Source organism: Phragmites australis, chromosome 6 (assembly GCF_958298935.1).
Source record: "Phragmites australis chromosome 6, lpPhrAust1.1, whole genome shotgun sequence".
In the NCBI taxonomy this organism is placed as follows: Eukaryota; Viridiplantae; Streptophyta; class Magnoliopsida; order Poales; family Poaceae; genus Phragmites; species Phragmites australis.
The window spans coordinates 10,883,221-10,954,025 of NC_084926.1; the positions used below are offsets into that span (position 1 = coordinate 10,883,221).

At 44.1% G+C, this 70,805-nt stretch overlaps 4 protein-coding genes, 1 long non-coding RNA gene and 1 pseudogene across 5 annotated transcripts; 3 read left to right on the top strand and 3 right to left on the bottom strand.

The window, feature by feature from the left end:
- The first annotated feature begins 12,274 nt into the window (after window positions 1-12,274).
- On the top strand, window positions 12,275-13,330 carry LOC133921653 (cytochrome b5-like). Its single transcript, XM_062366624.1, has 3 exons — window positions 12,275-12,445; window positions 12,667-12,733; window positions 12,853-13,330. The coding sequence occupies exons 1-3, from the start codon at window positions 12,362-12,364 to the stop codon at window positions 13,110-13,112; spliced, it is 411 nt and encodes a 136-aa protein (XP_062222608.1). The 5' UTR covers window positions 12,275-12,361; the 3' UTR covers window positions 13,113-13,330.
- Window positions 13,331-13,689: 359 nt separating this feature from the next.
- Window positions 13,690-19,618, bottom strand: LOC133921652 (ATP-dependent zinc metalloprotease FTSH 7, chloroplastic-like). The gene is made up of 13 exons (XM_062366623.1): window positions 18,620-19,618; window positions 17,238-17,303; window positions 17,009-17,143; window positions 16,844-16,909; window positions 16,574-16,759; window positions 16,406-16,492; window positions 16,011-16,124; window positions 15,806-15,930; window positions 15,613-15,721; window positions 15,092-15,217; window positions 14,688-15,008; window positions 14,477-14,600; window positions 13,690-14,345 (listed from the first exon to the last, which is right to left on the bottom strand). The coding sequence occupies exons 1-13, from the start codon at window positions 19,460-19,462 to the stop codon at window positions 14,221-14,223; spliced, it is 2,427 nt and encodes an 808-aa protein (XP_062222607.1). The 5' UTR covers window positions 19,463-19,618; the 3' UTR covers window positions 13,690-14,220.
- Window positions 19,461-36,416, top strand: LOC133922946 (embryogenesis-associated protein EMB8). The gene is made up of 10 exons (XM_062368451.1): window positions 19,461-19,542; window positions 30,056-30,531; window positions 32,205-32,333; window positions 33,496-33,627; window positions 33,960-34,102; window positions 34,200-34,297; window positions 34,387-34,481; window positions 34,966-35,019; window positions 35,701-36,037; window positions 36,125-36,416. The coding sequence occupies exons 1-9, from the start codon at window positions 19,461-19,463 to the stop codon at window positions 35,926-35,928; spliced, it is 1,437 nt and encodes a 478-aa protein (XP_062224435.1). The 3' UTR covers window positions 35,929-36,037; window positions 36,125-36,416.
- A 2,990-nt stretch (window positions 36,417-39,406) lies between these two features.
- LOC133922947 (homeobox-leucine zipper protein HOX24-like) lies at window positions 39,407-40,970 on the bottom strand (annotated as a pseudogene).
- Window positions 40,971-50,079: 9,109 nt separating this feature from the next.
- LOC133921654 (H/ACA ribonucleoprotein complex subunit 3-like protein) lies at window positions 50,080-51,989 on the top strand. The gene is made up of 4 exons (XM_062366625.1): window positions 50,080-50,228; window positions 50,329-50,408; window positions 50,500-50,542; window positions 51,659-51,989. Exons 2-4 carry the CDS (start codon window positions 50,355-50,357, stop codon window positions 51,754-51,756), a joined length of 195 nt encoding a protein of 64 aa, XP_062222609.1. The 5' UTR covers window positions 50,080-50,228; window positions 50,329-50,354; the 3' UTR covers window positions 51,757-51,989.
- A 10,454-nt stretch (window positions 51,990-62,443) lies between these two features.
- On the bottom strand, window positions 62,444-63,020 carry LOC133921655 (uncharacterized). Its single transcript, XR_009910307.1, has 2 exons — window positions 62,710-63,020; window positions 62,444-62,635 (listed from the first exon to the last, which is right to left on the bottom strand). It is a non-coding gene; the product is annotated as an uncharacterized LOC133921655 (long non-coding RNA).
- Window positions 63,021-70,805: the final 7,785 nt, after the last annotated feature.

The window sequence follows — 70,805 nt, forward strand, 5'->3', positions numbered from 1 at the left end:
AATACGGAGGATACACGTCAACATCGAAAGACTTGCTTGAGGTCAAAGCAAGCAGCTGTGAGTCACGCATTAAAAAAGCGTGCGAGTCGGTTTCCCGGTTTGGCTACAAAACCGCGGACAGATGGAGTGCACATGATATCATCACGAAGTTTGCGTCGAGGCGAAGCTAAGTCGTGAAGGCGCCACAGTTGTACGATGGATGGAGAAGAAAATAGATCAAAATACCCCCAGTGGTAGATAGGAATGTGCTACAAGAGAGTGATATTTGGGAACAATCAAGAAAACTTAATGGAAGTTTCCTAGGCTATAAATAGAAGGGTTTGTCTGGTTGGGAAACCATCCTTTTGAGCCATCCATATGAGAGCTTTGTGTTAGAATTTTAGAGGTGAGAGAGGAGTGCTTAGCCTTTGTAATAGATGAGAGTTTTGAGAGATAAATCTTTATAATCTGTCTAAAATAGGGCTGATCTCTTTAAATAATAAAGTTTAAATTTTTGCATATGCTTTAATTCCACTCCTTCTACCACTTCTTCTATTTTTCTTTTATTGGTTCCCTGTAAGTTTGTAAGTTTTTAGTGTTTTGTTGTTGATTTTTATTTTTTCTTTTTATCTGTAATTTCAACATATTGGGAAGTTGTTTTTTTGATGCTAGAGGCATATAATTCATATACACATACATATGTGACGGGGTTTTAAATTCTCTTGCCTTTAGACTATCATCGTTGAGAGTTTACTTGCATGTGATCTCGTCTCTATTTCGTTCATCTTCAAAGTTACGAGCTTTTGAGCATAAAGACATATGGAATGATTTTAAATAGAGTATATGACTCATATTTCATCCGTGGAGTCATATTGTTTTGAAACTTTCTATCTCATTTTGTCTCTTTAGTATTTTGCTTTCGCTCAAATTTAAAGTATATTGAGTAATTAATAATAAAAAAATCATCTATTTCATACAAAATTATTAAGATATCTATTCACCCCTTTAATCACTACTTTCGGTCGACAAAAGCCTATCCTGTCAATAGCTATCGGACTGCCATACTTCTCCCATTTCGATCAACCATCTAAGATTTCGTGCTAGCACTACCGTGTTGTTTTGGCAACTTCAGTGTCCCTCTGCTACATCCTCCGTCCAAAAGAGGCCACAGAGATCAGGACGGAGGCCTCACCTGCTTCATCCAATCGGCAGAAAATGACCACACAATTAGATCGAGCGGACCTTAAAAAACGAGAGAATTCCAGTGCCTTCCAATGGAAGGGAGCGCCGTGTGCACGGAAGCGTCGCCTGAAGAAACAGTAGCCGCTTTGCCGCTTTGTTTTCTGTTGTCATACGATCAGTCGTCCGCGTTGATAGATACAGCGCAGTGCAATGTGCGAGGCCGCGCCTGGGCAGGCCTGAGTGGGATGGGACGGCTGCAGCGCTCGCGATCTGTCTAATTTCCCCGCGCACTACGCTTCGCATGGCACATCAGCATGCCGATCCACAATCGGTGGTTTCCTTATGTTAAAAGAAATATTCTAGCCCGCAGATATATTGAGAGAAATGTTCTAGCCTATGAATAATGCTAAGGGAACGTTGTTAAGAGTTTTTTAAGCTCTTGCGCTCTAGACTATTTGTAGAAGCTAAGGCTTTTGAAGTCCGCGAACCTTTTAAATTACCATCTCTTTAGACATAGAAAGAAGCTAATCTCAAAAGAGAATATTAGCAAAAATAGAACAACAAAGACAATTGGTTTGATATGAAATTACCGGCAGTTAATATCGGTGCAAGTGATGGCCACTTTGACACCTAGGATAGACATTTTTATAAAAATCCGTCTCCTTTTACCGTTTATCAAAACTTGCAGCGGAAAATAAACTAACAGATTTTTCACAAGTGAAAAATCTAAATATGCTAGACTCAACTAGTACACAATCACCAAAATAAGTGTAAAAGTTACAATCCTAAGATGACAAAGAATATTCAAAACTAGCAAAATATATGCAAGGAAACCCTAGTTAAAAATCCTAACAATATTGTTCACCGAAGGTTCCGGGTTCAATTCAGAACCTCCTGGTTCAGATCTAATTATATAGAATCCAGAGTTTTCGGGTTAAGTTCGGAACTTCCGGGTTCTGCACAAAATAAACTTGAAACTAAAATTAAAGGACACATAAGGAGTTCTACCTCAAACCAAGTGAAGTCGTGTGTTCCAAATGATGATTCTAAATAGATCCACGAAGAACCTACAATCAATTTCACACTAGCAAGTTGATCGAGCAATATTCATAAATATTAAGCAAGAACTCAAGAACAAGGATACAAGAGAGGAGACGCAAGATTTGTTTTTCGAAGTTCAGACACCTCCTCTACAGATTCCTGCGTGTTTGTTGAGGGGGCTCAGTCACACTTGAGTCAGGTTTCTCTGAACTCTTTTCCTCTCTAAACTCAGTTACACTTGAGTTTGGGTTTCCACTCTTGATTTCTTCCTTTTCGGAGACGAAATTGAAGCCTTCATAAACTTCTCACGGCACACCATAACCTTTGGTGCTCGCCGGCGATGCCTAGCCACCTAGGAGATTGAATCCCCAAGAGTGACAAATGCTACGCGAACTCCTTACGATGAACTCGAGTGCTCAAGATGGGATTTAACTCATTTACACTCAATCTTTTAATCTCTCAACTCAACTCATTTTTCTTCTCAAATCTCAAACTAAAATAGAGTGGAGATAAGTTCTTTTGGCTCTAGAATGCTTTTATTTCATGCCCAAGCAGCAACAGCTAAGAGTGGGAGTGAGAAGGTATTTTTTTATACCCTTCCCTCAGAAACTAGCCATTCCAATCTTTTCTGGCCTAACCTGAATACTCTGGTTTCAATCTAGAACTTCCGGGTTGGCACTTTAGACCTTAACTGAGCACCCCTGCTCAGAGCAAAGTTCGGAGACTCCGGTAACCCGGAGTATCCAGGTCAACCCGAAACATCCGGAGAGAATACTTGGACCCTAACAAACCATCTATCTTGGAGCTAAATCTGGAGACTCCGGCTGTCGGTGAATCAGGAACCAGGGGTCCCCGAACCCCGAGGCCAGGCCAGCAATCCACCACGTGGCGCCATCCCGCGGAGTTTCCCCCGCGAGGTAAAAAAGATTAAGTCCCGGGAGAGGGCGCTTGGGGCCACAGTCAGTGGTCCCTGAGTACCCAAGTTCCCCGATGATCTGCGAAGTCTAAGTGCCAGGAAGAAGTGCTGGGGGGGGGGGTATACGGTGACCCCCGAGCACCTGAGCCCCCCGACGACCAGGAAAGCTAAATACCGGGAGAAGTGTGCCCGGAGCCGCGAGTGGTGGCCCCCTGGGCACCCAAGTATTCCGAGGACCCACTGAAGGAAGTTCCGGGAGAGAGTGCTCGGGACTGCGTGTAGCGGCCCCCGAGCACTCGGTCCCCCGAGGATCCGTACAAGCATGCCCGGGAGAGAGTGCTCGGGGAGGTGAACAGTAACCCCCGAGCACTCGGTTCCCCGAGGATCAAGAAAGGGCATTCTCGGGAGAGAGTGCTCGGGGAGGTGAACAGTGACCCCCGAGCACTCGGTTCCCCGACGACTCAGAAAGCCCCCTGACAGTGGCCCCGCAGGGGTCCACTGATGAGGTGTCAGCCAGTCAAAGGCCCAAGGCCGCATTTAAAGAGCGTGCGTGTCCTGTCACCTCCAACTGCTCTCACCACGCTCGGTGTCAGTTCTTGCCACTTTCTGGCAGAAGGGCGTGGGGTCATTAAATACACGGGTCCCATCCCATGCCATCCGGCCCGTCTCGGCATAACGTCGTAAGGGTCGAGGCGTTCCGTCTGCCGCGCTGCTGTGGCAGTTGAGCAAGACAGGGCGGGCACGCCGGGCCGCTCTGTGGCTGCTCGGTGGGCCCTCTCTACGGCACCCTTTGCCAATGCATTTATGGTGACGGATGACTGGGCGTGGGGCGCATTTTTCACCCCCGGTCACTTCGCACAGAGGCTATGATGACGCAATTTCCATTTATAGTGCCTTGGAACTCGTGCCCTCCCGTTCGGGGCACGCTACTGCCGGCGGGTATTTAAAGCCGCCGCGGACAAAGACAGGCTCTGAAGTGAATCAATCGCTCAAAAGTAGACAAGTTTTGAAATCTCTGAGCAAGCTCGACAAGTTAGACAATCTCTAAAAGGTTGGAAAATCCCAGAGGGGGTAAGTAGCGAAGAGAAGAGAAGATCGAGAGCACCCAAAGCCAACAGATACACGCAGACCGAAGAACAAGGAGCCTCAGGCTCTAAGATAGATAAACATTCTTATAACCAGCAACATCCTTGAGGGACATTCTCAGGGCATTTATAGTATCCATACAGGAGTAGGGTGTTACGCCTCCGTGCGGTCCGAACCTATCTAAACACCAGTGCATTTACTCCGTTCCGCACTAGATCGTTCCACCCAGTCGCCATCGCATTTATACCCATTTATTTCCCCGGCGAACATATTCAAGATCATCCCCCCGGCCGAATCTCTAAAAAGGGGTCCCTCAGGATCCCTGCGATAGAAGTTAACCCTCCGACACCGGCCAACCCGAAACATCCAAATTTAGCACAGCTGGCCCTTTGAGAACGACGACATCTTTTGATCCCGAAGTCTGATTTGGACGATTTTGGACTCTACAAAAAGCATATTTAGAGGACTACACATCCCAACTGAACTCATGATTATAAACACATTTGATCAAACTAGGAACACTCCAAAACTTAATTGGACACTTTAACACTTTTTCGCATTGGATTCCTAAAGTGAACTCTCACTTTTTGTTGATTAGAAACTCTTGAGCACTGAGACACAACAAATAGCTTATATTGCATATCTCTTAATAGTGTGACATATCTATACTTAAATTCAAATGTAAAACTCGTTTGAACTAATTTGAGCCTTTGAATACCTTCAAGTACCACTTCTTTCTTTCAAACCTTGAGGGTTGTCAACTTCTATATTGTATTCACTCCATCTCTTCTTGCTTCTTAATGTGATTGATGTGAATCACCCATAGCTTCCCATAGTCTGGCAAGGTATTAGCATAAACCCTTCACTCTCTCTTCACCACCACCTTGGTCCTTTAGCGTCAAGCTATTTCCTTGTCTGTCACCACCGTATGGTCCATCGTAGCCGAGTCTTGCTTGCCCTACACTATTTTGCTATAGAAAATAATTTTGTATCCGACATCTTCAATAAATTCACTTTATCATATATGAAGTACAATATTGTTCTTCACTCTTGGCATATTGGATTTCAATTCAACTTATGCTTTCTTATGTATTCTAACCTCAATTCACTATTAAGCATAAAGCACACGAATTAGCCCATAAAACTCTATTGATAATGATATACCTTTAGTTACTTGATCTCCACAAGTAACTTAGCATTCACGCTTATTGCTAATCTTATATGAGCTTTTTTTCTTCTTATGAGCACCACTAAGAGCTCATTTATCTTGATGCATATGTCTCCTCCATGCATCACCTATGAAACAAATTACTAACAAACTTAACAATATTGTTAGTCTATAGGTTTGTCATTAATTATCAAAATCACACATAAAGGCTAGATGCACCTTTAATCTCCCTTATTTTGGTAACTGATGACAATCTCACTAGATGGTTATATTTAAAAAATTTAAAGTTCTAAGTATACATATAATCTGAAGACAAATGTATACAAACAACAAGTTTTAGATACATCAACAAATATTTGAGATTACCAAAACTAGTTTTACTAGCATCAAACATCACAAAATTTTTGATGTTAGTAGAAACTGACATATGTATATAGTAAACTCCCATACAATCTATGTATCTGTGAATGAATCTTGAATATCATTGTATATATTATCTATCTCAAATTTTGGATAGTGTTTTCTTTATACATATGAAGCGAGCATGACAAAGTATATATGAAAATAAATACACTCATGCAAAGAGAAAATTGTCCAAAAATAAAAGATTTGCATGATTTTGCTTTTAAAACTTCCAAAATTGACATTCTCTTTACAAACAAAATATTTATTATAAATTCTCCCCCATAAGCAAAGCCCTCTTACAGAATATAATATCTAGTCCAAATTCTCCCTCAGTTGGCATCAATACCAAAATAGAATCATCGAAATAAATTCCCTCCCCCCAATTGACGTCAAATTGGTAAGAATTATGGAGGACTCATCAAAAGATAAATTTTCTTCAAAACACATTAGCCCTATCCCACAAGAAGGAATCATCGAAAGCTAGTGTATGACCATATATAGTGTAAACTCCTCATGATATGTGTATTTCTCATAATTTGACTTAAACAAATACACTTATCTAATTATGAACTATGTGAGGAAAATAAGCTATACAATAGGTCAAAGAGGTTGAAGAGATGCCAAATGAGATTTCAAAAAGAATATCAATGTATCAAATGAAATTGCAAATAATACCAATTAAATTTTCAAAGGATATCAACTGAATACCTACAAGAGATACCAATTAAAAATTCAAAACATTCCATTTGAAAGCGATACCAATTCCAATTGAAATAGATGTCAATTAAAACAAATTCAAATGAAGGCAAATCAAGCATGAGCCCAAAATTAACATCCAAAACATATCAATTGGATATCTTCAAAAGAATGCACTTGTATTTTGGATTAGGCTCCAAGTTGAACATAGCCAAACTGTTGACTTTATAACGATTTTCTCATTTATTACAAAGTGTCAACATCTCATAATCTTATATGTTCAATAGACCCAATTAATATGGACTAAAAACAAATTTTCATCAATATTATATATAAGAGCAACTCAAGTATTTGATATGAATCCTTTTGCATATTTAGGATTAGATGAATCATAAATATGATTATACCGTTCTCACAAAAATATACTACTTCAAATTGCTCATATTTACAATAGTGAGATTTTTAAGTATTTGTATGAAAAATAAATTTTCGTAAGTTATTTTCATACTATGACATTGAATGCATGAATTTAGAACAAGTTACCAACGAGAAGGCATTGGATTGATGTAATATATCATTGTTCATCCTTGCTTGGCTTTAGTTTGATATGATCATTCTTTATAATTCCAATTAAAATTGAAGGAGAGGGTCTTCTTTTGAATACCAATTGAAAGATGAAGATCTTCTTCATGAATCCAAATTAAAATGATCTTTTATTTGGAAGGGCCTTCATTATGATTAGTCCAAGCTTCTATTGTATCTCCATTGTACCTAAAACTTATTCAAATACAATTTGGTCTCTAAACTCATTTGGTCCGAAAAGGTTAGTGAAATCCCATCATATAGAGTAAACTTTTCAAAGGACAATGCATATGAAATAGTTACCAATTGAAGATATATACCAATTAAAGGATTGAAAGCATATATCCCAATTGAAAGTCAAATGAAAACTCTATGCACCTTTTATCCAATAAAAGCTCTTGAGAGAGGCATCGCATAGAGGAATATTTATATCATGCTAGAATCTAGTGGCGGCCAGGGCTGAGGGGATTACAAATAGACCTAACAATGAGGTGGGTCAGGGCTGAGTGCAGCAAGAACACACCCAACCCGAAACCTGAATAAAAAAACCCGACTTGATCCCGATTTGCCTAATGGGTGCAAAAATGCCCCCGGCTCCGATCCCGGCGGGGACCCGAAACCTGTGCAGGGACCTACGGGTGCGAGGGTAGGAGTCGAGGAGGCCAGGCGGGAGTGTCGGTGTCAATAGCGACAGGGAGGTGGGTGTGACACGGGCCGTGACCGAGAGGCAAATGTGAGGTGGGCGGCGACGGGAGAGCACCACGGCTAGGAGGTGGGAGATGGGCGGCGATGGGCGAGCGACAATGAGAGGCAGGCACAGGCAGGAGGCGGCAGATGCGGGGTGGTCAACAGTGGGTGAGCAGTAACTGGGAGGCACCGAGGCAGGTGGTGGTAGGCAAGCGGCGACGGGAGGTGGGCACTAACGGGAGGCGGCAGACGCGGGGCGGTCCATAGCAGGCGAGCAACGACCGGAGGTGCCAAGGCGAGTGGCGGCGAGAGGCAAGCACAAGCTAGAGGCGGCAGATGCGGGGCTATCGATGGTGGGCAAGCAATGGCCTAGAGGCCGGCGGTGGTGGGTGGTGGGCATGGGCGAGCGACGACGAGCATGAGCAGCATCGGACCAGCCACCGAGAGGCCATTGGAGCAACGTGTGGGCTCTTTAGGGGCTCACCAGGGGTCCTCGAGCGAGCATCTAGCCCCGCCCCTGATCTGACCCGCAATTGGTCTCCGACCCGTGACCCTCGTGGGCGAAAATCCGGCCTTGTCCCTGACCCTGTCGGGTGTAAAACCCATGGGAACCTGACCCGGTCTGTCCCATTGCCAGCCCTAGTCACAAATTACCTCCCTCAGCCTTAACCGTCAGCTTCACCTCCATCCATTGCCACTAGGCTCCAAAACTACCTCACCTCTATCAAAGAACTCGTCTCATAGCCCCACTATCAGCTACACCTCCTCCCTTAGGAATGACGAGGTCAATATCCCCTGCCAAAGGCATTGGGGTCCAAATCTTCCGCATGTCGATGACACCTACCTTGGTTGCGTTGAGGCCTAAACCTCTGTAAGACTTTATCGCTCCAGTCGCCCCTAAAACACTAAAAAAAACTTACAATCGCATTATCCAGCCACTAACAACCGCTGCGTGCGAGGGGGACGGGGAAGGTGAGGCACTGGAGCTTAGGTGCACACACACAAAAAAATATGTCTGGTTGCATGCCCGAAGGATCACCATACACTTCGATCAAAGAAAAGAAAAAACACTAAGCGAACCCAAGGACGTAGTTATATTAATAAATTCTACATCCAAAAAATGCTTATATGCCTTTCTGAGTTCCTAGTATCTAGACTACTTAGGACCAAAAGAACTAACAAAGGACGGGGAAGAAAACTAGAAGCCCTAACTGCGGCATATGAGCTTCATCTACGGCTTACCGCTGCGGAAGCTGATGCAGTAGCCAGCCCCCGCGCTATCAAAGGACGAGGACAAGGATGAAGCAGACTCTTCTATGGCCTTCTCTCCCTCCTCCTTGTCCTTTTTCTTCTCCGCCTGGGCTGCCTCCTTCTTCGCTTCCGCACTCTCTTCCTCGTCGATCTCATTCTCCAAAACTTCCCAGTCTACCTCCTCTTCATCGACAAAGATATCGATAATCTTGATTGGAGCAACCAATCGGAATGGAGATCGAAATGGAGTGGCGAGGAGCGAATCTCTCTACAAGGATGGAAGCACGATGTTGCCAGCTCCAACCTTGCAAGCATGCCCGCGGGACCGCTTGCCCCCAGAGGCACCACGGTAAGCGAAACTAGCACCGGCACTAGAGGTGACCCTGTCCCAGTCAAGCCAGTCAAAATCATAGATATCTCCAACGATGAGTAGGAGGAGGACGCTATGATCAAGCCAAAGAATAATCTCTCCCTTACATAGAAATAAAGAATCAACTGGGTAGACCCCAACTTTTATAGTCAGGCCAATTATTTGCGTACGCCTAGAGAAGGAAATGGAACCGCCACTGCCACGGGTGCCGTCCTGTGGCCTTCCCAATTACTATTCTGAGGGGTCCTGGCCACATCCTGGTCAAATCTATGTACATGCGACAACTTCCTGCTGCAACGCTCTAGTTTTTTACATACATATCTCGTCACATTTATTATTTGAATCCCTTTCGGCGCATGCAAGGGAAACTGGCACAAGACCCCAGGATGATCGACGCATTACCCCGTCAGACGCACTGATGCTACCGCACATCATTAAGTACTTACGCCGAAAAGCGAAGAGAATATCTTGCCTCTACATACGATCTCCATTATGATGGTTCAAATAGCGAAAAGGCTCACCATCAGAGAAGCTTAAGAGCTTGCTCTGATCGCCATAGGGCTTCAAATAGCCTTTGGCTCCAACACATCCGTTTGAACCCTGACGGCCTTCGACTCTAACGTCTTTACGCCTCCGACCTCAGTATGGGCTCCAAAGCGCATTGCCTCCGTTCAAACCTCAATGGCCTTCGACTCCAATGCCTCTACGCCTTCAGCCTCAGCATGGGCTCCAGAGCGCATTGCCTCCGTTCGAACCCCGACGGCATTCGGCTCCAATGTCTACTATGCCTCCGACCTCAGCATAGGCTCTAGTGCACGTAGATCCCAGCAAACCCCCACGATCCTAGGCTTTGACATCTGCTCAACCTCATGCGACCCCCGCTGGGCTCCGAACCACATCATCCCCATCGAGCTTCAGATAAATCAAGTTGATATTTCTGACTCTTGTCATTGGGCTCCAGACCATGCTATTTCTTCCGGGTTATGCCATCTCCATCTGACTTCATCACCATCACTTACTGTCATCATCGAGAGGCTCTTCAACGGCTAGAAGTTATATTAGGATATTTTGACTATGAGGTTGGGCTAAAACTAGTTTCTTCTACATCTGCTCGCCCCTCCACACCTCAGGGCTAGCAGATGAAGGGTATTGTTGGGGAAAATATTTCAACCCATACATAATACTAAGGGGATACCGTCAAGAACTTCTCCGGAGCTCTTGGGCTCCAGATTCTCTACAGAAGCTAAGGCTTCCGGAGGCCGTGAACCCCTCAGACTATCGACTCTCGAGACAGGGGAAGAAGTTGACATTCGAAGAAAATACCAGTAAAAGGAGAACACCAAAGATAATTGACCTAACACGAAGTGATCGACAGTTAATGCCGGTACAAATGGTGGTCACTCTAATACCCAGGACAATGTGGCGCCGCAATAGACGACCGGCTGAGTACTACACCCTTAGAGTCACTTACACTAATGTATTATTATAGTAGATAATATCTTCTGATTAGAGATAATTACATTCTATCTAGATCCATACTATGCGATTTGACCGGTCCTAGGTTTCTATAATATAGTGATAATTTGTATCGCTATTTATGTAAAGTCATATTTGTATATTTATACCTAAACGAATATAGACGTATGACCATCAAATCAGATGACAAATCTTTTTTACTATCAACATATTATTGATTATTCTTTCTCTTCACTTTATTGATTATTCTTTCTCTCCACTTCCTCTCTAAACTTGAGTCTCCTCTCTAAAAGATACTCTCGCCGTATTTTTTTCGTCAATTTTTTTCTTCCGTAAACATCTCGTAGATCCGGGAAAATGTGCGCCGACCGCAGAGGCCCGTCCGGGGCCGGCGCTCTCTCGTGCCGCGCGCCTTGTTATGCCAGTCGCTGCCGCGGCGCGGCACGAGGGCGACCCGCGGCTGCCTCAGCCGGACGTGCACCACACTAGTGCGTCGTCGCGGGCTTGTGGTCAAGTCCCGTCCGGCCCCTTGGTTCGTGCAACCGCGCTGGCGCCGCTGGTTTTGCGCCGTCCTTGTGGTGAACATTTCTGGTGCGTTTCCTGGCCGCTTTTGTCCTCTTCGTTACCTGAGCAATTTGCCATTTTCCCTGGCCAAGGCACTGTCACGCTGGTACTCCGCTACTTGCCTACCCAACTCTGCTATTAAATTCCGAAAGGGAGGACCGTCAGCCAGAGCTGATTCTCGTGGTAGGTAAAGGCTGCCTTCGCTCTCATTCGCTTGCATCACGTGTGTTGGAACTTGGAAGACGTGCGTGCCATCCTGTTCGTCGCCTTTCCGACTTCGCCATCGTTGTTCGCCTTTCTCGTCCGTGGAAACATCGTGTGCCAGACGACGACCGCGAGACTCTGCTCTGCTGGTCTTCCTCTTATGTCTCTCAAGCCGAGAGCCATACTTATTTGTTAAGCAATGGGTTACCCATAATAGCCGAATCATAACAAAATTACATATTTGCCACTGCTTTAAATTGTTATTAGAAATTTGCCACTAAAAATTAAAAAACATCACTAGAATTGTCATTTGAGTAGTATTCTTGCTTAAAAAAACAGTGATAAATTTACAAATACCTCTAACGAAATAATGGTGTGATGCAATTTGACCTACTAACTATGCAATGAAGTAAATGGCGATGAATCGGGATTTTGAAGGCTGAATTGCCATATGCCATCCCAGGCTCCCAGCTCGAAACTTCGAATGACTTTAGCTGTTTTTCACCGATCTCGTGTGGCGTCCAACCAAATGTCTTGCCACGTGTGAGCCTCGCAGTGGAAATCGCGACTTGTCATGGCGCTAGGTCAACACCGAACCGCAGAACGCTCACACACGTGATGCGACTGCATCGCCGTCTATATTAGTCAGCAGCGGGCGGCCACATTGGTTCAGCTTAACAGTGGATAGCTCGAGTAGGAAACCAGTACTTTTCAGGTGTTCGACTGATCTCGGAAGGAAGAAGGGCGGGTCGCGATGGCGGGAGGGAAGGTGTACTCGTTTGAGGAGGTGAGGAAGCACAACGATCGGAAGGATTGCTGGCTCATCATCTCCGGTAAGGTAATTGATTTCCTCGCTGTCTCATCATCCTTATCGTTCGCATGCAAATTTCGCTTGAGATCAAGATATGAGGCGCAGAGCAAGGTTTTGGAGTAGTTTCATCCAATGGCATCGGCATAAGCAGATCGAGTGCTTCGTTCCATGACCAAATGGCATGCTACAACTTCGAGATTTGACTATGCGCCCCCCCCCCCCCCGGCCTCACCGCTGCTTCCTTTCAGGTGTACGACGTGACGCCGTTCATGGAGGAGCACCCCGGCGGCGACGAGGTCCTGCTGGCGTCTACCGGTGAGCCATCCTTTTAGACCCCCCACAAGCTCTGACAGGCAAACCTTTTCAGCACGGGAGCGAGGCAGGCAGCTGATGCGTCGTCACTCACTGCCGCCGCGTCGTTTTGCTTTGCGCAGGCAAGGACGCGACCACCGACTTCCAGGACATCGGCCACACCGACTCCGCCAAGGAGCTGATGCCACAGTACTGCATCGGCGAGGTCGACGCGGCCACCATCCCGGCCAAGCTCACCTTCGCCGTCCACAAGGACGCGCCCCACAAGAAGGCCACGACGAGCACGGGCGCCTGGGCGACGCTCCTGCAGCTCGCCGCGCCCCTCGTGCTGCTGGCGCTGGCCTTTGCGCTGCAGAGCTTCGGCAAGGCCAAAACTGAGTAGAAACAAACCAGATGCCGTCGTGGATTCCGCCGTGTCGCTGGCCTGCAGCCTCTTGGAACTATCTGAATTATTAACACTCGTTGGAGTAGTCGATGTGATTGTGACGAGCTCTTCACGTCGACCGCTGCAATCGATTCAGTTTACTATATGGAAAAGGGAGTACACTCCTAATCAAGTGTTAGTGGTTTCGTAATAATAATAATTTTCTTTCTGATGAAGTTGTCTTGGTGTGGTGGTTCACCATTTCTGCTTGATTCTTCGGCAAATTCAGCATGAAGTGTCAGTGGTCGATGTATAACTGTTTCAACGAAAACAAGAGAATCTTACCAGAAACTTCATATGTCACATAAAAAAAAAACAATTAGGTATACTGTGTCCACCCTTCTTCAGAACCAAATCACTTCAGAAAATCACGTTCCTACCAGAAACTTCATATGTTCACCCTTGTTTCAGAAACAAAACACTTTTTTTAAAGAGCAAACAAAACACTTCTGAAATTACCTTTCTGAAGAGCATCTCAATGGTCTATTAAGCAACCAGCAATATAACATCCTTAGCTGGAATTTCGACCAAATAATGGAGTTGAAGCCTGAATTATATTGAAAGAAGTATAATGTTTTCTAATATGATCATGTAAAATGAAAAAGAAAACTTTCAATAGGATGAAGAGGTTGAGGAAGAACGTCAGGAAAAAAAATCTTTTACATGTGTACCTAATCTATGAACAACATCTGAAACTGAAGAACTTACAATATTCCAGAGGTTACAACTACGACTCAATATGAATGTTTTCTGGAGTTCTTGTAAAGGATCCAGGAACCGCAAACTTAGATATGTACATCATCACTTGGTCATGTGGGTTTCATTTTTTGAAAAATTGGCCTGAAACTCTGGAAGTCTCTAGAGAATGGGAGGGCACCCGAGCTGAGCCTCGGACTTAACGTGGGAGGGTGGAATAATTGAACCGCCTCTCCACTGCCAGGCCAATGGAATGTTCCAGGCATGTAAATTTTTCATTGCATACCTCGGAACTTACAGAGTTTGTTTTAAATGTTGAAGCTAGTTTTGTTAAGTAATTAATTGAAGAGTCCAATGCATACTCATGATGCTAGGAGCCCGCTTCCAGCTGAAGAACATGCTCTTGCTGTCCTCTGATGAAAGAGGTCAACTCTTTTGGTGCAACAACCGACTGCAGCCACTCTTGAAGCTCCTCGCCCTCAACCTTTTCATTCTCTGAAAGGTGTAAAAAGCAGCAGTTACACAAACAGCACATAAAACAATTTTCACTTTTACCTTGATGAAGCAAATCCATTGATGAAAAGGAGAACCATAATGCATAGGCATCCAATAACTGGGCGAATTACCTTCTAAATATGCCCCAAGACCTTCCAAAACTGCAGGATTGGCACGAATAACCGAAAGAGCTACTTCAAGTGCTGATTGCAGAAGTGTTTTTACTTCCCGCTGGACAAGATCAACTAGATGGCCCTGCCATTAGTTAAGTTTGAGTTCAGTACTTGTAGATGGTATCTTACTAGATTGACTGGCAGCTATAGGTAAAGTTGTGAAGCAAACCTGGTCCCTTCCCCATGGAGAACCCCCAGAGTCATCTAGCCCACCATTTGACAGTGTAGCTAGTGATATTGGGCCGATGCGCTGATTAAGACCGTATTCTGCTACAGCTTTGTAGGCCATGTCAGTAGCACGCCTTATGTCATCAAGTGCACCAGTAGAAACCCGTCCTGCTAAAACAACTTCCTCTGCTGCCCGTCCACCCAGTAGTGTTACTAGACGGCCACGCAGTTCATCAACAAAGAGCAAATATCTATCCTCTGTGGTGGGAGGGGTGTACGTAAAGCCTAGTGCACCTCCTGATCTCGGTAATATACTCAATTTCTGTTAAAAAAATCAGCAATAAAAGGTAAGTCCAATTTAAACTTTTTCTTAGACTGTTCTATCAGTAGTTGCTTGAGTTCAACCTCCACACGTGGCTGTCCGGGAAGAAGGTTTGCTACGGCAGTTCCCACAAGTGCATGGCCAACTTCATGCCGTGCAACAACAGCTTTTTCATTACCCTTCAGTTTTACATGCTTTTTCTCTATTCCCTGAGAACATAAGCTTGACAGTTAGATTCCATCACAATAGCATGAAGAATTATCATGAGTGACAACTGGAATATAGAAATAGAGAAGACATCACAGAAAATTTAGTCCTTCATTTTTTTTCTCCGAACATGATTAGATACAAGTTGACATCAAATGCCCTATGAAGAGAAGAAAAAAAGACACAAAATGATGAATTTGCAGATGTTGAACAGTCACAGTTATTACAACCCTCTGTGCATTGCATTGTTAAATAAAGTAACATAGAAATAAGGGAAGGAGAAGATTATATCTTAAGTATAATACAGTTCAGGCAGATAATTTAAGATTTTCTAGTATAGAAGTGCATTGAATAAAAAAAAACAATTGAACAATTATGAGATAGCAAAGCAACATACAGCTATAGAGCGCTCAACCGCACGGATGAAGTCAATCTTTTCCACTATTTCTTTATTTGATCTCCCAGCCAGCAAAGCAGCTTCATTTACTAAGTTTGCAAGGTCAGCTCTGTATTAGGACAAAAAATATTCAACATGTCAATTTGAAATCTCTACAAGGTTAAGAAGAAGAAATCGGTAGATTAATTCTTACCCAGTAAAACCAGTTGTCATTGCAGCAATATCGGTTAGATCTACATCTTTACTAAGTGGAAGCTCTTTTCTACTCACATGAACTTTTAGAATAGATTCTCTTCCAAACCTGTCGGGAGCTTCAACCTGTTAATGTAGACATTACTAACCTCAGAAAACAGATATGAATACGACAGCATTATATTTTGCTGAGAAGCGAAACTAACCGTAACGACACGATCAAATCTCCCAGGGCGCCGAAGGGCAGGATCCAAAACATCGGCTCGGTTTGTTGCTCCCAGTACAATGACAGCCGAGTTGGTGTCAAATCCATCCATTTCCTGTGAAACACTCAAAATTAACAAATAATAGTGTGTCTACGCTTTCTAGAAAATTATATTGCATGAATCGTAAAGCAGTATTCATAGAAGTGAAAAGTAGTGTGTGGCTCAAAATCAAGCCCTTAATGTGCTTTAAACGTTCGGCTTTTCACTATTTTGGAGAGCACAGAATCACTTCTCAGCCTGTAGAGGACTAGAAGATGCTTTAATTGAGTCCCGACTTGGGATGCAACTAATTTAATGAATAGTCAATAAATAGGAAACTGTCACCGCTGTCCTACCGTGAGCAATTGGTTCAGAGTCTGCTCACGTTCATCATTACTGACAATGCGATATCGGCCATCACGGCTTTTTGCAACGGCATCAATCTACAAAGAGAAGCCAAACAGAAAGGATTAGCATACAATTAAGTACATGAAGCTAGATTATATCCTCGACGAGTAGGTTACCTCATCAATAAAAATAATCGATGGTGATTCCTTTTTGGCCCTAGCAAATAGGTCACGTACTCGAGCCGCTCCCATACCTACATATAGTTCCACGAATTCACTAGCTGAACAACTTATGAATGGGACTTCTGCTTCCCCTGCTACGGCTTTTGCAAGAAGTGTCTTTCCAGTCCCTGGAAGGCCCACCTGTAGATAAAGAATTACATTATGGTAACAAATGCAATTGTCAAGCATTACTCACCACTACTAAAAAGTAACCACGGAACTAACCAATAAGACACCACGAGGAGGCCGAGCACCAAGACGAATATATCTTTCTGGGTTCCTTAGGTACTCCTGAAACAAAAAAATGGAACCAGCTTATTTCCCTTCAGTTGAATAGATAGATAATATTATTGCTGCATGTACTACTAAAATCCATAGTAGAATCCACACCACAATTTCTTCCAACTCTTCTTTGGCCTCATCTACTCCAGCCACATCAGCAAATGTAACTATATCTGTATTTTCAGAAACTTTTGCTCCGCCAGAGTTTGAATGCTTCCTATTCCTCAGCTGTCCCGCTGAATGCTGTGTTTACAGAAGAAACTATAAGTATATATGAAATACGCTTAAGGAGAGACTGTGTTTACCAATTGATTGAAGTAAAATCATGCATCCGTACCTGAGAAAAGCTTATTGGCAACCGCTGCAAAACTACAGCGATTAATACAACATAAATAAGAGCCACCTGCAAAAGATAAGGGTAGTTAGACCAAAAGGAAAAGACTGAAGAGATTTAACTTATATTTATAACATGCAAGCATATACACAACAAGCAAAGCGATGTGTCAGTAGATGGCATGCTTCATTACCTACTTTTGATCCTGTTAAGTTCCTATTTACAATTCTTGTTCAAGATTCCATATGCCTGTATTAGGTCAAAGAAGACCTCATGCATTTCGTTTGTAGGTTCCAAGATCAGACTGGGAGTTCAGTTTCTCAATTTTTCACGTGTACCAATCAATATCTAGTTTCATCCTGCTTTTCCGTTCAAGGATCAGAACTTAAAACTATGATCCATGTGTAACTGTGTCGAATCTTGAATGTACTTTAACAAGGAAGCTATCTTCTAATATCCATCCAGTAGACTTTTGGCTGCCGTCCTAAAGTATGGCACACCGTTACTGAACACAGTATTATCATGGTGGCAGAACAATACAGTAATGATGAGTTCACAGTGAGGATGGCACAGGGTAAAATGGAATAATGGATAGAAAAACGAGGAAATCATTGTGATTTGTAAGCCATAATATTTAACGTTGCATTTTATATTTGAATCTTGTGCATGACAACGGCATACGGAAGCATCTACATGAGTCATGCATGTTAGCAACCTAAAATATACCAATGACAGAAGAACGAATAAAATGATGACTGAAGGTGTAGTTGCTAACACAGAACAGATTCAAAGTGAGCGCCACTCTTTTCTATAGCACTTTTAGGTAATAGTGAAGTCTCCGTTTGACATACACAAGAATTTATGAGACGCACCAAGAGGAAACCAATAAAACATCAGTTTATCTATAATCAAAGAACCAAATAATTCTACATTGCTAAAGCATTCGTTACAACCGTATGACCAAATAAATATGTTATTCTCAGAGTAACCTACTAACAAAACAGAGCAGACCATATGGTCATGTTGCATCAGTCGAAATCACTTGTATTCTACTCTCTTACAAATATATCCTGACATATATAGCATTCAACATTTTTCACTTACAAGCCAGTATATCACATCCAATGTGATGTGTCATAAGACAACTAGTTTTATGGTATCTAATGTAAATCGTTGAAACTGGATTAACTGGATTCAGTCTTCAAAACTCATTACCAATAATTCATCTATCCATTTCAAAGCTCAGCAACATCTCCAATCTATATCATTCTACATGCTTACATACAATTCCCAATCCAATGTGACCAATGCTACTCCTCTATTGATTTTTCAAGCCACAAAGTTTGCATTTGTATCACAAATATCTTCGATCGTAAGTGCCTTACCAGGGCAGAATTGAGCATGCCGCCAGACCTCTTGTCCGGCGACCCAAATTCAACACTGTTCTCCACCATCTTCTCGTATGGTGTTTTTATATCCACTGGCCGAGTTGTGGTGAAGACGATTCTTCTGGAAACTCCAGCATTATCGACGACAACATCTGTTCCCCGCTGCGCTAGTGGCTGCTCCACCACACGGGCCTCAACCTCTGGCCGGAGTCGGAACATGATGTGCACCCCGTCCACCTCGACCTTCTTCACCTGGTCCTTGTCTATGCTCGCCAGGAAGTCACTGTACGGGACACTGACGTACGTCGTCTGCGGCCGGGGCTCCGAGCCAGGCAGTGCGATCTCAGGCCGCAGCATGCGGAGCGCAAATATGGCGAAGCCGAGCTGGAGCAGGAGGAACCCCATCTCCCGCCCCTGCACTATGGGTTCCCACAGCCACCGCCCGACGCCACCGCCCTTAAGTAACCTCCGACGCCACTTATTATCTCCCCTCTTCGACGAGGGCTGCGCCCCCCCGGCTCCGCTCGTCGTGCTCGTGCCAGTGCCATCACCCCCCGGCTCCGCCGCCGCGTCGCGGTCGCCATCCCCGGCCGAGGAGACCTCGCCGTTCCCGGGGCCGTCGCCGTCACGCTCGACGTTGGCGCGCGCCGCCGGCGGGCAGCGGCGCACGCGGCGTTGGATGAGCGCGAGCCCGAGGCCCCGCGGCGGGACGGCCGATATCCGGATCGACGGGGCGCCTCCCCCGGCGGCGGAGGGCCGCCGGGGGAGTGGCCGGAGGAGCGAGCGGGACGGGAATGCGATGGGGAGCGGGGCGAGGGTTTCCGCAGCGGCGGAGGCCATGCGGAGGGGAGGCGCGCTCCAGACCCCAGACGCGGGAGCGGTCCGCGCGGACGGACAGGCAAGCGGCACCAGAGAGCTCGGTGAGCTCTGCTGCCACGCGCGTGGCGTGGAGGAATCGGTGGGGAGGGGAGGGGAGGCGAGAGAGATGAGGAACAGAGGAAGGAAGAGGCCGAGACGAGACCGGACGGAGGGAAGGGGGTGGGGGCCGTTACTTACGTATCACGCCGTCACGCGGGGCTGTTAAGGCAACCTCTTCTACGAACCTACATCCACCTACAGCTCTCCGGCAGCTCCTTGACATCCGGGACCCAACGCGAGTTACCTCATTTGGGGCCCACAGTCAGTGAGTCTCTGAAACCCCTTGCTGGTTTTACCCAGGCGGTTCGGGTTTATCCGTTTAGTTGGAGATATCGGCATTGGTGGGGACGAGCTCTGGCCTTCTGGGTTGTCAGTGAGGGCAGGATATTTCTGTCAGAGAGTGGGCCACTCGGGATATTTGGCGCGTCGGATGGTGCAGCGCGTCGAGCTGATGGTGTCCATAGAAACAACGGACGACGACGATGGAATTTGGGCATATCTTCTCCAACCAATAAAAAAGATGGGCTTAGTTTAATTTTCCGGAAGGAAACGTGGGTTTGTTTAGAACTGTTGACCCAGACTAGACCTCTCCTGTCACGGTAGCCCAGTTGTTGTAATGCTTACTGTGAGTACATCATATTTCCTCCTATCATAAATATATATTTTTTTGAAGAATATACGGTCTTTGTTGCATAAATTTAATCACTAATTTTTATTAGAACATATTTATATGATTTCATTGAATTTATAATATTATAAAAAATCTAGATAAATATATAGTTTTCAAACTAAATATTTTAAAATATATTGTTAGTCAAAATTTTAAAAGTTTGACTGAAACTTTTCTAAAATGACATTTATTTATGACAATAGAGTGGTTTATCTGAAGTACTAAACTCCTATTTAACTATACTCATTTTATTCACTTTTGTAAGCCATTTGTAAACATGAAAAGTTGCAAATATAACTTATATAGTACAATCTTCATTTAATAGTTATTGTAATATGCATGATTGTGTAAATATGTTGTAACTAGATTAATTCATAACTAACTTATCATACCTCCAAAATTAGTGAAACTATTTTTTTTAGTTTACTTATACTACGATTTATGTAGGAAAAATAATGATAGACATGAAAAATTTAATTACAATATTGTTTCTTAATATGTTCACTTTCTGCTTGTGAACTTTGTAAAAAATATGAAGAAATTAATAAAACTATAATGAAGTGAAGCTAATTTTAAAGATCCTCTTAAAATACGCCCTACATAAAAAAATATATGTTATAATGTTAAAATTTTCCTTAACATAAGTTAATAAATGAGCTGCATGTTTCAACTTTTTTCTTTTTTTTACACTTCCTCTCTATAGGATATGATACAAACGATATTATTTTTTATTATTATTTTTGCATAGAAGGTTTTAGAATTGTCTCTAGTTTTTAGGATTTTTTATTTTTTGAAAATTTTAAATTCAAATTAAAAATCGATCGGACCGGTAAGCTCGGTAATCACGGTTATTGACTGGTAACCAACGAATTTTCAAACCCTGGCAAAGGCTAAAGCAGAGGTGTGCAATTGAATATTTCATTCTAAATAAGAACATTGGTAAGTGCTAGTGTGCTAGGATCGATGTGACCTTTAGAGAGAGGTAAATCTCAATAGACGAGACTATCCAAATGTAGTCCCCATTTGACGCAGCTTCAGCTTTAGTTTCTCCATAGAAAAAGTAGAAGTTAAGAAATGAGAATGAACTTAAAGAGCAGAAGCTATTCTTCAGTAAGTTGAATGGAGAGCAAAGCATTGCCAAAAATTAGTTCATGATAATATATCTGTAATTGATTAGGTATTTTTGAGATTAGGGATTGAACACGAAGTAAAACACACGATATAGACATGTTCAAGCCTTCGATTGAAGTAATATCCTACGTCATGTATAAATGGTGATGTGTATACATTCTCTCGAGTACAAGCAATATATCTAGACCTATTACAAAGAGCAGAGCAGATCTAAATTAAACTAAGGATGATATCGCCGAGTATCTCATGCAGTCTTGGTGCTTGCATCGAGTTGTAGATGCGTGAGTTTCCTCTGTTGTTCTCTTCTGGGGGTTTGGGTCCCTGCTTTATATAGGGATGATATGGTGTCTTCTATCCAGCCGTAGTCGATATGAAGTCCTTTATCTTATCTATCAAGACAAAGCAGATGAATCTCACTTGGGTACTAGTCCTTCTCGAGTCAAGTAACCAATCGTGACCTTCATAGTCTTCTAAATTTCCGAGTGTATCAGGTACCGCATATTCAGTTCTATAGTATCTATGGTTGTTAAACATGTGTACGGCATACCCTATCTATATACGGTGTATTTCTTAGGCGTGTATGAAGGTTTATTTAGCTTCTAAGTGTGGTTTTAGTAATTAATGATATGTTGAGAATTATTAGTAGGTTATTCCATAGGTGATGCACGAATGATTGAGTATGGATTCATCGAGGAATGTCATGTGATCAAAAGAAATACATCGATGTCATTGAGCTCTAAGTGATGCTCATGTGATCAAGGAGAATCTAGAGTGAAAGAGATCCCAGAGGTTAAGGATGGTCTCAATAAGATTGGCAATAAGTATAAATGCTAAGTTACTTGTAGAGATCAAGTAACTAAATGTATGAGATTGTCAATTGAGTTTTATGGACTAACTCATGTACTATGTGCTTGAGAGTGAGTGGAGTTGGGTTCCATATGAAGATTGACAATAAAGAGTGAAATTCATGTTACTTGCGAAGATCAAGTGACTTAAGGTATAAAGTTGCCAATTTGGTTTTATGAGCTAACTCATATGCTTTGTGCTTGAGAGTGAGTTGGGGTTAGATTCAATAAGAAGGCATGAGTTGAATTGAGATATTCAATATGCTAAATTGAAAGAGCAAGATCAAGAGAAGTTTAGTAGACAACTTGTGTTCTTGATGCTTACGGTTCATACCTTGGTGGTAAACAAAATAAAGATGATATGAAAGAGAAGTCTTTCATACTTGGTGTATGAGAAGCAATCAAGTGAACTTCATTAAGCTTCTGGAGATCGAGTGAAGATCAAGATGGAAGCGAGGATGATCATCATTATCAAGAGAAGAGGAGTTGATGACGAGCCTTGAAGAATTATAAGAAACGTTAGGGCTTGGATGATATGCTCGTCAAGTCTGATCGGATTGCTTAAGGTAAAGTTATAACTAGAATATGTTTTCTAGTTTTACTAGTCTCAAAGAGTTTAGTGGGAGACCGGGTTGTAGGATGATAGCCATACTATCAAGAGGGGCTATCAAAAGCGTTGCTCGATTGTTGTATCGATTGCTCAAATCATGTGCTTAGTGCGGGATGAGTTTGTGTTGAGAGTTCGCTTTAGGACTCTAAGGTATCTAAAAGGTGTTTTAGATTTAAGCCTTTTTGTTATTGTTGGCCTTTGTGGCGTGTGGTGTGCCTTGTGGCATTTAGTTTAATCTCTATTGATTAATCTTGTCTAAATATGTGGAAGAATCGAATGGGTGTTTCTGAAAGTTCCCTAGTGCCTTTATTGGCACAAGTGTCTGTGAGTATCGGAAGTTCCACTATGTAAGGCGGATGTTCCGATATGGGTTGGATAGTCTGGTTTGTTGAGAAGATGGTGTTCTCGGTCGGCTGAGTGAGAGCAAATCGGAAGTTCCGATGTGGTGATCGGAAGTTTCGATTGGGATCAGAATCTCTAGTCTCATGCCATGTTGGGGTTCTTGGTTAGGAGTTTGTTTTTAATTGGAAGTTTCAATATTAGTATCAGAAGTTCCGATGTGTAGTTTTTGCCAGATCTAGGTTGGTCTATGAAGTTCAAATCTGATGTTTTGAACCGATCAGAAGTTTCGATGTGAAGATGTAAACATCCAATGTGTGTTGGAATAGGCTGTAACAGCTAGTTTTTGACTGTTAGGATTTTAGGGATTGGAAGTTCCGATCTATGCAATATGAGTCCAACAGCTAGTTTTTCAGATTGGTGTATTTATACCCCTTGTCCTCCCTGCGTGTTGGAGGCTTTTTGGCTGGCTTTGTGGTGCTGAGAAGTGGTGTTAGAACTTGGTGTTCCACCTTTAGGTGCTCCCCTACTCTCTCTATCAAGATTTTTGTGAGAATCAAGCCTTTGTGACTGAGTGAGGATAGATCGAGGTGTGTGGAGTTTGGGTTACTTGCACGAGTCATATTAGTTGAGTGTGTTTGAACACTTGGTATTGATTATGCGCGAGTTCGGGAGTTTGTTACTCTTGGAGACCACCGTCTCTTAGATGGCTCGGTGGTGGATTGTCGGCATTCTTCTCAAGTGAAGATTGTGAGGAGGTCCGGAAGTGGTTGCAAAACTCACCATCTCCGGAGTGGAGGAAGAGTTGGCCATAGTGGAGGCGATGAGTGCATGTGTGCAACCTCGTGAGAAAAAGGGTTGAAAAAGGACCCGGCTCAATTGTGACTGAGCTTCCTCAATGGAGACATAGGATATCGGTGGATATCCAAACTTCAGTAACAAATCATTTGTTTTTGTATTTATTTACAATTTTGCATTACTTTGATATACATACTTGTATGTTTATTTGTATGTGTATTAAGTTAATTTCGTGATCTTCATATAAATATTTTTACTGACATCAGAATATTTGATCAGTTGGATCGGAATATTCGATTGACTTTAATCGGAATATCCGATCAATAGGGTCAGAACTTATGATTAGGGTTTCTTGTATACCTTGCTAGATTTGAATAATCTTTGTCACCCTAGGATTGTTCTTCACTTTTATTTAGTGTGTTTGTGCACTAGTTGAGCCTAGCATATTTAGATTTTTTTCAATTGTGAAAAATCCATTAAGTTATTTTTGCTGCAAGTTTAGGCTAAATTTCAAAAGGGGTCAATGTTTTGTTAAAACGTCTATTCACCCTCCTCTAGTCGACATCATTGCCCTTTTAGTATATACCTCATAGTTAAATATTTGGTAGTAGCCCCCTAACTTTGCTTAGGAGGAAAGATTTTCATACGTGCCTACTCAAGTACTGCAAGTCTAAACCTGGTCGAGTAAGGCGGATCAGGCTTGCAGTCGAAATAACCAAGTAGAAACGGATCATGTTCTGGGTATCGAGTGAAAATGCAATTGGGTCGAGCTCTCTGTTGTTAACTGCACTTGAAACTCGAAAAAGGACTAAAAACTTGACTAATCGATACCTGACTCTGAGTAGAGTTAAAAAAAAAAAAGACCTCCGAAATTTGAAATATTGGGTATAGATGCATTTAATGCATTTGGATGGCATGCAGAGGTTTATACGACACCATCATCCCATTTTTCATGCTAAACAAAGGGCTACGCTTTACATCTGAAGCGGAAGCGATTTTTGTTTTTATCTTGAGGCTAAGCCTACTTATTCCTCCGAGGAGAGAACTTCATCATCCTATCCCCTCTACGTTCGTTGCAAACTCGCCATTTGAACCTATGCACCGTGACCTTTCTCCATAGCATTGTTCATGTTCTACTTGAAACACTTCATCTTTTGCCTCGAACTTCGTGGTTGAAACTCCTGACTGGGCTGCCTTGTCTTTGGGGGTGCTCGACATCATCTCCAACAAGCGCTGCAGCATCCAGAGGATTTTGCCTTCTTCCGTTGTGTCTGCACCTCATGGTGTGAAGTGCATAGGACGGCGGAATTCGCACCTTGGATCCTAAAAGGGTCGTTTGTGCACGAGGATGGTATGGTAGAGGTGCATCTCTTGGGAAGTGAAGTGGTTTTCGACCTTCACTTTTGAGATTTAGTCGGCAACAGCTAGGAGATGATTGGGGCCTCGAACAGGCTCTTGATCATCGTTGAGCAAGGATGCCATATCAAAGCTAGAGTAATCAACCCCATGACAGGATGATTTTTTGACCTTCCCTCACTTTCTTATGACACATTCTAGGTAAATCTGGAAGGATGCGTGGTGAGAAGAGATGGGAAACTGTTCATCATTGCTGTTCCGAGGATGCCATGCTTTCATCTTCAGATGACAAATGGGAGTGCATGTTTGTCTCATCAATGGACCATCGTGGTGGTTCCAGATTTCTAGTAGCAAGTTCTGGTGGCGTACTGTAGATTTTCTTGATGGGATTGCCAAGAGATCCATTGACAACTGTAGTAGCATTGAAGCAGTCGACGTCCAAATTCGAGATCTGGCAACCTTGTCTGAGGGGTTCGCGACTACTTCTGCACGAGACTTGCGCGTTTTTCCTGAAGATTGGTGACCAGATTGATGATCCGGCTAAACATAATGCATTGATGCCAGTTTCCCTTCACGCCTTCAGCGATGACATTTGGGAACCGCTAGAATGGGAGGTTATCCCTTTGGTGAAGGAAAAATCAATTCTGCTAGGCATGACATCTGAAGCCGTACTACTAGTACTCAGAGTTACCAGCCCTAAACAAATTTTCAACTTTCGCCAAATGAATTCTGCCTACGACTAGGATGACTATGACGTCCTAGAAGTTTCCTATCATGACAGGGTTTCTAGAACCATAAAATCCTTTGAGAGGAATTTTAAGTGACATTCTTGTAAATGGATATCTCTGAAGCTTTCTCCTTAGTTGAGTAATAGGCTTCTTGGTACGCTTTTATTTGAAGGTTGTAATAGAAGTGTCACTCATATTTTGCTTGTCTAATATGTTACTACCACTATTTCCATGTTGATCAGATAGTGTTAGCATGAGTAGATGCAATCTTGATCAGTAAAGCGTTTAGACCATCTTCAATATTTATTTATAGAATATCCATCAGTTACTAAAAACACAACTAGACATATGATTAGATGTGTTGGCCCTCGAGTAATCACTCGAAGCACCCAAAAGAGTAAGAAAAGACTAGTATAAAACTAAAAATAGGAATAGCATGATAATCTCCTGTAACTTTTCATCGGCTTGCACTTTGACCAGTGTGCAAACATGAACTTGACAGAGAACACATATAGAATCGACTAGAACTTCAAAACCTTGTTACCTGTTAGGCGTGAGATGTCTGATAATCTCTTGTGCAGGTATGCCTTATTAGCTGTAGTTATCTGTCATCAACCCAACACATACTTTGCTGGTTCTATCCAAAGCAGTCTACGCAAAGCAAGATAAACTTTTGCAAAAGATATGTTTTTATAGAAAAAAATGATATTACTATGTAGCCCTCGACTCTTTGGTCGAGGAAAAGATTTCATGATCGAAGAGTATGAAAGAACATACATGTATCATCATAAATGTATGATGTAAGTATATGATGTAGCTCCTGACTCTTTGTTTGATGTGATAATTAAGATAGAGAATAGAGTTGTAGCATCATAAGATACCCGACGTGGCCCTTAACTCTTTGCTTAAGAATAAATTCGAGTAGAAAGTGGAGCATAAGCATAAAAAAATATATGATGTAGCCCCCAACTCTTTGTTTGATGGCCGGATTGAGTAGAGAGTAGAGCATAAGCATCGACTCATTCTTCTCGACCACATGATTGAGGGTATAAGCCCCCGAGCGTACGACAACAATTATGTTATGGTCATCGAGTGAAAATCGAACAGTCGGATACGTGAGCATTAAAACCCACTTTCGCTCATGCTCATTTTCACTGCAACCTTTGATTTGACGTGTTATAATGACCGTGCACCTCTCTTTGCAGAGACTAGACAAATCATAGTGCCTTAGCGATGCCTTGACTTTCGCCCATTGTGCCATGAACATGAATCGAGTTGTTTGGTTGCTCTGGCTGTTGACCGAGTTGTTATTGCCACTCTCCTGATCCTTATCCTCGTTGTCGGTGTCTATGCACTAGAGAACGTTTAGCTCCTTAGGATCCCAGTTGAGATGTCTCACCTCACGGTAGGGCTGTCAATGAGCCAAGCTCGAGCGAGCCTGGCATGGCAAGCTCAAGCTTGACAGAAATTCGAGCCAAGCTCAAGCGAGCCTAAGTTGCCGACCGAGCCTAGAGATAAGCTCGAGCTCGGCTCGATTGAAGGTCGGCTCGGCTTGAGTAGACTCTTTAATAGATAAATTTATAAATTTTCTTCTCTATTTCTAATCAAGCATATAAATTGTTAATAAATTTTCTTTTCTATTCCTAATCAAATATATAAATTGTTAAATTATTAAATATGATAAGAGTATTCCTAGTCAAACGTATACATTGCTAAATTATTAAATATGATAAGAGGCTTGCGAGCTTCGAGCCATGCTCAAGCTCGACTAGAATCTCAGATGAGTTGATCTCAAATTGAGCTTTTAGCGAGCCGAGTTCGAGTAGCTCGCGAGCCTCAAGCTTTTTTGACAACCCTACCTCATGGTATACATCCAATGGGTTGAACTAGAGGATACTAGTGTGGATCAGTCCACCTTGATCGTCCCAACGGGAAACCATAGTTCTGAAGAGAATCTTAGATGCGATAGGAGGTGATGAGTAGATGGCTTCTGTCGACTTGAAGTGTTTATAGAAATTGTCATCAGAGAAACCAGCACGGATGTAAACTCAAGACATGATGAATCCTGAAAAACAAAAGAAGGCCTCCACCTGGCGTGCCAACGGGCGAAGATTAGTTTCTAACAATGTGTTCATAATTGACTGGGGTACCTTCGAGATCAGGGATTGAACACGAAGCGAGACACGCGATGTAGACATGTTCAAACCCCGATTGGAGTAATATCCTACGTCTTGTATGGATGGTGATGTATGTATTCTCTCGAGTACAAGCAATGTGTCCGAACCTATTACAGAGAGTAGATCAGATCTAAACTAAACTAAGGATGATATCGCTGAGTATCTCCCGCGGTCTTGGTGCTTGCATCGAGTTATAGATGCGTGAGTTTTCTCTGTTGTTCTCTTCTAGGGGTCCGAGTCTCCGCTTAATATAGGGGCTGATATATCGTCTCATATTCAGCCATAGTCGATAGAGAATCCTTTATCTTGTCTGTCAAGACAAAGCAGACGAATCCGACTTGGATACTAGTCGTTCTCGAGTTGGACAACCAATGGAGACCTTTCTAGTATATGTCTTCTAGATTTTCGGACGTATCAGGTACCATAGATTCGGTTCTATAGTATTCGGGCTATCAAACATGCGCACGGTATACCCTATCCATATACGATGTATTCTTTATATGTATATACCATATAATTAGATATTTGATAAACATATCCTATACCAAAACCTACAGTAGGGCCTATCCTATCACAATTGATGTGTGATGCTTCCCTCAATACTTGTTAAAGCTACATCGAAGGTAAAAATGAAATGCCTATTGTCCTCTCGAAATTCATCATCTATGATTCTTGAGACAACTTTCTAGTGGCGTCAACCCATGGCTAGTTCAAATTTATTATCTATATTTTTTACGAGAAAAAAAATGTATTATCTATGTATTCCCTCATTATCTTTTTATAGGGTGTGCACGTATTCCAAGATTCAAAACTTCATAATCTTTAACCAAAAACTAGCTTATTAATTTGTAGATTTTATGATACAAAAGTTGTACCTTTAGATTCATATTTGAAACTACTTTCTTATGGTTACTATTTATTGTCATGGACAATGTAGGATAAAGAGAAATTAGTGGTCAAAGTGCATTTCTGTAGACCATGTGGAGTCAAACTGCGCTCTGTATTTTGGAATGGAGGGAGTATGAGTTTAGAATCATGGTTTTAAAGCCCCATTAGCCACAGGTAGGTCAGTTATTCTGATTTTTTTTTTAGAACTTGACAATGTGACCTCTCAGTTTTATGTGCCGTTAGGAAGACTACAATACAAAAGATGCTTCTATCCAAGGAAAGAAACTTGTGCTTGGAATGGCGTAAGAGCTTCAACGGTTTTCTAGGCTTGTTTTCAAACAAGTGTTCTAGAGTGAGTTGGACTTTGATTATTTTAGCTAATATGGAAACAATTAGGGTCAAAGTATTTATATTTATGTGCTAGGGATAAAATCTTAGCAAAGTAAAATCAATAATTAACACGCTGCATTATAAAAAAGGGTGCATCACCAAACAAGCACTAGCCTAGTGGCATTAGTCTGAGTTGGTAAGCAAGGGGTCATGAGATCAATTCCCAACCCAAGCAAGAAGCAAAAATAGACGAATTAATAGAAAATTTGTTTCTCCTAATAAAACCGGAGTGGATGAAAAAGCACTCTATTAAAAAAACCGAAAAGTCATATAGACATTGAAGCAAACTGATTTATTGAATTTGGTTGTCTTTATCTATAAAAGGGGCCTAATCCACAAATTTTCGAATTAATTTAGAGTGTTTTTTGGGAAAAAAAGTATCACAGCATAAAAAAGGACATGTCACGCAAAGATATATGAGGTCGGATGATAAGGTCCGGCCCGGCTAAAGTCTTCTTTTCACTTCTAGGGATCGCCACAAGGCCTCTAGCCCTCTACATGACAGCCACGTGGCAACAATCCAACCACCAATCCTACTGGCTCCAACTATTTTTTTCTTTCTGACACACGGCACACGAGACAGCTCGAAAAGCCGAGGAGTCCAAACCCGACTGCCCACTCAAAGGAGAGGAAACGAGCCCGATGGCAGCCGCCGCACCCACGCCATCCCCATTCGTCGCCTCCACCCGCCGCTTCGCCCCTCGCCTCCGCTCCTTCTTCCTCCCCGCCGCCGCCATGCCCCCCTCCTCCGCCCCGAACCCCAGCTCCGGCGCCGGGGTGGAGGTGCCCCAGCTCCCGCACTCGACCCTAGAGGTCGCCGGCGCGCGCCGGGGCCTCCTCTCCGGCTTCGCCAGTCTCCGCGCCCCCTACAGCGCCTTCCCCGTGCTCGCGTCGAACCGCCACGTCGAGACCATCTTCGCCGCGTTCATGCGTTCGCTCCCCGCAGTCAAGCTCCGGCGCGAGTGTCTCCGCGCCCCCGACGACGGCGCCGTCGCTCTCGACTGGGTCTCCGGCGACGAGCGCGCGCTCCCGATAGACGCGCCGGTGCTCATACTCTTGGTACGGTGATCCTTAACCGGCTCGCGTCGTTGTGCACTAGGCACGCCGGAAGTGCGTCCTCTTTTAAGCGCCAATGGCGTCTGTGAATGGGGTTTGATTTTGCTTTCTAAACGACTTTAGGAGATGTCGTAGAGTTAAAAATGGAACGGTGCGCTTATTTGGGTGATCAGGAGTAGCTAAAGTATAATGTAAGTAAGATTTTGCTGTCCTGTCATATTGGATTGGGACCTAAGGTGATATTTTTGGATGGGGTTGCAAGAGTTGTACAGCTCATTTTAACTAATGGCGTAAAAAGGAATTTGCAGAGAGGTTAACATGATATTTCACTGTCTGATAGATCATGCCTTGTATGCAATTTGTTTAGTTGATTTTTTTTGGTTAGTGATGCCGTTGTAGAATTATAGGAGATACTTTAATTTTTTAGTAATCTTGAGATAGTTTTATAGGTTTATGTTGTTCGGTGGATTTGGCTGTAGTACATGGAGGATATGGATCTGAAAAATGTATTGGTGTTATGATTTAATAGGTATTTGGTGGTTCCAATTGCATAATCTGTTTCAGTTGTGGAGTAGTCAACATATTGACAGCAGATATTGATGTAAACTTCTGTAAGACTGGTTAAAACTAATGTTGTTTCCAAGCTATGGTGCTTTTATTTTGATTCCTAGCAGTTATGTGTTCAGGATAGTGGAGTGAGTTTAGTGGAGGTTGGAAAAAGCACACAATCTTGCGGTGCGAGATTGTGATGCATCTAAGATTTCTGAGCTGTTATTTTATAAACCTGGTATGCCCAGCTAAAATTTGTGCTTTCAATAAAAGCAGGTCCAATGCCTTTGGTCTCAATTTGATATAAACTTCAAAACATTATAGATGAAGCAATCAGTACATGATGAACCACACGTCCATGTCAAATGCTGATAGATAGGATGATCAAGTATTGGACATGTTTGTCTTTCACCATGATATAAAATGCACCAGTTCCATTCTTAATTCTGTTAAGGACTTGAGGATACCATTTGTCATCATTGTTTGGAATTGAATTATAGATGAATGTCACTAAGTGTTCAAGTGATAAATGAAATTAAATGATCCAAAAATAACTTTCCATTGAAGCAAGGCAAAAGTATGTGTACCAAAAAAATCAGTTCTATTGTCATTTTTGTCAGAGTAAATTTCGCAAAACTACATATAGTTTGGCAAAAATATCACAAAACTACAAATTTTAAAAGTTGTATCACAAACCTACATATTTAATGTGCCAATGTATCACAAAACTACATTTAAAAAAATGTATTGTAAAACTACATATTTAGTGCACAAATTTGCCTGAAAACTACAAATTTAGTGTGTCAATATATCGCAAAACTGTAGATTTAGTGCGCAAATTTGTCTGAAAACTACAGATTTAGTGTGTCAATATATCACAAAACTACAAATTTTATCTGTGTAAAATCTACAGTTTTGTGACACAAAATCTGTAGTTTACTAGTTTTGCGTTACAACTCCTTAAATCTGTAATTTTGTGATACAATGATGCACTAAATTTGTAGTTTTGTGATGCAATTCCTTAAATCTGTAGTTTTGTGATAGTTTTGCCAACTTATATGTAGTTTTGTGAAATTTACTCTTTTTTGTTAAACTTCTAGCCTAACGTAAGTTCTATGCCTTTGCAGCCTGGTCTAACAGGGGGAAGTGATGATACATATGTAAGGCATATGCTTATAAGAGCTAGAAGCAAAGGATGGCGTGTTGTGGTATTTAATAGCCGTGGATGTGCAAACAGTCCTGTGACTACACCCAAGGTACTTCAAATACTTTAATCATTTTCTGTTAATATGGTAAGCTTAGTTATAGCTCCCATATGTAACTAAAAGATACAAATACATGGCACAGAATGGACCATGTTTTCCCTTTTGATACTTGCAGAGAGAGGTGCTAAGATCTCATTTATATGGTTTATTGAATGGAAAGTACACAATGACTTCACCTTTTTTTAGTCAATAGAAGTTGATTATCAACAACCTTGTAGATACATTACTCATTTCGTTCTGGCAAACTAATCAGAACTGGACACCCTCTTCCTAACCTGATCATGTCCTGTTCGCTTTGCAAGCAGATTACCCCATTTCATATGTGCAAGCTATCCAAATACTTTTCGATCTTGCATTTGGTGCGATAAATGTAGTCTATACTTCATTCCTTCTGGGTACTCTTTCGCTGATGGTTGTTTGAGCTTAGGGTGGATCTAGGAACAGACTAAAGGTAGAGAGAGCTTACTTACTGTAAAACCTGACAGAATGGGAGTTTTGAACCGAAAAATAGAAAAAGGATAAACAACATTGAAGTGTATGATTAACAAATAACTTCCTTTCGAGATCAACATTTCATCTAGAGGACTAGTCATCTTCATAAAACTCAATACGAAAATCGATGTGTATATGTGCCAAGGCACCTGAGGCTGGAGCCCACCCAGCCCCTGGTATAGTTTGAGCTTTCCTGGAAGTGTGGCATGGGTGACTGACTTAAGTACCATAGCACTTGTTATGAGCCTTGTGGATAAATAGTGGGTAGACTATAAAGATCATATTTTCGTGCTATGGTGCTTGGTGTTTGCACATTCCTCAAGAAAAATAGGTTATTTAGGTTTCATTTGTGGCTACTTGCTACCGCAGTAAAATAGGCCACCTTATGTCCTTAAACCTATTTGGCTGACATGACACTCTAAGCTGCATCCCGATGCATACCAATAAAATGGCGGTACATGCATGTGACCAATCAGCACCTTTTACCATGGGAGCTTGGCTCAAACTCCACGGCCAAACCTTGTTGAGGAAGCCCAGGGGTTAACAGTGTATAGCATAAGTACGGAGACAAAGATAGCAAGTTTTAAAGCAGGAGGCCAAAAACTTGAGAGCATCTCATTTTTTTATAAATATGTTTACTGACATCTATTATCATGCTCAGTTCTATTCTGCTTCATTTACTGGGGATCTCCGCCAAGTTATTGATCATGTTTTAGGCCGCTACCCCCAATCTAATGTCTATGCTGTGGGTTGGTCTCTTGGAGCAAATATTCTAGTGCGCTACCTTGGCGAGGTGAGTTCCGCACCCATCGATAAGCAGTCTACAACAATTATTTTGTGCTACGATATTCATGAGATTCCAGTCCACTTGAAGTTTATGTTTTACACACATCTTTCTGTTGCAAAAAATGGTTAATAGTCAACTTGCATATGCACTACTTTTTTTTAGCATAACGGGTGATCTGTTAATCGAAGTGTTTAACATATGCATCAGTTCCCTTTTTGTCCTCTGGTACTTCTTTGTGGTTTCTCTTGTTCTTTCTGCATAAAACTATGTAAGGTCGATTACAAATATCTATTTCTCAGTCAGCTGTCCCTTATCTTTACGTTCTTTTTTTCTTTCAGGAAACTGATAAATGCCCTCTATCTGGTGCTGTCTCCTTGTGCAATCCATTTAATCTGGTAATTGCAGATGAAGATTTCCACAAAGGGTTTAACAACATCTATGATAGAGCACTGGCTAGGGCTCTGACGGCTATATTTAAGAAGTAAACCTTTTGTTCACCTTTCCACAAATCTAAATGTCATTTTCACTGATTTTACGAATTCTAACAGCTGATCTTTAGGGACTTGATCAAATTTTAGGCATGCACACATTTTCGAAGGACTGGAGGGGGAATATGATATACCCAAGGCAGCCAATGCAAGAACTGTTAGAGATTTTGATGAGGGGCTAACCCGAGGTTTGCAAGAACTGAACTCTACCAGCTTTGATTTCTATAACTTTTCTACTGGCACCCCCACATTCAAAGGACACTTCATTTGTTTGCAGTTTCGTTTGGTTTCAAGTCAGTGGATGATTATTACTCCAATTCAAGCAGCTCAGATTCCATCAAGAATGTTTGCATACCCTTACTGTGCATACAGGTGAAACTTTCACTCTTATCAGTTCTCTGTGCTTCACTAGACACTAGTCCATTAGGAACAACAGATACAGTGAACCAAGTGCCAGAGATATCTTATCGCTTAGTTTAAGATCACGCATTCACACAGTTATGTCATACTTAGTACTATAACTGAAGGTTTTGTTGATGTTATTAAACTATTTGAATTAAGAATATTACAATGCAGGTTAATTTATGGCCTTTTGGCGCTATCATCGAAATAAAAGCTGGACAAACATTTGAACGCTCGCCTAGGTCTTGCATATTTAGAAGCCTGAATTGACAAAAGTTTGTTGACTTTGCGGCAAAATTGTTCATATAACTCTAGAAAGCAGTGGGCATCATTATTTTTTAGCGAGAAGAGAGGGATTTAACCATATAAATGATAAATGGTCATGCGGATATATTGTGAAGGTCAAATTATCTCTTTTCTGTTATAACTTCAATCAAAACTTAATTATGTGCAGGCGGATAATGACCCAATTGCACCATCTAGGGCAATTCCCAGAGAAGATATCAAGGTGCTTACTATAGTACACTCCTTTTTCTCCTAAATGATACGGTGTTGACATGTTGCATAAGGCCTACAACTTAAACAATATCACTCTAATCCATGAGTTATCCCCTTGAGTTCATTTGAATCAACAAATTGCAGGCATACATAGGTCTGAACCTCAAACATTGCAACTTTCTCGTGTATTTGTACTTCTTTTTTGTTTACTTTACGAGTCCAATGTTTCTTTTTGGCTGAAAGGAGAATCATAGCTGGGATTGAGGAGTTCTGATGTGGATTTTTGTTTCATTAACCACACATACAATGACTACAGATTAGGGGATAGGTTTTGGTGTCGTGTTCTAGTGTCTAGATCAAAAGCTCAGTATAAATGAAATAATCAACGTCAGTCCGAGGACAAGTTCATATTTGACTACGGTAAGTTCAAAATATCCACATCACACTTTTAACAACTTATATTGTTATGGGGGCAATGTTCATGTTGAAAGTTATAAAAACATGTGCTAATTTGAGCTTGAATGGAACTAGAATGACCTAAGTTTGACTTATCTCCAAAGACGTGTGCCAAAATTGGAGAACTTAATTGCCACTTCTCTTCAAGCTGGTAGCTGTAACTGTTCTATTATTGGTTCCTTGTTTGGTGCTGTATTTAGAACTATAAATCGACTAAGGAGTCTTATTATTTCAGGCAAACCCAAACTGCCTACTTATAGTAACACCACAGGGTGGCCATCTTGGATGGGTAGCAGGTGATGAAGCTCCATTTGGATGTCCTTGGACTGACCCTATTGTAATGGAATATCTAGAATATATTCAGAACGAAAAGAACTCAAGTACCAAAAATAACATATCCTATGGGCAGCACAGTGCTCCAGAGACATCAGTACCCCATCTAACAGTGCATGTACAGAGATAGTAACATTTCCATTCCAGGAGTGATCCCATTCGCTACACATTTTATGCACATGGTCATTTAGCTGTATGTTCTGCTGCTGAATTTGCCACATCGTTTGACGAAGACAGAGGTAACATAACCATTGTTTCGGTCCCAAATTTATGTTCTTCCATCAATACTTTTTCTTAGCTCTTGCCTTTGCTTGTGGCTTGTGCAGGTCTGATTTGTGATAACAATTTTACGTCAAAAAAGAAGATTGCCGTGGTTCTGAATACCTTAAATAGTTTATGGTAGTTTTTCCCCACTATTCGCTTCCAGTTCTATTTCAATCTTATAAGGCTTCATTGGTCATTGGCATGACTTGCTGAATCGAATTGTATGTAATATAATACATGTAGTTCAATTCCACCACAAAGATCCATCAATTGCTAATTCTCTACCTTTGGTGGTGAATGAATACTGATCTTGAGTTGCTGACAGGTAATAACAGACCATGATTTTTATTTTCCTTAGAACTAGTACATTTCATTTCATGGAAGCAGACACTGTAGCAAATATGCCTCATTCATTTCCTTGCTTTTTTCGAGCTTCGAGGCCTGTAGATTTTGCTAATCACACGTGGATTCAATTTTTCTTCTGCGTGCTTTAGAGTACTGATAGAAAATGCTCTAAAAAAGCTACCGAATGACCTTCACTTGATTTTTTCTGCAATAACTTCAGTCGTCTCTTGAAAGAGGCCTTGATAAAGCGAAAAGGAGCTTTTTTCTGAATTGAGTAGGCTAGATGGTAAAGGCTAGGCGTCCTAATAACATCACATCGATCAGGAAGAGTGATCTGTCGTTTATGAATTGGTTGTACGGGTAGTGTACGTTATTGACAAATACGTTAGGAGACTCTAATATCCTGCCATGCCAACAACTGAAGACCAGCTCGTTCTCTCGTACTCTCCTGTACCCTAAATCACGCACTCGTTGCTTCTGCTTCATAGAAACAGGAAACTGTACCAAACTATGCGTAGTCCTGCATCTCTACTTTCTCTAATCATAAATACACGTCATTTTGAATAAAATATAATTTTTGATGTATAGCTTTGATCACTGTTTATATTAGAATTTATTTATAAAATCTATTGAATTTGTGATATTATGAAAGCATTTTTAAGATTTTTAAACTAAATATTTTGAAAGCTATAGTTAATTAAAGTTTAGAAAGTTCAAAATGACGTGTACTTATGACTGTAGAGAGTATTGTGAGCTAGATATCCTAATTCCTAAATTCTCCTACGAATTATTCACAGTTATGTCATACTTAGTACTATAACTGAAGGTTTTGTTGATGTTCCCTGGAAGTTGTTGTAGAATGTGTCCCGAAGCTGGGTCTAAGTGTAAATGGCCCTCGGCTCTAGCTCCCAAAACCATCGGAGGGCTACCCCTTTCAACGCGAGAGTGAATAACTTGTCCATGGTGGCATGCCCCTCTGTTGGCCTCAATGTCCATTGCGTACGAGTGAATGAACTCACCTGGGTCCGAATCACCCTTAGACTTAGAAAGTTTGGGGGTTCAGAACTCGCCTGGGAAGGGCTCTGCCTGTAGGGGTGAGTCAGAGTCTAGGAGCGGAGCCTCGCGCCAATGGGCCTAAGGCTCAGGTGCCTGCAGACTAACCATAGGTGGTGCTTGGGGACGACGATGAGCGAAGATAACGCTCTCGTTGGCCCCTAGAGCCCGACCCGCCACTGCGGCAACCGTCATATGAGCAGCAATGGTTATGGCCGTGGCCTACTGCATGGCCTGCAGGGCCTCCTGTAGCTCCTCTAGTTGGGTCTGAAGGGCCACCACATGTGCTTGTTGGCTGGCCATGGCGGCATGTACAACTACGGCCTCAACCGTAACCCCTTTGGGTGCAGCTAGGTTCTCATCGTACTGTTGTTGAAGAGCCTTAGAACCGGCAGGGCCCTCATCGTGAGCCACAGTCAGAGTCGCGGTCGGATCGACAGTGGCCGTGGCCCTCGTTTCGCTCGTGAGCAGACTTGTCGTCATCCCCTGTAGGGACACTGGCGTCATCATAGTGAGGGTTTGGCCACAGTTGATGCCCCTACTTCGGCACAGGCATTGTCGTGGAGCCAACCGCTCGGGCTGCTATCTTGGTGGTATTATTCTTTGATGGCATTTTACCTCTATGAGTGTTACACCGTTCCTACCCACAGAAGGCCCCACTGTTGGTGAAAGAAAAAGTCTTCCACGAATAAGGTGCGGCAAGAGCTACCTTGCTGAAATAACTCAAGCTTGGAGAAGAAGTGGAGAAGAAGAGAATGTCTTGAGTGATGAAAAAAATTATCCCTTAGCGTGGCGGCCATGGGTCAGTATTTATATTGCCATCCAGAATATAAGTATACAAGCATACCCCTACAGTGTTAGTAGAAATACAAGTCATCACTGTACAACCGAGACTTAGGGCCAATCTCGTAAGATATTATTATGGCAAGTGGCAGTGACTGTTATGGCAAGCAACCACAGTGCTTGACTGGTCGTCTGTTGCGTTGCCGGTCCTGCACAGTGTGTTAGATCTGTCGCCAATCACATCGACATTAAATATCGATCACTTCATGACAGATATCACATGATCGGTGGGTTCTTTTCCCAATGGTTCACTAGGGGTCATCGCTCCCCCAAGCTTTCAGGGTTAGCGGTCTTGGGGATCTACAGATCTTAGAGACTTAGATCTCCGTGATGACTCAGATTTTAATCCTGATGGTCTTTAAACTAAAAGCGTCGTTGTCCTCGATAGCGATCCCAAACACTTGTGATTCGGTTTGCTGTCGCTTTCCCGTCCAGTGAGTCGTTTCCACCACCCATTTGCCGCCGGGTCACGCATCCAAAACGTTCCTTTTTCTAGCGCCCCCCCCCCCCCGGCAACAGCGCCGGGACGAACGAATGACTGACACGCCCAGAGCAGGGATCGCCATCGGCTGCTACACGATCCAAACGAGCGAGCGAAGAAACGGGTCATCTCCTGTGCCGCGACAACGACGCTGTCCCCGACGAAAGCGATATCTCCTTCGTCCTCGGCACGCAGCCGTCGTCGTTCCTACGTACGTCCGACGAACGTTCATGCTGGACCGATGGCCTACAGAGGGACATGCGCGCCCGAGCTGGAACATGCCAGAGCCATCTCATGCATAAACAACGAACGGGCTCTGAAGCCATTTCACGAACATGAATCCTAAGGCGCGGTCCACGGAGCTGACCGACTGATGGATTTTAAATGGTGTACAATGCATGGAGCTTTCATCACTGTGCGTCTCGGGCGGCCGATCACATCTAGCTGAATCCCGATCGGCTGATCTACTGATTCTGCCTAGCTTGCTAACCCCATTCGTATGACCACTGGCGGCGGTCCCTCCGGATCAACTGGCTAGGCTAGCGAGAGAGCAACACGAATCCACACGCACAAGTACATACACTGACATGAACAGACAAGCATATATGCTACGTTGGTTTGTTCACGCTACGACGTTCCACTCCACCAACGGCCATGTATCCCATAGCTCCGGAGTGACGCAGGACGGCTCGGGCAGACCCCCGTACGCAAAGTGGTCATAGTACTCGGCCACCGCGGAATCCTCCGAGGCGTCCACCACAGGCGCCACGGCGCCGTCGTCCTGCTGGCAGCTTACGCTATTCCTCTTGTCGTCCACCTCCGCGCCGTTGACCTCGCAGCTGTCGCTCTGATCTTGCCGGCCATTCAGCCTCTCCTTCAGCTCATCCAACTGTAAATTAATTGAGCGAAGATCATCAGGACATGCAACTCGAATCAGTTGTGGAAGACGTGAGTATATAATCGGTCAGTCGGGTTGTGTGAACCAACCTGCGCTGCGAGAACGACCTTCTCCTGCTTGAGTGACTCGACGCGGTCGCGGAGCGCGTCGTACTGCGCGCGTAGTGCGGCGTAGTTGTGCTTGAGCTGCTTGGATCGCCACCGCGCGCGCTTGTTCTAGAACCAAATGGCCACCTGGCGCGGCTGCAGGCCCAGCTCCCGTGCCAGCTCCGCCTTCTCTCGGGGCTCCAGCTTGGCCCGCCGCACGTGGAACGTCGTCTCCAGCGACCGCACTTGCTCCTCGGTGAGCCGCCGCTTCCTCTCCCCGCCGCCACCTCCGTCTCCTCTCCCCGCACCCGCAGCCGTGGGGTCGTGATCCCTGCCCATCATCAGCTGGTGCAAGAACTGGTCCTTGTCGTACTAGTGTGGTCGCAGCGGCGGCACCAGGAACTAGCAGTCAAGCTCCATGCCGAACCCGACGTCGTGGTGTCAGCTCGCCGAAGTCCAGGCTTCTAGTAGCTAGCAAGGTATAGTGGAGTAGCGCTCGGGAGTCGGGACATGTTGCGCCGCTCTTATACCGGCGCGCAGCACACGGGTCCAGCCTGCGTGATGCTCACACGTGGCGCCAACCTTTCGAGTCAAAACATGTAGGACCCCGATCGCTTTGGAAACCACGCCAGGTGGCACGCATTGGCCCGGGTCTCCCCAACACGATCAGATCGATCACCGCGTGCATGGAATGGTTATCTGTCTCGAGGTTGATTCGATCCGGACACGTGGTGCACGTGGTGGGCTGGAGTGCGCGACCTTCCATTGGCCAGGTTTCTGCAACAGGGGAAGGGAAGGTCTTGTAGCGAAGCGAATAGGTGAACTGGGGCAGCGTCGACGTCGACGGGGACCGGGCGGCGGAGAGCTTTTCCAGAACGAGACACCGAGGTGGCAGGGGACGTCGTTGCATTGTCACGTTGCGTGAGCGCTCGCTCGCGTGGAAGGCTCCAAGGCACCAGCGTGCGTCCAGGGTGAGGGGTCGCTGTTCTTCCCGCTGTTCAGTGTTCAGTTCCTAATGCCACTCCTCTCTCTCCGAGGTCGACCGTGAAAGCCAGATGACCTTATCAGCATTGCCCACTTACGTGTCCCGTGAGCCGCTCCGCGTCGAACAGATGGTCGAACCGCTGGCGCGCATGCTCATTGCTCGGCCTCGTTCGGTTTCGGCAGTCCTTGTAGTCTTGCAACACGTGACGAATGGCCATGCATGATCTACTTGACGCCTTAAGCAGCGCCGTTACGTGCCCTGGACTAATTCGATAGATTCACGCTTGATTCGTTCGGTCGGATCAATATAATACGGTGAGGAAACTAGTATATATTACACAAACAGGACGAATGCATCGCCACAGCCTAGCTCTGTACTGGCTGGCTCGAAAGGAATCATTGAGTCGCCCACGACTAGGCGACTAGCTCGAGAAACACTGGTACACATGTCAGGCGTTCATGTGCTTGTATACAAGACGTGTATGGCTTCCTCGAGTTTGATCTCTTGTTAACCTCCGGCCAAGTTCTAGCACGTGATCCGCGCAGCGGTCTGCCAGCCCGATTGACCTCAGTACCATGTCGAGTCATCACTCACGTAATGATTTAAGTAAACTGAACGCTGGCCCTTGCCTTTTGGAGCCACAAATTCCTGGCGATGCAATGGCAGCCACAACCACAACACCAAACCGCTCTGAAGTCGGAACACGGTGCTACCACTCAACTCGACCCGTACCGATGAGCATCTGCCAGAGGAGTATAAAAATGAGCGCGAAACATAATCCCCGTGTACAAATATTCATCGTACGATGGCTTGCGCGACCGGGTTTGTGGTGCCACACTGCCACGGGCCACGACGCCGACACCTGTGCCGTTTCCGAGGTCAGGAATCGCGCTAACCACCTGGGTTAAGGATGGTCTGTCACTGATAAACCAATAGTTAACACTGATGATTTGTTAGTTAATTAATTGGTCCACTTGATTATGTCTACATGGGCAGGGATACCAGCCATCACGCGAGCACTGAACGGTTGCCGGGGCCCGCAGAGACGACGACATCGACGGCTCAGGGGCACGCGGCCACGTCAACGTCACGCGCACGGTCCTCGTGTGGGTAATGGGGGTGGTGCGCTCGTCGACGGTGGCTAGGCACTGCGGCGCGTGGACGAAGCTTTGTTGTGCGCTGCTCGCCTTTTGCTCTGCTTTCCGTTTTTCCTTTTGAGTAAGGTGCTTCATTTCCAATCAGGCAATCGGCTATCTGCATGGTATGAATAGTTAGGGAGATTCATTATCTGCTCGGTCATTGGGAGGGGTTGCAACTTGCATCACGTATCTTGTGATGCAAATCTCCGATGCAGTAAATATATGGTTTGCTACTTAGTATCTTGGCATATCTCGGTATTTGATTGTTTAATATTTGTAATCATGTGATATCTGTCTTAAATCTAGGAAAGACTTTTTACCTCTAAACCTTGTACTCTATAAAATCCGATCTCAAGAATCAAGCAATACATCTATCATCTTATGTCAATCTATCTATTTATATGATATGAGAGTAGGTTTCGGTTCTAGCCTTCATCGCATACTTCCACATCACGCCTTCTCCAGGGAGATTGATCCCATGATCTCTGTCGGGGGCTACACCACCCATAACTTGGTGTTCGTGCTGCCAATTGCCATGATTGATCCCCTATCTATAAAGTTGTTTCGATCTGTTGATTAGCTTTTCTCCCTCGCATGTCGCAAGATCAGTGTTTTCTTTTTGTTTTTTGATCTTAGATTGGTTTGAGTCACCCACCAGCGCATGTCATCTTGGAACGCCTCTACTTCCACATAGTTGTCGACTACGCCAGTCGGCTCCTTGTCTCTGACGTGTGCTGCATGGTTGGGCGCGCAACGCCACAAGGGACGCCTTCTTGCGTCGCTGCCCATCTGCCCCATCTGCACACCTCCATGGTGGCTCATCGTTGCCGCCACCACGCACATGGCATCGTCCATGACCATCATATCCTGTGTGTCCCTCGGTCTCGGTCTGATCAGCTGATCAAGCACACGACGACACGCACGGTCTCTCCCGAGACACCTGTCCACAAGCACTCGCGCCGCGCCATCGAGCATTGGTGTTGTCGTTGTGTCACCCCTCTGGGCCGTACTATCATCATCCATGGTCAACGCCATCCGGTTGCCTTGAGTGTCTTCCTAGGTTTTGCACCACCACCGATGGTTCCCACCGCTGCATCGTTTTCATCGTCATTCCTGCACATCAATGACTCCTTCGGCTATTGTTGTCCCGCCTTCCAAGGTGCAACATTGCAATCGTCATTCGCACTGATCTTCATCATGCCTCTTGGGTTCTTCTCCGCCTACTTCAAGCACTGCTATCATGCTTCTCTAGGATACCAACATTGCCTCATCATGCCATTGGTTTCACCACACCTTTAGTCTATGTCTACCACAACATTGCCATTGGGCTCGCAATCTCTTTCCCAACTACACTCCGTCTACTCCAACAACCGCAGGATGCATCAATACTTATCTCTTTGCCGCTCTGCGCATCATAACCATCCTGAAGGCCTTCTCTGCTAGTCCCTCTGACACTGGTGCACGGTACTGGCAACACCAATGTATGCATTTGTCCCTGACACGTTCCTGGGCCTGGCAAACCCAGTGAGGTGCCTTGTCATCCACTGCATCGATCTCGACATCGACATCTCCCTTAGAGGTTGCCTCAACTGCGTCACCGTCTTCTTGCCTGGTGCATCCTTGCGCCTCGCTACAGGCCGCCTTCTTGCACTCATGGCTTCATGTGCAGCAACCTCGTCAACAGCAACCCTGACTTTGGCTACATTGACCAGGACATTCCCTCACACGGCTACCTCGGCAATGGCCACCATGCCCCTCGCTTTTGACTCCCTCCACTTCAGCACTAATGGCTATCATCCGCACGAGCAACTTGTCAGATTCCACTCCAATCTCAGCGTCTACAATGTAATGGCTCTCCCATTATGACTGCGGGGATGTCAAATCGTTGACTTTCTACCTTTGGCTTTCTCTCCAGTTTGACTGCTTGGGTTGCTCCTGCTATGACTGGAGAGTGTTAGAGTATCTTAGCACATCTCTGTATTTGGTAGTTTAGGATTTGTAATTTCGTGGTACCTTTCTTATTTCTAGGAGAGGTTTCTTACCCTCTAAACCTTGTACTATATATAATTCACCCTTAAGGCTCAAGCAATACATCCATCGCATTACGTCAATCTCTCTCGTTTACATTACCGACACACACAATTGTGTTAAAGTCTAAGTGAATTGCTCGTCTTCACTCACTAGCTTAGACTTTTGGGTGAATTGGAATTGCTCGTCTTTCCACTGTTAGTAAGCTTTTGGGTTGCATGTAGCTCAATAGATTGTGTGCTCTTTCTCTTCGTAACTTTGGAGATCTAGTTGTAAATCTGATACACAAAAAGGATTTAATCATTAACAGTTGGGATGGCCGATCCTGGTACCCCCTTATAACAATTCAAAAGCTCTCTCAAATAATAAGAATCAAAGGCTTTCTCAAACAGTAAGAATCAAAGGCTATACTAGGCCCATTGTTATGCAAGTGTTTTTGGTGGAATGGAGACGGTTTTTCTTTTTCCAGATGGGCCTAGTTACTTATTTTAGTTGGGCTAGAGATTAGGGAGAGTCCTATAGCATACATTGGGCCGGAACTAGCAAGCTAGGCGTAACTATGTCACAATATCCTCTCTGTAGAAGCAGATGAACTTGTCAACCTCTCACTTAGCTAGCTTCAGTTAGTTTAGACCTGTTCTCACGCGTGTTCTGTTGCTCATGCACACGCATGCCGTAGGCTTAGCCGTTGGTTTCAGTTAGCATTGAGTGGCTCACACCGAGCTTGTACTTTGTATAAATCCTCACCGTGTATACCAATGCAATGTGTGTTGTAAATCTCTTATTCTATATGTTATCAGTTTCCTAAAGATCCTCTTCCACCTTTCCGCTGCTTCTCCAACGGCCACGAGTCCATCTTCCTCCTCTGCTAACCTCACCAATCCCTTTCTCCCCGCTGCTCCTCAGGCCCTCTCTGGCTCTGCAATCTAGCTGATCAACATCCGGTCCCATGTGCTCATCACGTTGGATTTCTCTGACTCCAACTTTTCTCTATGGTTCTTCATGGTTGCATTCCGGAAATTCGGCTTGCTCGATCATGGTGATGGCTCAATTGACGCACAGCAGATGCTCCGCGATGTAGAGTGGACACAGATCGACCAGTGCATCGCCTCATGGCTATATTCCACGGTCTCACATGAGGTCTTGAATATGGTCATGAAGCCGGTCGATACCGCCTACTGTGTTTGGACAGCGATCTCAGACCTCTTCCTTGACAACTCGCTGCAGCGCACCGTGTACGCCTAAGTAGTTCCACAATATGTTCCAAAGTTCAATGAGCATCATGGAGTATGCCACCGTCTCAAGAAGGGACATTCGTTTTTTTTGCCACCGGTGACCCATATGCATAGACTCAGGATAGTTTATATGTCATTCTCAGCAGTAATTGTCACTTTTTTAGGTAACAACTGAGCAATTATCTTCCTCAAAACACTCGCAGATACTCTGCGTGACATTGACGCTCTTGTTACCGATCAATCTCTAGTGATCAACACCCTTCGCGGGCTATATTCGAAATTCAACCACACCATCTCCACCATCACTGCACTTTTTTAGGGTAACAACTGAGCAATTATCTTCCTCAAAACACTCACAGATACTCTGCGTGACATTGGCGCTCTTGTTACCGATCAATCTCTAGTGATCAACACCCTTCGCGGGCTATATTCAAAATTCAACCACACCATCTCCACCATCACTGCACATGTGTAACCCATAAACTTTCTTCGTGCCCACTCTTATCTGCTGCAAGAGGAGAATCGTATCGCCCACACCGCCAAAATGGAGGCTTCGACGGCGCAATGTCATAATTGCTCTAAAAAACTATGTCACCGTTTGATTACAAGAGGCAAAAGCTTGAATTACCAGTTTATTTGCATTCTCTGCGTTAATAACTTCAAGGTCTCAACAGCCAGGATTTGTATCCAGCACGCAAGCACCGTGGCTATCTTTAATAACTACTGAAGATTAATCGGTGGATTTGGGAGGATTTGTGGAGTTAAAGTTCAAGCGAGAAGCCGTGGACACCATGTAGTGGGGAAATTTGTGGATCAGATCACTCGTTTCTTTCTTCTATTTGCTACGTTTACATTTTATATTTTAGTCCCTAAGATACTTATAATTACAAGTACTAGCACACCAACAATAACCTTTTTTTTGTTGAGGACGCATATCTTCGGTACCTACTGTCTACTGACAATCAGTAAAGCGAGAAAGAAGTTTTGTACCTCCATTCCTTTTCGATTTGAGAAAAAAGGGAGCAGAGGATACCAATTAAACACAAGAGTATTACAACAACAAATCAAAACAACTGCAGTATCCTCAAAGCAGACGATCAGGCAAGCTATGGTTTCCGCAAGGCTTTCTCCAGTCCAGGATCGATAGTTCGATTCTGATCAGAGTGTGGTTAACGTCAAACAGCTTATGTCAAGACCGGCCAAACTGTCAGATTGGCTTTTTGCCGTAGCCATCGCTAGACTATTGCAAAGCAGTGGACCTGAATCTCCCACCGGCACAAGGGGAGCCAAAGTAGGTCAAGAGATAAGCACAAGGCATGCACAGAGCTGCACACAAAAGGCTCCTTGTTTTTGCCATTCCCGCCCCCCTCTGTAGAGCACAGGGACAGGAGGAGAGTCTAACGGTAGTACTAGTGAGGTGAAAGCATGAAAGGGGCACGCAAGAAAGGCTAGGCGAGTAGGAGGGATTTGTGGTCCTTCGTTATAATTTTGGTTCCATCGATCTGCTTTTTAGCGTGCAGCTTTTGGAATTTGGAAGAGGGGTTGTAGGGGTCTGTTTGATATAACTTCTAAAGCAGTTTTCTGAGTGAAATTAAGTGAGTTTTTGTCAAACAACAGTTTTCAATTTCTAACTCTTCGAGTGGAATTTATGAGAGTGATTTTTTAAAATAAATTAGATATTATAAATTAAAAAAGTAGCTTTATTTGATTTACTTTTCACATAGAATTATTTTTTTAATAAACTTTACTTTAGAAAATTACTTGTAGTCATAGAATCAGACCCCGTTTAGTAGAGCTCCGCTCCTAATTCACATTAGAAACGATTCTCTAATGAATCCGAACCAATTGTGAAATCGTTCGGTTAGTTATTTAGATTCTGATTCCTAAAAAGAGGATAGTGATTGAAATAACCGTTATACCCCTATCTGTACGTGCTCATATGATACACATTTCACTCCTACTTGTTTTATTTTAAATATTTTTGCACAGTAAAAATCTGAAATCATATTGCAATAATAAACGACATTAGATTGGAAATCACTTCCATATGAACTTCGAAACTGCAAGACAACAAACAATTCACCGCAATATATATTAACAATGACATCAGGTACTTTATCTAACTCAATGCACCGCAGTTCAGGTATTAATGTGTACACAACCATTGCAATTATCAAATTAATTACACCGACAGTAGTTAAAAAATTAATTTGTGTAAACTGACAGTGTTTGCATATGTACACTGACAACCATTGCACAACAGATTAGGGACAACCTGTTGCCATTAGCACTGAAATCGCAACAATTATTACTTAAATCGTCACAGGCACATCTTCTCTTCTCAAAAATCATCACGGTTCATCACTTGTCTTCTCAATACCCTGTAGCTAAAATCATCACAGTTCATCACTTGTCTTAAAAAAATCCAGCAGCAAGCGGTGGGCCTAAGATAATCTGAAAAACGTAAAGACCAGTAAAAGTGATCGAGATGCGAGGAAAAAACCCCACCGATGTCTGCACGGGTGGAGGAGGGAGGAGTCGAGCTTCTGGAGGAGGGCGTCGGGATGGCGAGCGGAGGGCTTCCATTGGTGGAGGGGTGATGACCAGAGGAGGGAGTCGAGCGGCGGTGAGGGACGGCATGTCCCAAGAGTCGCCATTGAGCAAGTCAAGGCGACGCTTACAAATGAACTATGGAAACGGTTTGGTAGAGGACAGCAGTTTGAGTGGTTTGGCCTAGTGGTAAAAATGGATAAATATCTCGTAACTTGGTGGGAAGGTATGAAAGTGAGATGGTGGATTCAATAGGGGAGCATGGTTTTCGTTGATTCGTCGACCCTTCGTAAAAACGTGAATCACTTCCCTCCTATTCGCCTGTGGAGCCCATCGGAAACAACCATTTGGTAGCGATTCACTGGATTCATTCGTGAATCAATCGTTGAGAGCGCTACCAAATGGATCTCATTTTATTAGAGAATCACCTTCTCCAAAAAAATTAAATCAAGATAACTCTATCAAATAGTCAAGTAGTGCTGAAGGCACAGTCTCATTCAATTTGGCTAAAGTCTAGGAGATTAGGTATGTGATTCTGTTGGTAATATGCGCAAAATTTTAATTCCAGATTCTATACAATGGCATATTTCATAAACTATAACAGATGAACAAACTTCTAACCCTAGCAGCAAGCAACAATACCAAAAATCCATTAGGTTCATTAAGAACTCACAGTCGAGTTGATGAAGGGATGAAATTGACGATGTGTCGATTCGCTGCCGTGCAGATCATAGATGAAGCAGGGCAGAGCAGTCGCGCAGGTGCGCTGCCCAAAAACCTTATTGCTATCCCTCATGCGGGCTTCACAACGGCAGAGGCTCAGAGATACCGCTCACCCTCCACCCTTGTGCACGCCGAGGAGAAGGGCCGGCGAGATCCGGCAGCACAGCACACAAAACAGTGATCTGAATGGATGAAGAAGAAAATGTGGAGCAGCGAGTTGTATTCCTAAAAGATTGGACGTCTCCAGGATTTATATGGAATTGGCTGCCCTCTTGGAGCCGTTTCCTCTTATAAATTGCCCACTAATTGGCTGCCTCTATAACTGACCAATTACTCTCAGGATTAAGGTATTGATCGCGATTAAAACGGCTGATTATGATATTAATCACAATTAAAAGGGAGAACAGCAAAAAAGACTTGCTATTTTGTGATGCCCCGTCACGCCACGGTCGCAAGTCACGCGGATATTCAAAAAAAAAAAAACACAAATACACGCGCGTGTGTGAATATAGCAAAGTATACTCTCTCTTTCTCATTTTCTCTATGTTAAAGAGAGGAGAAAACTCTAGTATTTAAGTTGATCTACGTCCTCTTACTTTGGCAATATGGGATTAAACTTTCTTGGTTTGCATTCTCATGAATAGACTTTATATGGCCACACTCCAACAGATTCTAATCAAGCAACAACTGTTTTGCAAATGTGGAACAGAAGAAACAGATGAGAATTAGGACCTGTTTGTTTCAGTTTCGGATTGTGGCTTTCAGCTTTTACAATCCGAAGCTGAAACAAACAGACAGCTTTTGGTTATAGCTTTTTAAAATTTGCTGGTTGGATTGTGGGAATCTAAGAAGCTGGTTTTTCTCAGCTTTTGATAGATTATGAAAGTCCATTTTACTAAACTGTCTATCAAAATTTTTTAAAATCTACAATCTAAAAACCTTTCATAATCCAACTTTTTACAATACAGCTTTTCACAATTTAACTTTTATAAATAGTTTTTTAAAATCTCCAACTAAAACAAGCAGACCTTTAGAACTGCCATGCGTGATACATGTATCTTTTTGTTTTGTACGTAGCACTACCGATTGCACATGATTGCCAACTGATCTGTCGTATATATAGTCGTAAAGAACTTCTTCTTGGTATATACATCGCAGGACGGCAGCTACTTCATTGCAGATAAGATTGGACATTGTATATCCTGTCACATGCTGATTTGCCAGTGGCGTGTCTTCACTTCGTGGTTTTTCTTCTTCGCAGTAGTCAACAGTCATCACATCAATCAGAGAGAGAGAGAGTTGTGCGTGCAGTTGCGCAGTTAGTCATCTAGAAATGAGCTTGAGGTACAATACAAGCCAAAACAGCTATATATAATATATTATAGAATCTAAGGCTAGTTTAGTTAGTGGAGGATTTGAAGGTAGGTTATCTAAGTTTAAGTTGATACGAATCTGAGTGTCTATTTTAAAAAATGGTTATGTGCAAACGTCGTCACCTTTTGTTGGTGTAAAGATCTGAAGTTGTGCTTTTATTATTAAAAAAATACAATCTTCGTTCTTCGGCTGCTCAATATTTACCTGGGAAAGATCAGTTCGCAGGCGCACCACAGAAAATCCAGGCAATATTCAGCGTCAACGACACTGACACCCGTTGGCCCACTTGTCGGCCCAAAAATACACGAAGCCCAGCCCACCTCCCCTGGGGAAAACCCTCTAATACCCTCGTCCCCCATACCCTAGCCGCCAAGAACCGTATTGCTCCCCTCCCGCTTCCGCCCCACGCCTCCGCCGAACCTACAGGTAACTGCGCTCCCCCCTCTCGCATACCACCTGCTTTCGATAGCTGCGATTCTTGGCGATCCCGAGAGTAATTCCTCTTCGTTCTCGTCGGATTTACCAGGGCTGACCCCGGCGCGTCGATCCAAGATGTATCTCCAGTACTACATCAACGAGAGAGGGGACAAGGTCTACACCACCAAGGTTGTATAAGCTTGCGCTTAATCTTGGCTTATTAGTTGATGATTGGAAGTGTTAGCCTATGCTGAAGTGTGTACCTTGTTCTTGCCTGCAGAAGGAGTCGCCTCTCGGGGTGCCGACGCAGTCTGCTCACCCAGGTACGCCCCCTTGGTTCACCTGAGTTCCTTTTGCCTGCTGTTATCTTACCTGTAAATAAGTGCATGCTTGTTTGGGCGCAGTAGCAGGGTAGCTTCCTTGTACTGTGAACAATGATACAGTCACCGTACCTGATTAGTGTGCAGCACCACTCTTTTTGGTTCAGTACTGTAATGACTTAATTTTAGCTAGTAGGCATGTCCGTTCAATTCTGTTGCAGCCTCTCCCTATATGTTCTTAGATTTTACGATTTAATGTGCGCTAGGTCTTTTTGGAGAACTTGTACATATTTCGTTGTTGGTCTTGATGTTTCCCTAGCCTAAACGTTTTGCAAGCAGAAAGGCATGAATTGTTCTGTTAATTGTGCCATGAAGATTGCTACGTGCATAGGCATTATGTAATTATTGTTTTCGTTTGATTGGCCTTATTTTTGTATTGTTTTTGGGTGTGTTAGTAGTTTGGAGTGATTGCTTGCTAGCACTGGTTCACATTTTTTTTTATCCTTCTTTCTCATGTAGTACTGGTGTTATAAGATGCCAAGCACATAGATTAACATTTTTTTATTTGAATCAATCTTATTCCCAGGACAGGATATACTGTCCTGTGTTAAGTTATTTGAGTTGTTTATCCAGGGTTATGTCGTGTCTTCAATTTCTTTTGAAATAGGGATTCTTGTAATATCGAGCACAGGAACAAGACATTGCTCAGGCCTTTCTTGAGGACCGTGTTGCAGTGGTGGTACCTGTCTGTATAAAATTACAAATCATTCTTTCTTTTTGGGTGATGAATCCTTTGCTTTTATATGATCTCCATATGACAATCTAGTGAGCTTAATATGAGCACTGTTTGCCAGATTAGAGCTTCCTCCTGTTATATTACTCGCGATATGGACAGAGTGTAGAGAGATTAAACCTAATTTAGTTTTCTTGAGTTGAACACTTGTATTGTTGATGTGTATGTACGAAAAAGATGTAACCTCAGATGTCAGAACTATCGCGTGCTGAAATGAAACTTGTGGAATTTTGTTATTTTTCACAGCTGCATTTGTGGTTTTAATTGTTTGCCCTCATGCGTTTTTCTTGCACTATGAAGTACTGAAATTGTTACTTGCCGAGCAGCTCGCTTCTCTCCGGATGACAAGTACTCTCGCCAGCGCTACCTCCTGAAGAAGAGATTTGGACTGCTGCCAACCCAAAAGCCAGCACCGAAGTACTGAAGTTTCAAGTCTGCTCAACCATGTATCTTAGAACCATCTATCTCACTGTTTGTTGGTTGGAATGTAGATTAGCTATTTGAGAAAAGAAATCACGCTGTTAGGTTCTACCGTGCTATTTCAGTAGCACGGTCAAACAGAGGATGTAATGCTATGCTATTGACAGATCGTGATGGCGTGCTGCTTACTATTATGTACTCAGTATGCGACCATCAAATCACTGAGCCTTCTCTTGACTGTTGACTGTCTTTCCTGTGCCACCAGAAGTTCGGGACAGCCGCCAGCCTTTCCTGATGATTAGTTGAACAGATGACGCGGCTATCGTTCGGAATCTCTAGAAGCAGGATGGAAACTGGAAACACCCTTTTTTTTGTTGGCTTTGGACTCCAGAGGTTTCTAAGCATCTATTTATTTCAACTTACAGATTGTGGTTAGCTTTGTGCTCCAGAGGTCTCTAAAAACTGGTAGAAGGTGGATTATTACCATTTGAGAATTAAATTATGCAATTCAGCTTTTTACAATTTACCCAATTAAAACAACCCGGCTCTAAAAAGTAATGGGAGTGTTCCGGCCCTTCCCACTGGCGCTGGTGGGTGAAATCTCTAGAAGGTTGGTCCTAAAACTTTGATGCGTGATTCCTTGTTTTACTGATGCTAAACGATCGATATTTACTGGTAAAAGCATTAGAATACTCTTATGCCCTCCAAAATTGGTGAATATCACTAGAAGTATGACGCACGCTGTATAACCCCCGTTTAACACATTTTAACTTCTGTTTTGTGTACTCAACAAGCAGTTGAGAACAAGACAATCAGGTAGACAATTTCCCAGACATCGGTAATAATTAGAACATTGAAGTAGCCGTTTCTGAGTTGCATAAATAGAACTTTTTGAGGCATTGGTCGTGAAATTGATAAGACTACAAATCTACAAGACTACCCCACTAATAGGTTGCCTGGGAACAGTTGTCTGTTAGTCTCGTTACAGTTTGGAACAGGACTTCCCGTTATAGAAGGTTATCAGATTTTGAGTAGAGCAAGTACTTTCGTAACCTTAGGGTTTTCAGGTAAGAAATCAGACAACTTAAGTAAACAGTGTGTGCAATTTCGATGCATCCTTGGTTAAAGATATTAAGCCTATTACATGATATATATACTGAAACATCTGAAGAGAGAAGGAAGGAAAAGAGCAGCGTTTACTTGCCTTATTACCCATGAAGGCTGTGAAAGCGAAAATCCTGTTCCAAGCACGCACGTGAGCGCAGCAAGTCGTACTTATCCACCAAACTTTTTCGTGAAATTTTTTCTAAAAAAAATTATTATTAACTTTTGAGTCAAACTTTTTATCGTTAATTTTTTTTAAAAACTTTTGGGCTAAACTTTTTTATGGTAATTTATTGGGTCACATTTACTAAAAATAGAAAGACGAGGAGAGAAAAAAGTTTTATAAAAAGAAAGGAGAGGGACTCTCGAAAGGGGCGTGAGTTACCTGCTTATTAGCGAAAGCAGTCTTAAGCCGGAGCATATCAACAAAGCTCTCGCACGTAGGTGGGAACCAAGTCATGGCAAAATCCAGTGTCCGGATGGCGGAGCTGTAGGCCAGCTTCTTCTGCTTCATTATGATGGTCATGAGCTCGACGCCTTTTGCCTTGACAAACCTCTCCTTATTCTACATGGGCATGAGGACGCAACAGCGACAGTCAAAAAGGTTCTCGAGCATCGCCTCCTCGTCAGAGGTCTTTGGGTCCTTGGATTTGTACATAGCAACGGCCTGCAGCAGGGCGTCAACTCCGTTGATTTGGCCCAGCCGCTTCTGGTTGGTGGGCCTATTCTGCAGAACGATGGCGAGGACCTCTGAGGCGCGCGAGGAGCCAACGGAGGAGCTTGGAGGGAGAAACTTAAAATCTCCCTTGTCCCTTGTAGTAAAATGTCTTTAGATGTGCTGCCAATTGCTAAACACATCATTCCTGTACACCTCACTAGTCATGGAACATTCATTTTTTTCTCACACCACTTTGATATTCTTGACATCAAAGTTCCAACCAATGTATGTTGTGGTCATAAATTGGCATAAGTGAAGGAAGATAGTCAATTGAATGAGGCCTTAAACTTCCATTCCATCAAGGAGCATAGGAGCATATTTTACATAGGAAGGACAACCTTAACCATTGCTATGCTTACCTGCTTAGCTTATTAGGGTTTTGGTACACCTAATTATCTCTTGCCCCAAGTCACCTCCCACAAGACAACGGTACTTGATGCGCACACTTAAAAAGCATAATTCTTATTCCATGCGTGTGTCTGTGGGGCTCAACTGTTCCTCCCTGCAACAAGGAATTGTTCAACTTTCCAAACCCGCCTTTAGGCTTTAAGTTGATATTCCATTTCAAAAGAAAGTTGAAGTTTGGTATTCCAGATAAACAAAGAACAATATTCACACTAGGTATTTAATTTCATGTTTTCATTCACATGATACTGTGTTACATTCCGTCTTTAATTTTGTTATTTATTGGCGGAAGAAAAGATGTCTTTCACGAACAAAGTGCGGTGAAAGTCTCTTCTAGAGAGGAGACTCGAGCTTGGAGCAGAAGTGGAGAGGAAACCAATAATATATTGATAGTAAAAAAGATTGGGTGCTCTGGCCTGATGGCTATGGGTCTGTATTTATAGTGTCGTTCATAGTGTAAATGTGCAAGCATGCCCTAACAGAGATAGTGATACAAACTATCACTATACCATAGGACCTGAGGTCGGTCGAATCGCACAACATGGGTCTAGGTAGAATGCATTTACCCCTAAGCAGAAGATATTATCTACCATAGCAATACAGTGGTGCAAATGGTCCTAAGGGTGTGGTACTTAGCCGATCTCCTATTGTGGCGCCGCACTGTCTTAGGTGTCAGAGTGGCCACCACTTGCACCGGCATTAACTGTCTGTCACTTTGTGTCAGGCCAATTACCTTTGGTGTTCTCCTTTCACTGATATTCTCTTTGGAGGCTAGCTTCTTTTCCTGTCTTGAGAGGCGGTGGCTTGAGGGGCTCATGGCCTCCGGAAGCCTTAGCTTCTGCAGGTAGTCCGGAGCCCGAGAGCTCCGGAGTAGCTCTTGATGGTGTCCCCTTAGTATTATCTGTGGGCTATGATATTTCTCACAATAGTACCCCCTCATCTGCTAGCCCTGAGGTGCGGAGGGGCGAGCAGATGTAGAAGGAACTAGCTTCAATCTAACCTCATAGTCAGGATATCCTAATATAACTTATAGCCATTGAAGAGTCTCTTGGTGATGACCATAAGCGATGGTGATGAAGCCAGATGGAGATGGCGTAACTCGGAGTAAATTACATGGTTCAGAGTGCAATGATGAGAGTCAGAGATATCCACTTGGTTTATCTAAAGCTCAGCGTGGATGATGCAATCCAGAGCTCGATGGGGGTCTCCTGAGGTTGAACAGATGTCGGAGCCAAGGGTCGTGGGGGTTTCCTGGGATCTACGTGCACCGAAGCCTATGCTGAGGTCGGAAGCGTGGTAGACGTTGGAGCCGAAGGCCGTCGAGGTTCGAATGGATGCAATGCGCTCTGGAGCCCATTCTGAGGCCGGAGGCGTAGAGGCGTTGTAGCTAAAGGGTGCCGAGGTTCTGCGATGGTTACAGCAAGCTTTTTAGCTTCTCTAATGGTGAGCCTTTTTGCCATTTGAACCATCATAATGGAGATCGTATGTAGAGGCAAGATATTCTCTCCATTTTTTAGCATAAGTATTTAATGAGGCGTGGTAACATCAGTGCGTCTGAAGGGGTAATGCGTCGATTCTCCTGGGATCTTGTGTCGGTTGCCCTTGCATGCTCCGAAAGGGATTCAAATAATAAATGCGATAGGATGTGTATGTAAAAAAACTAAGGTGTTGTTGCAGGGACTTGCGTGCGCGCGCGTATTTGATCGGGATGTGGCCACAACCTCTTAGAATAATAACTGGGAAGGCCATGGGATGGCACTCGTGGCAGTTCTGTTTCCTTCCCTAGGCGTACGCAAATGATTGGCCCGGCTATAAAAGCTAGGGTCTACCTAGTTGATCCTTCATTGTTGTGTAAGGGAGCGATTCTTCTTTGGCTTGATCATGGTGTCCTCCTCCTCCTCATCGGAGATATCAATGATTTTGACTGGCTTGACTGGGGCGGGATCACCTCTGGTGTCAGTGCCAGTTCCGCTTGCCATGGTGCCTTCAAGGGCGAGCGGTCCTATGGGCCTGCTTGCTGGGTTGGAGCTGGCAACCATCGTGCTTCCATCCTTGCAGAGAGAGCCACCTCTTGCCACTCTGTCTCAATCTCCAGTCCGATTGGTCACATTCAAGATTATCGATATCTCTGATGATAATGAGGAGGTCGATTGGGATCTTTTGGAGAAGGAGATTGACAAGGAAGAGAAGGCGAGAGCGAAGAAGGAGGCAACCTAGGTGGAGAAGAAGTCCAAGGAGGAGGGAGAGAAGGCCGTGGAGGAGTCCTCTTCATCCTCGTTTTCGTCCTCTGACAGCGTGGGGGCTGGCTATTGGATTAGCTTCCGCAGCAATAGGTCGCAGATGAAGCACATACGTTGCTTCATGCGCCGCTGTTAGGGCTTGTAGTTTTCTTCCCTATCCTTTGTTAGTGCTTTTGGTCTCAAGTAGTCCAGATACTAGGAACTTAGGTAGGCATGTAAGTATTTTTTGATATGAAATTTATTAATGTAACTAAGTCATTGGGTCCGTTTAGTGTTTTTTCTTTTCTTTAATCGAAGTGTATGGCGACCCTCCGGGCATGTAGCCAGACATATTTTTTTATGTGTGCTCCTAAGCTCCAGTGCCTCACCTTCCTTGGCCCCCACGCACGCAGCGGTTGTTAGCGACCAGAGAGTGCAATTGTAGGTATTTTTTAGTGTTTTAGGGGCGACTGAAGCGAAAAAGTCTTAAATAGGTTTAGGCCTCAACGCAACCGAGGTAGGTGTCATGGACGTGCGGAGGGTTTGGACCCTAACGCCTTTGGCGGGGGATATTGACCTCACGTTCCTGGCGAAGGAGGTGTAGCCGATAGTGGGCCATGAGACAAGTTCTTTGATGGAGGCAAGGTAGTTTCAGAGACTAGTGGTGGTGGATGGAGGCAAAATCGATGATTAAGGCCGAGAGAGGTAGTTTGCGACACCCTCAACCCTGGCCGCCACTAGGTTCTAGCGTGATACAAATATTTTTCTATCCAATGCCGGTACAGACTCCTCTCCAAATTTGTTCCAGATTTTCAACTCAAAGCAATCTATTCAGAGCATGGCAGCAGTTGGAGGAGGTGAAGCCGATGTCTAGGCCAAGGGAGGCAGTCCGTGACCCCATAGACCCTTAGCCATGGCAAGGCTCGGGAGGCAGGGTCATCCGAAGCACAACAACGGTTGTCAGAGGTGAAGCCGATGGCTAGGCCAAGGGAGGCAGTCCACGACCCCCTTAGCCCTTAGCCGTGGAGAGGCTCCGGAGGCAGGGCCATCCAGATCTCAACGGTGGTTGCCGAAGGTGAAGCCGATGGCTAGCCCGAGGGAGGTAGTCAACGACCTCCTCGGCCCTTAGTCATGGTAAGGCTCTAGAGGTAAGGTCATCCAGAGCCCAACGGTGGTTGTTGGAGGTGAAGCTGATGGCTAGGCTGAGGGAGGTAGTCCGTGACCCCATTGGCCCTTAACCGTGGTGAGGCTCTAGAGACAGGGCCATCCAGAGCCTGACGGAAGTTTTGTTAGAGCTGAAGTCGATGGTGAGGCTGAGGCGAACACTTTGGTACTCGGCCAACATCTTCCAGTTACTAGAGGGTTTCGTGCCTCTATGACATCGATGCCATGCCTTCAACTTACTGGAGGCTTTTCTGTACCTCTACGGCATTAGGGCTTACACATTCGACCTGACAAAGGGTTTCTTTGTACCTATACGGCATCATGGCTTACACCTATGACCTATCAGAGGATTTTCAGTAGCTCTACAGCATCAGGGCTTTCTCCTACGACCTGCTGGAGGGTTTTTTTTGTACCTCTATGACATCAGGACTTTTGCCTATGACCTGTCATAGGGTTTTCAGTACCTCTACGGTATCAGGGCTTTCGTCTACAACCTATCGGAGGATTTCTTTGTACCTCTACGACATCAGGGCTTTCGTCTACGACCTATCAGAGGGTTTTCAGTACCTCTACGGCATCGAAACTTTCGCCTACGACCTGCCGGAGGGTTTCTTTGTACCTCTACAATATCGGGACTTTTTTCTACGACCCGTCGGAGGGTTTTCAGTACCTCTATGGCATTGATGCTTTCACCTGCGACATGCCAGAGGGTTTTCTTTGTCCATCTATGATATTGAGCCTTTCGCCTACGACCTGTTGGATGGGTTTTCAGTACCTCTATGACATCGGGGCTTTCGCCTATGACTTGCTGGAGGGTTTCTTTGTACTTCTACGATACCAGGACTTTTACCTACGACCTGTCAGGGGGTTTTTAGTACCTCTACAACATCAGAGCTTTTGCCTACAACCTGTTGGAGGATTTTCAGTATCTCTACGGCATCGGAGCTTTCGCCTACGACGTGCCGGTGGGTTTCTTTGTACCTCTATGACATCGGGGCTTTCGCTTACAACCTGCTGGAGGGTTTTCAAGGTTTTTAAGGTATCTCTGCTACCGAGGCCATGCCATCGGTGAGGAGGTTTTTAAGATATCCCCGCCACTGAGGCTATACATTGGCGAGGAGGTTTTTAAGATGCCTCCGCCACAGAGGCTATGCCATTGGCGAGGAGGTTTTTAAGATGCCTCCGCCACCGAGGCTAGGCCATAAGTTGGGAGGTTTTTAAGATGCCTCCACCACCGAGGCTAAGCCATCGGTGTGGAGGTTTTTAAGATGTCTCCGCTACCGAGACTATGCGATCGGCGTGGAGGTTTTTAAGATGTCTCTGCAACCAAGGCTAAGCCATCAGTGGGGAGGATTTTAAGATGTCTCCACCACCGGGGCTATGCCATCGGTTAAGAGGTTTTTAAGATGTCTCCGCCACCGAGGCTAAGCTATCGGTGGGGAGGTTTTTAATGTCTATGCATTATTTTAGCGAAGGTATAACTTAAGTTTTGGCTATAGATATAACTTTGGTTTTACTGTTTATTGTTGAACAGAGATATAACTTAAGTCTTACGGTATCCTGTTTCTACCTAGCAGCTATCTGTCGTAGAGACTTTCAATCAAATAAGCTAGCAACTTTCAGAGTACGCTGACTTTGTTGTATAAATACTAACTAGCTAAGTAAGCTATTGCTAGGCGTACCTTTGCCAAAATAAGGCCTCTACAGTAAGGTCGAAGGCCAGGAAGAACTCTGCAACTTGAAGGCAACGGAAGGGTCAGCTTCTCCGCCCTGGGTTGCCTGCCGAAGGGTCTGGGCTGCGTGGGAATCCAGAGCACTCGAAGCCCTATTTTCATAGCCCTGCACCTCTTCGCCATGGCCAATCCCACCAGTGTCAAACCTAACGGGGGTGGCACTTCGGGGACCCCAATCGCTTCGGAGGCTCAAGCGGGCCCCCCCTACATTGGAGGCTTACCGGACTCTGTTAATGGCTAGGGCCTTTTCACAACTTAGTCCTTATCGCTGGGGTATTGCACCATTGGCGGTGGAGCTGGGGGCGACATAGCGGGCTGAGGGGGGCTCGGTAAGACCCGATCGCCCACCTAGCGGCCCACTGTAGGCTTGTGACCTCTGGGTCACCTTTTGCCGACTTTTTTCCCTTGCCTGGCATTCTGTCTACCTCTTGAGATAATCTTCCTGGAAAGCTATGAGGGTTCGGCATCCGTTTGTATTGTAGCCACATCCGGATCCATGCAGGATGCACCAGTACCCTTCCGGTGGTTCTAGAGGTTGTGGTCAATGTCAAGGATGTCGGTGGGCTCTGCGCCCACTAGGGTCGGTGTTCTCCCCGGAGCCTGCTTCCACATGAGGAAGTTGGGACCGTCGGGCGACCAGGCTCTTAGAGGACACTAGCTCGACGAAGGTGCCCTGAGCGTTGTCACAGGAGGCTTCTAGGGGCCGAGCCCACACATGAGTGCCCCTGTGCTCGAGCGCCCAAAACCATTGGAGGGTACCCCCTGGGGTGCGACGGTGTCCTCACTGCACCACTATTGGAGCGCCTCCATGCCGGCTTGGGCTTCCGTGCCAACCCAAGCTGTTGGGTCGGTGGTGGCCGGATGGTCACCGTTCCGCCTAGCTACGGAGCTAGTGGATGCACACGGTGTGCCCGATCATGGCTGCCATGCATACATTTGCATGGGTGCTACGATGGAAACGACTGCTTGGGCTAGTGCCTTGGTGGTCTTTGGTGGTGTTTGACCTCTCCTTGTACTTCTATGTTTAGGTCCCCACGGACGACACGCTGTTGGCAGAAGAAAAGATGTCTTCCATGAAAAAAGTGTGGCGAGAGTCTCTTCTAGAGAAAAGACTCAAGTTTAGAGAAGAAGTGGAGAGGAAGGAGAACCAATAATGTGTTAATAGTAAAAATATTAGGTGCCTTGGCTTGATGACCAGGGGTCTATATTTATAGTACCGTTCAGGGTGTAAATGTGCAAGCATGACCTCACAAAGATAGTGGTAAACTATCACTATACCATAAGGACCTAGGATTGATTGAATCAAACAACATGGGTCTAGGTAGGATGTATTTACTCCTAACCAGAAGATATTATCTACTATGATAATACAGCGATGAAATGACACTAAGGCTATGGTACTCAACCGGTCGCCTATTGCGGCGCAATACTGTCTCAAGTGTCAGAGTGGCCACCACTTGCACCGGTATTAACTACCGGTCACTTCATGTTAGACCAATTGCCTCTGATGTTCTTTTTTACTGATATTCTCTCTGGAAGCTAGCTTCTTCCCCTGTCTCAAGAGGCAGTGGCCTGAGGGGCTCACGGCCTCTGGAAACCTTAGCTTCTGCAGGGAGTTCAGAGCCCGAGAGCTCCGGAGTAGCTCTTGATGGCGTCCCCTTAGTATTATCTGTGGGCTAGGATATTTCTCCAACATTATTTGACTACAAAAGGACTCTTTTTATAAGTCACGGTTTGACACAGTGCGGTCGTCTAAACTAAATTTCATCACAAATTTCTTTTATATTATATTGTTTAGTAGCAACAAAATCATATTCATAGTTAAGTACTTTCAAATACGAGGCCAATGGTACAATTTTTGTACCACAACAAATTGCTACGCTAATGGCTATTCAAAGATTACAAACTAAAGTTTGAAACTATAAATGCTCCTTACAGAAAAATGGAGTTGTCACATGTACGCTCATTTCACCTTCAGAAGCTAACGACAGCTAAAACAGTAATTAGGATACGAATCTTACATGGACTGATCTTCCTTGTACTTATTGTATGTACAGACATAATTATTCAACAGTAAATTTGTGACATTAGCGGCCCATATACAGGACTGCAGTATTACCTGTCTCTTCTTAAAAAAGGACACCACTGCCAGTCATATTGCACATGAATTTGTTCAACTCAAACCTCAAACGTACTCACTCATGACCTGTAAATAAGTTGACCAGCTAGCTATATGCCTGACAACAAGTATAGAAGAAAATAAATATCAAAGTAGTATGTACTGCCTCCTTTATGCACTACACCAGTTAGCTATATCTATATCAACACTTGTGAGCGCAAGAATGTAATGTCACCAAGAATAACTGCTCATATACGTACATACTATAAACACTCCAGTATCGCCTTCTTACTTGTACCAATTGTCTGCAAATTGCTCATTTTAGCCAAAAAATAAAACACATAAAAATCTCAATATCTCATTTCAACACCGCAAAACCCCAGGTTTTATAGTTCCAGAGTCGCTAAAGATGTCTTGCATATGATGTTATATATATGCAGTATCCTAAGATAATTTATAACTAAAGTAACACTTCAAGTGGCGGTGCTACTTGTATATGTATAAGAGGGTGTTCAGAGAGCACCATTAACATCCCCCTTTGTAGTTGTAGGCTCTACTGCTATATATATACACATTCATATAATGTTTCAGAACTTTTAGTTGGAACAACACATGGATGGAGATAGAATTGCAAAGTTACAGCTGTGTAGCTAGTCCCAGGACAAGGATGATCAGCTACATGTGTGCTGCTTTGATGTATGAGGAAACAAGAGGAAGGGGACAACAACTCAAATGAATCGTCACACCTGTTGCGTTAATTTTTGGCATGGCCTTCTGAAGAAACAGATCTGCCAGTGATGTTAGTAGATGGCAGCATTTATGTGCATCAAGAAAGCATAAGCTAGAGCCAAAATACTGTATGAATTTCTTCCCTACTGGAACACACATCGGGATCTAATATCTCTGTTGTTATCCCTTGCTCTTAATTTGTGACAATAAACTTGGGGAACTAGAAGCACTTGTTAGATCGATCAATCTATGATAAACAACTCTCGATATCCAGGATAGTACTATATAGAATTACATACGACGAAATATGCCTAGCGGTAGATGAGAGTTAACCAACGCAATCTATTGATCTTCCGATGAAAGGAGACTAGCTGCTAGGAGAGAGAAAGAGAAAGATGCTACAGTACGGATCAAAAGAAGATAATTAACATGCAAAAGGCAGTGATGATACCCCCCCCCCCCTCTTTCTATTATCAGATTAGAGATCAGAAAAAGGGGAATAGAGAAAAAGACCACAACAAGGGGTCGAGATGCCATACTTTAAAGAAAGAGAAGGAGAAAGTATGCATGCATCAGAGTCAAGAACCTCATGATTACACCAATCTGCGTGCTAGACCGCACGAAACCCAACACAAGGGAAACATTCGTCGATATAATCATATCCTAATGATGAATCGACCTGCGGAAACAACCTAGACCGAACAGTGAGAACCAGACCGAGAAATCGGCTAAGAGAAAATTGTTAGATGTCCAAGAAAAAACTCACCGTGTGAGGCAAGAATCATGGAGAGCGATCGACGCGGCATGGAAGCTTTACTTGAGGGGAATGAAGCCTGGTCCGAGATCAACCAGATCAGATCTCAAGGTTCCTGCACCTCGAGCCAGACAACATTCCCCTCAAAGCAAAAAAGCTTCCTCCCCTTTTCTTCCTTGATTTTTGTGATTCCTTTCTTCCTCCTCTCCTTCTGTTCTTCCCCCCGCATGACTCGGCTTGTTTAAGGGAGGAGACGCCAGAGCTGCCGAGGACGACGGTCAGTTGGTATCTATAAAGAGGTGGGGTAAAGAGAGAGAGAGAGAGAGAGAGAGAGAGAGATCACCTAAATGAATGGTGACGTGGCTTTTTATGAACAACGGAATGAAAATTTGTTCGGCTGGCTGGATACAGGATAGGTCTAACAAAATCAGGCCGGCCTAGCGTGGCCCAGCTGTGTGTTTTGTTTGGGGTTGGCAATATCAAACTTAACAAAAGGAGGTCCCGGAAGGTTGATGAAATATCATTTTTTGCTAGCTCTTTGAGCTGGCTGACTAATAAGTATGTAGGCTAAGTTTGATATGTGGTTGATATTACATCATGTATTGTTTGTTTGAAATTTGAAGACAAGAATCTTGTAGGAAATTTAGTTTAAATGTGTGTTAAATCTTAGATCAAATTCTCCTCGTCCAGACCAGGCTGCTCTAAAAGCAGTTAAAGGACCGATGTTAAAATTTTATATGCTTTCAACAAAAATGGGCAGTACCCTTTCATTTTTTTTTAAAAAAAAATATCCTTGCACATCACGCATTATACACGTACTGCTACAGTACTTTATGTTGCATTGTACGTACAGCTTCATCCAAGATCGACATTGAGGTGTAAAGGAGTATGAAGACGAAGAAAGGCCTAATGGACTAAGGTAAAGAGATTGCACAGATTTAGTCAAGTAGCCTTAGCCCTTAACGAGCATGAGCACATTATTTCTTAACCGGTCTGCACTTGGATGGATATAAAATTGGACATCAAACTCGTTACCTCTTTCGTTTATAACCCCTGGATGCGATTGTATTGGCCGGCAATAGAGTTGTACCACGGTACCAGTAAGAGCACGCTTAGTAATAAGAGATTTAAGTGGGGTTCTCAGTACCAGGGGCGAAGCTACTTGTGCTATACCAATCTACATGGTGCGCATGCACCACAGTAAAAGCAAAAAAAATGCTATTAACTGACTTATATTACTTTAAAAATATGTATATTGCTTTATGTACTATTAAATAGTGCACCACTATCTTTTTTTTAAGGCACCATATGGGTGATTATATATATTAGAAAGAAGAAAGAGGGAGGCATTAAGGATGCCAACAGTTAAGGCTACATGCCATTAGTCGGGCTCAGGGCCAAAGCAGAGAAAAGAGATGTACAACAGAGGTTTACATAATTATGAGTTTTTCCTGCTTGCTCTAAGAGTTGTTAGTGTATGGACACCTGTCAGACCCAAGTCATCGCTTCTTCCTGTATCCTGTACAGAAGCGTGCCTTCCGTGAGTTCTCCTTGAAAAATCCAACGATTGTGTTCTTTTCACAACTCCCAAAAGATCAATATGATTAGAGTCTTGACACCTTTCTTCAAAGCTCAGGATTGAAAGGATCCAATGGTCCAAAAGGTGTGAATTGTGCTCTAACTAAAAAAACTTCTACCGAATTCTAGAATAAATAGTAACCTTAGTCTAAATGAATAGAAATACAACTACACGATCAAGCTAGATGAAAGAAAGTAAACAAGCAAGCTAGAACATAAAGTAAATTACGAAATTAAAAGCTTACAAGAATGTAAATGCTCAAAGTAAATACGGAAAAGTAAAGAGATGGATAAGAAGACACCGATTTTTTTCTAAGGTATCAAGGAGTTGGTACTCTCACTTAGTCCTCGTTGGAGCATTCACTAAGGACATCACCCCCTATAGACATCAAGACTCAAGTACTCCCTCATGATTGTCATTTCTCCATCTCCAGATTAGCTACATCAAATCAAGAACAAAGCTTCTTTTGGGGCTCCCACACAATCTCCAAGAACTAACCAAGCTACCTCCAATCACTAAGACCAGCTAGGTGTTGCCAACCACTAAGAGTAACAAGCTAATAACTTCACTTGACCAAAATCAAACCTAAACTATAGCTTGATGCACACTTGCTACTCTCTATGCACTAATGACGTTCTTAATCTTCAATTAAGAACTTTGCAAATCACTCTAGCACACTCTCTCGCTTCTTGATGACACACATAGTGTATATGCTCCTCTGAATTCATAAGATTACTTAGTGAGACGAAATGAGGAGGTATTTATAGGCTAGAGATCTAAATCTAGTCGTTGCCCAATCACCCATATTTTCTGTGAACACCGGATGATCCGGTGTACACCATCTCATACACAATGGACCATTCGGTGTGCACTTTTTCCCAAAAATTGGCAAAGCCAGCTGGCACTAGACGTTACTGTTGAAATTTGCTCCGGTGTAGTCTTCTACTCACACACTGGACCATCTGGTATGTTCAACTCCTCACTGCACCGAGATACAAACTTTGGAAAATACTCTGGTGTGCATATCACAATCCATCTGGTGTATTCAACTCCATCTTATGAGAAAATGCACAAGTTCGGTAAAACCTCTAGGGTGCATATTGCTTTAACACCGGACCATCCAGTGAAGTCTTCATATTTCTGCACAGAGCTAAAAATACTCCTGTGTGAATAACCTGTTGATCACCGGACTATCCGGTTTATACATTTTCTTCTGAACTCGTCCAATTCAACTATTCTCAAGTTCTAACTTCTCGACATCTCATCCATAGGCTTCAGTGAGCTACCTAGTACTAGAATTTTGCAAGTGTGTATCCAACCAAATTTAGACTCAACTAGATCAAGCTACTACTCTTAGCCCCTCTTTATAGTACGGTCAAAAGACTAAGAAAAAAAACTTATACTACTCTAAGTGTCCTTCATCTCCTTGTGACACTTAGAACTAGAAGATCCTTATCTTGCTCATATCTTTTGATCATCCATATAATCAACTTTAGGGACAAGAAAACTCAATCATCATTGTGAGCTAAATTTTTAATAACCTTTAAAACAAACTTGTTAGACACAATGATACAGTTGTCATTAATCACCGAAACACTTACCACTTACCTAATGGACTAAATGCTACAACGGTTGGGAGGCCCGATCGATCCACCAAGTTTAAATGGAACCAATGTTTGTCCACGAGGTTGGGTGCAAGGAAGGTAGATGCAACCACCCTGCTATGCGTGTCCAAATGCTTTTAGTGGCCGGACACTCAATGAAAAGGTGTACCGAGGTCTCAAGGTTGCAAAGCACATCGGGTAGAAATATTGATTCTTGCATTGTCGGAGTTGCAGACATTGGGCTATCCACACTCGGTCTTGGATAAGCATCCATGTGAAAATTTTGCATTTTGGTAGCGCCTAGACCTTCCAGATTATTTTCTTGCACGCCTATTTGGCAAATCCGTTAACTGAGCCTTGTACGTCGACTTAGCTGTGTATGTTCCATGGGTCGTTAGGGTCAATTTGATTGTGTCATCCATTTGACTTAGATGGACAAAGCTGATCCTCTCGCACATGTGTACAAGTTTGGCAATTAACAGCACGGTTAGGTTGTGTCTAAGGTCCCAGATCCAATTACTATCTTGTAAGGCATTCCCGATTGTCCTGTTCTTTTCATATGAGTGCGAGTACAAAGCCAGTGGAATGTCTTTTGGTGCCTCTCCATCCAACCATCGTGAGCACTAAAATAGTGATTTCTTGCTATTACCAATCATGACCTTGGTGTATGAGTGGAAAAGAGCCATGTCTTCATTGTTGCATGATAGGGAGTATCCTATCTAAGGGTTTTCCGGTTTTTCTCACTCAAGCCACATCCACTGGAGTCGAAATGCCCAGCTGAATTTTTTGAGGTCTAGAATTATGAGGCCCCCTTTTTCTATCGGCCTACATACTTTACTCCATGCTACTTTGCATGCTCCCCTGCTGCAGTCATCATTTCCGGTCCATAGGAAGCCACGACAAAAATAGTCAAGCAATTTGTAGAATTTTTTGACAGAGGTGAGAAGGTAAGTTGGTAGTGCGGAGAGGACCAATTTCACTAAGACATGTCTTCCTGCCACTGTTACAAGCCTCAGCTTCTAGCCTGATAGGTGGTGGGTAGCCTTATCTAGGATAGTTTGCAATTGTACTAGGCGTAGACGTCCTAATGTCAACGAAAGACTGAGGTATTACATTGAGAATTTTGCTACTATCCTAGGAAAGATTCCTAGAGCCTCATCTAAGAGGTTTACTTGCAACCCGGTGGAGTCTCCGAAATCCTTTAAGATTGCCAGCAGGGTCGCAAGCTCACATCGCACGGGGTTGAGGAAAAGGACGACATCGTTAGCATATAACGAAAGACGTAGGCAAGTCGAGCGTCCTCATAGGTAGGACAATCTCCCCACCTCAATCGCTAAGTCTAAGATGCGTTGTAGTGGGTCAATTGCCAGTATGAATAGATATGGTGATAGCAGATCGCCTTGTCTCGAACCTCGTCGATGAAGCAGTTGTTGTCCCAAAACACCATTTAGGAGTATGGAGGACGTGGAGGAGGCTAGTGTGATGGCTATCTAATCGCGCCACCGCGGGCCAAAACCCCTAGCTTGCAGGAGACCTAAGAGGTACTCCCAGGAGACCAAGGCAAAGGCTTTCGTAATGTCTAACTTTAACATTAGTGACAGGTCTTCCTTCGATGGTATGCCCTGATTGGGTTCCACGCTATCATAAAATTATCTTGTATACATCGACCCTTAATAAAAGTGCTCTGAGAGCGAGAGATAAGAATCATGTAGCACCACTATCATTTTAGCGCTAGTTTCATCGCCGGCTCTCACTCTACATGCACGAAGAAAAATCGTATGAGATCATCTAGCCTTTTTTAGACTCATGTTTGGATCTCCTTCAAATGAAGGCGAGTGGTGAATTAAAAGGATTATTGAAAGTGCCTCGTAGGACTTTCTTCCCTGTCAATACGTACCTTAATTTATCATGACTGTTAGCCACTTAGCCTTTATCAGTATTCAGTGAGGGCACATTCGACTTCCACACGCTAAGGCGTTAGAACGACATCCCTCTGGAATGAACTTTATTTTCCTACCAACTTAATTACTACCGAGAGTTGGCTGTGTACGTACACATGCGCTCGCTTTGAATTGACCTACAGCAGTCAGGGATAGCGCTAGCTTTGCTTTCATTTCTGCTCCGATCCAAGTACTGACGCTGACGCTGACGCGATCCATGCAGCGACGTGAGCGGTAGCTTGTCCTGGCCTCCATGCAACGCTGTCCCCGGCCGCGTATTAAATGGGCTAGATGGCACTGCCACCAAGTGGCACGTACGCTGCCACTAGCCCAGTGCCGTCCGTGGAGGTACGAAATACTACCATTTAAGAAAGCGCAACGTGAACTTGTCATCAACAGCAGCGCTAATACAACGAGGTCAGCCAAGCTTAGCAGCGCATCATCAAGGGAGAGAGCCGTTAATCTCCATCGGTCACAGAGGCAGCTGCGCGGGTCGCGTCCAGTCGCCTGTCCTGATTCCTGTGGCGCTCCGTGCAGGCCGCAGGGCTCTCTGCTCCGACTCCGAGACGAACAAGTGGAGGAGACGTGACGAGGTCAGGCCTGTCCCGCGCAGGGCCGGCACGGGCGCTCAGCTAGTCCCTCCCCTCCCACCTCGCCCGCGCCGCGCCTTCCCCACTTGGCCTGGCCCCCCGCGCCGCGCGGCGGTTCTTCTGCGCCAGCGCCGCGCGCGCGTCCCGTGCCCGCGTGCCCTCTCCCATCGCGACGAGAGTCCATGCGTTTTGGGGGGCGAATCGCTCGAGCGCTTCGAGCAAACGCACGCGTGGCGTGGGTGGGCGGGCGGAAACGGAGGGCCACACGGGAGGGCGACGAGGCGAGTGTGCCCGCAGAAGAGCAGCGGTCGCCATCGCGGCGGTGGGCTCCAACGGCTTCCTTAGTCAACGGGGGTTGGCCGGACAAAGCGGCAGCACATAAACGTCGCGTCGCCACAACAGCTTCCATGGTTGTGCGCGCCTTAAAATAATCCAACTCCAGATTCACTTTCACCCGGGGCCCAATCGGACCGATTTACTACGGTACGAAGTTTGAAATGGAGCGATAGTTTTCCCGGCCAGGGCCCAATCAGATGAAGTGAAACGGTTTACCGCGGTAACAAGTTTGAAACACAGTAGTAGCGTACGAGTAGTCCATCCCGAGAACACTGTTCTATGCACCACAAATCTTACTATTATATTACTAATTGGCGATACACGCTAGAAAAATAAAAAAATTCTAGAAGTTCTAGAAAAAAAACAAAATATCCGATCAATGATTTGGACTCTATCATTATTAACAACAATAACCATCGAATCTAACATATTTCTAAATCAACCTATGTATTGCACAAGCTAAAAATATTTTAGAAAATATATGATATTGGGGAGTCACCGTTAAGGACTCCGACGCCCTTAGGCTCCGCCAGCCTAAGTTCGAAGGGCACCAGGATCCAAACCCCTTCGGAGACCTTGGGCTTGAGTCACCGTGAAGATCCAAGCCTCTAGAGCTCGCGGACCTCCAAAGGCCGCTAACCCCCAAAGGCTTAGGGGAGCTATGAGTCCACCAGTAGAACCAGCGAAAAAGAGACCCAATGGCCATGTGGTATTTGCCACTAGTGACCGGCATTTAATGCTAATGTGATTGGCGACCAACTGACACATTGGGCAAGACTGGCGCCGCAACAGATGACCGGTCAAATACTATGACATGCTTGCTGTAATAGTCACTGCCACTTGCTGTAATAATGTTTTTACGAAGCTAGCCCTAGATCCCAGTTGTACAGTGACTACTTGTATCTCTATCAATCCCGTAGGGATATGCTTGTATACTTACACTCTAGATGGCAATATAAATACTAACCCATGGCCACCACACCAAGGCACAAAGTTTTCATCACTCTGGGCATTATCTTCCTCTCCACGTCTTCCCCAAGCTTAGACACTCCAGTAGGTTGGCTCTCACCGCATCTTGTTTGTGGAAGACTTTTTCTTCCACCAACAACTGGCGTTGTCCGAGGGGACGAATGGTGTAACACTCGGAGAGGTAAAATGCCACCAAAGAAGAAGACCACCAAGGCAGCGGCCTGAGCGGCAGGATCGACACCGCAACAAACGACCGACCAAATATTGTAGCTCGCTTGCCGTAATAGTCACCGCCACTTGCCGTAACAATATTTTACGAGAATGGCCCTAGATCTCGGTTATACAGTGACGACTTGTATCTCTACCAACCACATAGGGGTATACTTGTATATTTACACTCTAGATGACAGTAAAATACTAACCTATAGCTACCACGCTAAGGGATGAATTTTTGCATCACTAAGGGCATTCTCTTCCTCTCCACTTCTTCTCCAATCTTAGCCACTCTAGTAGGTTAGCTCTCACTGCACCTTATTTACGGAAGACTTTTTCTTCCACCAACAACTGGTGTCATCCGTGGGGATGAACGGTGTAACACTCGGAGAGGTAAAATGCCACCAAAGAAGAAAACCACTAAGGTGACGGCCCGAGTGGCTGACTCCGTGGCAACGCTTGAGCGGAAGTTCGCAAGGCAACCAAGACAAAACGCTCACTATGTCATCACCAGCACCCCAATTGGGGATGACGATGAGTCCACTCTCGGGTGGAACGAGGGCCCATGGCCATCGTTAAATCTAGCTGCGACCCTGATTATGGCTGACACTGGAGGTCCTGCCGGTTTGGAGGCCCTTCAGTAGCAGTATGATGAGAACCTCGCTGCACCCCAAGGGACTGCGGCTAAGGCCCCAGCTGTACATGCCATCACGACTAGCCAACATGCACACGTGGCAGCCCTTTAGGCCCAACTGGAGGAGCTGTAGGCGACCGTGAGAACCGCGCAGCAAGCCGTGGTCATACCCATCGTTGCTCCCGTGATGGTGGCCATAGTGGCGGGTTGGGTTTCGGGGACTAGCGAAGGCGTCATCTTCGC

What these genes read in the sequence shown, in the direction of transcription:
- LOC133921653 (XM_062366624.1), top strand. Translation starts at nt 12,362, where the DNA reads ATGGCGGGAGGGAAGGTGTACTCGTTTGAGGAGGTGAGGAAGCACAAC. An exon ending in GGCTCATCATCTCCGGTAAG is followed by an intron (nt 12,446 to 12,666) that starts GTAATTGATTTC and finishes GCTTCCTTTCAG; the next exon opens with GTGTACGACGTGACGCCGTT. An exon ending in GGTCCTGCTGGCGTCTACCG is followed by an intron (nt 12,734 to 12,852) that starts GTGAGCCATCCT and finishes TGCTTTGCGCAG; the next exon opens with GCAAGGACGCGACCACCGAC.
- LOC133922946 (XM_062368451.1), top strand. Translation starts at nt 19,461, where the DNA reads ATGCGGAGGGGAGGCGCGCTCCAGACCCCAGACGCGGGAGCGGTCCGC. An exon ending in GTCCTGTGACTACACCCAAG is followed by an intron (nt 32,334 to 33,495) that starts GTACTTCAAATA and finishes TATCATGCTCAG; the next exon opens with TTCTATTCTGCTTCATTTAC. An exon ending in TAGTGCGCTACCTTGGCGAG is followed by an intron (nt 33,628 to 33,959) that starts GTGAGTTCCGCA and finishes TTTTTCTTTCAG; the next exon opens with GAAACTGATAAATGCCCTCT.
- LOC133921652 (XM_062366623.1), bottom strand. Translation starts at nt 19,462, where the DNA reads ATGGCCTCCGCCGCTGCGGAAACCCTCGCCCCGCTCCCCATCGCATTC. An exon ending in GCATGCTCAATTCTGCCCTG is followed by an intron (nt 17,304 to 18,619) that starts GTAAGGCACTTA and finishes TATCTTTTGCAG; the next exon opens with GTGGCTCTTATTTATGTTGT. An exon ending in CGGTTGAGCGCTCTATAGCT is followed by an intron (nt 15,218 to 15,612) that starts GTATGTTGCTTT and finishes TTATGTTCTCAG; the next exon opens with GGAATAGAGAAAAAGCATGT.
- LOC133921654 (XM_062366625.1), top strand. Translation starts at nt 50,355, where the DNA reads ATGTATCTCCAGTACTACATCAACGAGAGAGGGGACAAGGTCTACACC. An exon ending in ACAAGGTCTACACCACCAAG is followed by an intron (nt 50,409 to 50,499) that starts GTTGTATAAGCT and finishes TCTTGCCTGCAG; the next exon opens with AAGGAGTCGCCTCTCGGGGT. An exon ending in GACGCAGTCTGCTCACCCAG is followed by an intron (nt 50,543 to 51,658) that starts GTACGCCCCCTT and finishes CTTGCCGAGCAG; the next exon opens with CTCGCTTCTCTCCGGATGAC.